Source organism: Aquarana catesbeiana, linkage group LG03, assembly GCF_042186555.1.
Source record: "Aquarana catesbeiana isolate 2022-GZ linkage group LG03, ASM4218655v1, whole genome shotgun sequence".
Lineage (NCBI taxonomy): Eukaryota > Metazoa > Chordata > Amphibia > Anura > Ranidae > Aquarana > Aquarana catesbeiana.
The window spans coordinates 285,342,405-285,414,493 of NC_133326.1; the positions used below are offsets into that span (position 1 = coordinate 285,342,405).

The 72,089-nt window shown below is 39.4% G+C and overlaps 1 protein-coding gene across 1 annotated transcript; it reads left to right on the forward strand.

Moving 5' to 3' along the window:
• The first annotated feature begins 9,276 nt into the window (after positions 1-9,276).
• On the forward strand, positions 9,277-36,757 carry LUM (lumican). Its single transcript, XM_073620188.1, has 3 exons — positions 9,277-9,426; positions 22,210-23,121; positions 35,858-36,757. The coding sequence occupies exons 2-3, from the start codon at positions 22,230-22,232 to the stop codon at positions 36,007-36,009; spliced, it is 1,044 nt and encodes a 347-aa protein (XP_073476289.1). The 5' UTR covers positions 9,277-9,426; positions 22,210-22,229; the 3' UTR covers positions 36,010-36,757.
• The last annotated feature ends 35,332 nt before the right edge of the window (positions 36,758-72,089 follow it).

Consider the following 72,089-nt stretch of genomic DNA (forward strand, 5'->3'; position numbering starts at 1 on the left):
TTTGAAGGGACTCATCAAGTAGGTTGTTCCAAACATTTTGGAGAATTAACCACAGATTTTCTGTGGATGTAGGCTGTCTCAAATCCTTCTGTCTCTTCATATAATCCCAGAAAGACTTTATGATGTTCAAGATCAGGGCTCTGTGGGGGCCAAACCATCACTTCCAGGACTCCTTGTTCTTCTTTACGCTGAAGATAGTTCTTAATGACATTTGCTGTATGTCTGGGGTAGTGGTCCTGCTGCAAAATAAATTTAGGACCAATCACATGCCTACCTGATGGTATGGAAAGATGGATAAGTATCTATACAAAAAAAGGCAGTGAAGGATTCTGCAAAGCAGTTCTTCAACAAGGACCAACTACCATATTAGTTACAAATCTTTATAAGTTATCAAAAGTAAAAACAAAAAATAGAAAAGGGCAACTATGTTGCAGATAACTCTTCCACATCAAATTACTGTTACTAACAACATATAATTAAAATAAGACTAATGTCTTAGAGGACTTGGGTGGCCACCAAAACCTGATACACACATCTCACACAAACATCTACCATACACATGCAGACAAAATCTTGGACCCGGGTCCGATGTATACTTCAATAGTCCAGAAAAGCTCCAATTCAAACGGACACAATGAGGACCTCAAAAGGGCTGGTAGTGTGAATGGTTGTCTGTATGAGTTGGATTAATAAGATGGATAGAAAGTTCACATACACGTGTTTATTCCCGGCTAGATATGCATAAGGTAGTGCTGGTATTCACAGATGAAAAGCAAATTGTAATCTGGAGATTCAAATATCCTCAATACTGTTTAGAAGTCACTGATCCTAGTATATACGTTCCCCAGTAGTGGGATATATAGAGAGCTCAACACTAGAAGAACCTATATTGGTTGATTCTTACTCACTCAGACTCCCGTCCACTCGCGGTCTCCTCATTCAGAAGGAATACACGCTGACACACTATGCTCTTACGTCTGTGTTGATTGGCTGCAAACTCACAGCATACGGTGAGCGGCAAAGTTCATGTCTGCAGACCGAGCAGTGTCCATGGGCTGTATGGAGCGTAGAGTGGAGAGCAGTGTCCAGGTTCAGTGAATAATCAGTAGATGCAGAGGGCCACTTCCGTAGTGCTTCAGACTGTGCGGCTACTCGCAATAGCACGGAATAGGGATATGTGGAGAGGGTTCAGGGCATAGGTGGACATCCAGAGGTCCCTATCACCGATAGCACGGTGAAATGACGCTTATGATGAGCATCATTTCACCGTGCTATCGGTGATAGGGACCTCTGGATGTCCACCTATGCCCTGAACCCTCTCCACATATCCCTATTCCGTGCTATTGCGAGTAGCCGCACAGTCTGAAGCACTACAGAAGTGGCCCTCTGCATCTACTGATTATTCACTGAACCTGGACACTGCTCTCCACTCTATGCTCCATACAGCCCATGGACACTGCTCGGTCTGCAGACATGAACTTTGCCGCTCACCGTATGCTGTGAGTTTGCAGCCAATCAACACAGACGTAAGAGCATAGTGCGTCAGCGTGTATTCCTTCTGAATGAGGAGACCGCGAGTGGACGGGAGTCTGAGTGAGTAAGAATCAACCAATATAGGTTCTTCTAGTGTTGAGCTCTCTATATATCCCACTACTGGGGAACGTATATACTAGGATCAGTGACTTCTAAACAGTATTGAGGATATTTGAATCTCCAGATTACAATTTGCTTTTCATCTGTGAATACCAGCACTACCTTATGCATATCTAGCCGGGAATAAACACGTGTATGTGAACTTTCTATCCATCTTATTAATCCAACTCATGCAGACAACCATTCACACTACCAGCCCTTTTGAGGTCCTCATTGTGTCCGTTTGAATTGGAGCTTTTCTAGACTATTGAAGTATACATCGAACCCGGGTCCAAGATTTTGTCTGCACGTGTATGGTAGATGTTTGTGTGAGATGTGTGTATCAGGTTTTGGTGGCCACCCAAGTCCTCTAAGACGTTAGTCTTATTTTAATTATATGTTGTTAGTAACAGTAATTTGATGTGGAAGAGTTATCTGCAACATAGTTGCCCTTTTCTATTTTTTGTTTTTACTTTTGATAACTAATAAAGATTTGTAACTAATATGGTAGTTGGTCCTTGTTGAAGAACTGCTTTGCAGAATCCTTCGCTGCCTTTTTTTGTATAAATGTTTGATTAGTTCAGAGGACAATCACCCCATGTCCGGCAATATCTTTGCCGTCCACTATAGGGGCTGATTAAATATACAGGTGTTCTTAATTTGAGTGGGTAAATGGTAAGCCCCTTCTGATACTCAGATTCACCCTTTTGCAAATCGGCTGGGTCTTTGGTCGTTTTTCTCTTTTTTGTGGATGGATAAGTATCTGCCTGTATTTTTCAGCATTGAGGACACCGTTGATCAGACAACATTAAGGACCGTAGATAGTTGGCCAAGGAAACGTAATGTAGCAGATGAAAGACATGTCATGCTTACTCTTTTTTTACATCAGAAGTTGTCCTACAGTACCACCAGCACAGAACTGGTGAAAACCAGGTACAGCCATCTACTGTCTGGAGAATTCTGGCCAGAAGTGGTCTTAACGGAAGAATTGCAGCCAAAAAGCCGTACCTCCAATGTGGAAACAAGGCTAAATGGCTCAACTATGCATGAAAACATAGGAACTGGGGTGCAGAAAAAATGGCAGCAGGTGCTTTGGCACAATACAGTGAAAACCTAGGCCTTCTTCCACTATCTTGGTGCTATGGATATATTAGGTCTTATAAATATAGACAATTTAGTAATCACAATGACTCGATCTTTCACAGTGATTCAAAGTGTCAGCTGCCACTTAAAGTGAAAAATGCAAAACAATATTTCATACAGTATAGTAAATGTCCACAGATACAGGTATTTCTGATTACTAAAGCGGCGCTACTGTCATTACATATTATGACCAGCTTTCATATGGTAATGGCACATGAGAAAATTGAAGAGTGATAGATGGTGATAAAAGTCCAGGAAGACACAGATGGTGGTCTTAACGTGGTTTAAAGATGTGCACCTCACACCAGACTCTGCAAGCCGTGCATCACACTCCCCTTAGGAATTATCAGCCACCAGAAAGATGAACACATCATGCTTTGCTATGTTAACCACGGCTATCTCCCACGTCATGGAGGGTGTCAGAACTTGTACTGAATCTCCCAAAGATACTCGGACAGAAAAAAGGGGGTTCAAATAGCGTAATTCCGTTTTTCTCTCTCTTTTATTTTAAATTAAAAATAACATATTCCATAAAATCCATCTATTAATCGGTACTTAAATTTAAAATTGTCAGCATTCAAAAGGCGTTCTACACAGCACAGGACCCACGAGACACACAAAACTAGGGAAAACAGTGTCCACTGCTTACTTCCGTTTGTCTCTTCCTGGCCGTGGAACGCAAGCGTCACTTCCGGTCACTGTAAGGTCACACTCATGTGCTTTGGACTGATGAGTCAAAATGTGAAATATTTGGCTTTAGCAGGAGGCAGTTTGTTTGCCAAAAGGCTGAAGAACTGTACAAGAACTGTACAATAATGATAATAATAAAAAGATAAGGGATAATGCTTACTGCAGTAAAAGTAAAAATGTATTTTACTTGGAATTATGGTTTTACTCATAACTCATCAATTCATGTTTAGATTACAACATTAGAGGCCATATACCCCCCCTCTGTGAAAGATCCAGTTGTGGGATGATCTCACGGTTGGTTGGTACGTACAGCCTTCGTGGACAGACTCCCATGATTTGGCATCTGTTGTTTTTAGCTCTATTACCTCTGTATAACATTGAAGGTAGGGAGCCCTATTTGGGAACTAATGCCTACACAATGGGTGCAGCTTTACATCTCTGTATATGTTAAAATCTGTGTGAAAATACAGATATAATGTAAATTGTTTGACATGATTGATTTATGTTTTTTCTGTATAATCACCAGTTTTTTCACCACGCTTTTTCCTGAAGAACCCGGAATGGTGAAACATGTTGATTTATGAGCATGATGAAAGAAAATGTTTCCTATATTTGATGGATGACAACATATGGTTGTACAAATGTTTTTAATCTATTTTCTGTAACCACATAAATATTGCTGTTTTAAAGAACATTTGGTATAAATGATCTGTCTATGCACCTATAAAGACCCTCATCTCCTACCTTTGTTCTCACTGTACATTAATGAGTGTCTGCAGGCAACAGTGAAGCATGGTGGAGATTCCTTTCAAGTTCGGGGCTGTATTTCTGCAAATAGATTTAGGGATTTGGTGGGGATCAGTGGCTCGTGAAGGGCTGGAGAGAGGTACAATAATGAGTGTCTGCAGAAAACAGTGAAGCACGATGGAGGTTCCTTGCAAGTTTGGAGCTGCATTTCTACAAATAGAGATGGAGATTGGTCAGGATCAATGATGTCATCAATGCTGAGAAATACAGGCAGATACCTATCCATCATGCCATACCATCAGGGTGGTGTGTGATTGGCCCCAAAATTATTCTGCAGCAGGAGAACAACCCCAAACATGCAGCTGAAGTTATTTAGAACTATTTTCAGCAACAAGGACTCCTGGAAGTGATAATTTGGCTCACACAGAGCCCTGATCTCAACTTCATTGAGTCTGTCTAGGATTACATGAAGAGACAGCGGGAATTAAGACAGCCTTCATCCACAGAAGACCTGTGGTTAGTTCTCCAAGATGTTTGGAACAACCTTCCTGCAAAGTTCCTTCAAAAACCGTGTGCAAGTGTACCAAGAGGAATTAAAGAATTGATATTGTTTTGAAAGCAAAGGGTGGTCACGCCAAATATTGATTTGATTTGGATCTCTTTTCTGTACATTTACTTTCTATTTTGTTAAGTTATAAAAATAAACTATTAACACTTCTATTTCTGAAAGCGTTCTTTGCAAACTTTTGTACAGTACTGTATATTTTATGTATTACAATAGTATATGTGAGCATTTCAATGCAGCTGGTGGAGGAAGGGTTAGGTCCTCTGTTAAAATCTTGTTGTTGCCTGTGTCCTTCACCCTCTCATGAGAAATCTATACTTTTTGAATCCCCACAGAAACAGAAGGTGAAGGTTAATCATTCAATGGGAGCAAGGTTTCAGTGACAACCATCTACAGTAATATGGGAATTACTCTAACTTTGGGGAGGAAGTGAAGGGGAATCCTCTCTGTGGGACACAGACAGCAAAAACAAATGGATAGGGTTTGGGTTAGCCTTTTTTTCACTGTATCCAAAAGTAAATAAAGACTACTTCACATTTGACCATGCTTATTCTTTGAAGCTCCTTATACAAACCACACGCTCTTTAGTGATATTTTACTTGAATCTGGCAGCTGGAAACATAAAGCTAATTGGCTTTAAACACTATAAAACTCTATAGATTCTTGTATACCTAGGGAATTAATATTAATAAAATGGTTGTATTATAGCAGGAGAGTTATCAGATATTTGTCTATGTTGCAATTTGCTATTGCAGTTGTTTCTAAATATGTAATGGACCGAAAAGCAACACTTACTTTTGTACTGATAAAGTAATGTCACGCATGAGAATTGCCATACAAGTATCAGCTTGTACACAATGTCAGCTTGCCCCAGAAAGCTTCTAGTACAATTCCTTGTAGCATGCAATTGCATGTTTTGGTTGTACAAATCATCTGTCTCTTTAACTATTATGCCTCCAGTATCAAAACAAGAAGTCGTCTTCATTGTGGGAAAAAATAATGCTTTAAAATCTATTTCAAATTCAACTATAGCTTATTTCCAAAAGAACTCTTCCCACCATAACATATCATTATCATTAACAAAACAATGTAATTTAAGGGGTTTGATGCTACACAATCATTTGATGATCACTTCTAAGTTATTTTATTTGGGTAACTTGTATGCTTGTAGGCTTTAGGCTTTGCTGGAGGCCATCATTTCTCTTAGTAGTGAATCTCACACTTCATCTTCCCTTGATGCTGTTTAGTACTTTGACCTAATACAGAGCTTAGCGGTCAGGGGCATTATCTTCAATGGAAATCAGCTTAAAATCAAAGTGTAGCCACACATTCTTGACAAGTTTCCATGGAAAGAACAGCGATCAGTACAAAAACTTATTAAAGTCAGACATTTGGAAGATGCAACATGTTAAGTGAAGGCACATGTATTGTATAGTAAAAAAATATAGAACATGCAAATCATTTTAAACAGCTATAAACAATATTTATTTAGCAATTATAGATTCACAAGTGCTGTAAGCAATTAATCATAAATGTTAAGTGTGTTTGGTGTCTGTAAGTAAACATTTAAGGTATTTTTACAACAGCATACCTATTTCAGAATGTCTGCTTCATATTATCTGGCACTAATACAGTGGAGAAACAAATAATCTCCTCTCACTTACTCCTTTTTCCAGGCAATCTTTGACTATAAAAAAAAAGTTTTGGCCCTGCATATTGGCCCCTGCTTTTGGTGTAAACCAAGGAATGTATTTATAAAATAAAAGGTGCAGTATTTGTTATGTGAAACTGCATGTACATTTGTTCTGTGTGATTGGAGGCAAAAAAAAATGTTGCCTTGCTTTTTTCTCCTTTTGTTCAAATGTTCTATCATCATTAATGCAGGACAGAGTGAATCAGGAAAATACCACAATAGGCCACTAGATGGAGCTGATGATCATATAAATATAAATACTAATTTACTATAATCATCACCTCCATCTTGTGGCCATAAGGTGGTATTTTCCAGATTCACTTTATTCTGTATGAATGAAAAACATTCAACCTGGGAGAAAAAAAAATAGCATTTGATTTAGCCTAGAATTGCCCATTTGCACACAACACCCATGTGCATGCAGTTTCATTGGATAAATAATTCTACAAATTATTTACAAATACACCAAGTGTGCTGGAAAAAAGCCATACACTGTTCAGCATATACAAATGGTAGGAAGCGACTATAGAAACTATAAACAGATTTTTGCCTCTTCTCATTTTCTTGACTCCCCTTGTTATCTCCACCATAGGAGAGATGCAGGTTTTTTTCTCAGATAATAGGTGCAGGAACTCCCCCTTTTAAGTCACCCTGTGTCTCCGCCCCCCACCTCTGACTACCATCCCCTGGTTCCACCCCCTACTCACCTCCAGTATCAAGGCTTTTAGGGAATACGGAACCAAGTATTATTTTGTGTTGTTAAGTAATTTGTATGCAATTTGTTGATGATAACAAAAAAAGCAATAAAATAGATCCCCTAAAGCCAGCAACAATTGACCCCACCCCCGCAACATCAACTATAGACCCCACCCCCGGAACAATAGATCCCCCAGCAATGAGAGATCCCTCAGCAAAAATAGACCCCTCACACAACATTATACCCCCCCAGTAACAATGGCCCCCCTGTTACAAAATACCACCTCAGCAACAATAGATCCACCCCAGCAACAATAGACCCCTAGCAACAACAACAGCTCTTCCAGCAGCAAGCAACAATATACCTCTCCCTCAACAGTAGATCCCTCCCAGCAACAATTTACCCCTCAGCAATATAAGACAACAATAGACCCCAAGCAAAAACAGAGCCCCACCAGTTAAATAGATCCCCCAGCAGCCAGCATAATAGATCATCTAGCATCCCTTACCATTACATGCATTCAGTGCTGGAAGTGCCGGAACTGCTCCCCCCCCCCCCCCCCCCCCGTGTTCCTGCTGAAAAAAAGCCCCAGAGAGATGTAGTGACTTTCTGTTGCAACATAAATACATAGCTATATAAGCATTCATGAGATCAAAACCTGAGTAATCAAAAATCAACAATGGTATAAAAAATTATTTTGGAAAGACTGTATAACGCAAAGCCCCTTTCACACCTGTGCAACTTGTCCTGCAACTTGGGACTGCAAACTCGCATGACAAGTCTTACCCAATGATTTCCAATGAGTACCGTTCATATCTGTGCGAGTTCAAGTCGCAGTGACTTCAAGGTAGACCCTGCACTACTTTGGACCGACTTGATGTGACTTGAGGTCCATAGATGCTTGCACAGGCATTGGTTCAAGTCATGTCAAAGTCATGCGGCAAAGTCGTGCGACTTTCAGGTCGTGCAAGTGTGAAAGGGGCCTTAGTGTGTGTGTGTAAACATGTGAGCTTAATGCATAATTCCATTAAATTGTGCTACTCATTTGTGATGAATGTTCTATTAGTTCAGCTATGACATCACCCTGCAATTCAATAGCATAAAGTAAGTATGGATTTAATGTTTGATATAATAATCAGTGATTATACTGTTCAATTTGTCAAATTAGGTAACAATAGCTTTAGTTTGAGTAGGTCCTTATGTCATTTATGAAATGATGCAATCTTTGATCAGCAAGAATAGAAAGGAGTTACAGCTTGATAACCACGCATTATTTTGCTTTGACTCATTCCTTAGAATGAATAATTACTCTTCCCTATATGTTTCCTAAAACGTCAAGCTCATTAAATAATGGAACCAATCCTACCCCCATTTGTCATTCTGAAAGAATCCGTCACAAAAAGTGGTCTCAAATGAATCTGATGGAAGATAATATCCTCCGACTACGCAGCAGTTCTAGGGCAGTAAAACTGAAACTACTCCGCATCACTGCAAGTGACGTCACTGCCCTTCAACTACTACATGGCTCACGAGTCAGGCAATGGCACCTTCCAAAGAAGAATTGGAGACACAAAAGATTTCCATTAGAAAAGAACTGTAGGAAACCAGAAAGTGATAATGACACAGAGCATGTGAAGGCTACATTAATGTCCCTTTCATACATAAGGAACCCATTACGTCTACAATATAATATTTCAGTTTATAGCATGTTTGCACTGGATTATGCTTTACCAAAAAAATGCAAAAAAAAAAAAAGATCTGAGATACGTCAAAGTTTCTTAGCTGAGAGTATTGCTAGACTGAATCAAGGACTGCTGCAAATGCCTGGTTTCTCAAATGTATTTTACAGAGAAAACAGATAGTATCTTTCTTTGTTCCCTGTCTTTCATTCCTTTGCAATCCTTTGGATTGTAGATTACTATATACTTTATATAACTCTCAGAAGTCTTTTTTTTTTAAAACTCTGTTTATTTCTTTGTTTGAAACATGCAGCAGATGGGCTGTACTTTGATAGCCTTCCACCTGCACTTACTCAGAGTAATAATTTTGCATGCCACACCACAAACTCACCATGATGACATAAGAGCTATGTGACTAGTTTTTTTTTTTTTTTTTCTTCTCTCCTTTTCTTTTTGCTGTTCTGTATTACAGTGGTCCTGGCAGGCAGTTCTCTCCTGACACTGTTTACAGCACATGATATTTGATTCAGTCTCTCTTTTAATCTGCGTAGGGAATTAAAGAGAGCAGCATCAAACAGAGGTAAGCAACATTGTGGATCATGTTTACATTTGCATTGTAATGATAACAATATCTTTTAAGAAATTCATACTGAGTTTATGTTCTGATTTTGTAATTTTTTTTTTCATTTATACTAAATGTTTTGATAGCAATTTTAGAGACAGTGAGCAAACTGTGGTTTAGTTTTACTACCATTGCTTTTTTAATGAACATTCTCATTTTTTTTTTCAGTAATGTTTCCTTTCTATTAGCAGACTTTGGAAAAAAAAAATTTAGTTTGATACACATAACTGTGGATGTTCATTACAGTACAGCAAGCATTTAAAAAGTCTGTGCATAAAAGAAACTGCAGGATTAAAGACCCTGCTATAAAGACAACCAAATACTCCAAATAGAATTCTTTAAGATATGTTTTCTTAATTTTCCATCCACTGATTTTTTTTTTTTTTTAAAGATCATTGGGCAGATACAGTTTTATTATATTTTAGAGGTTATATATACTTGTATTATAACATTTGTTGCAGAAAGAATGTTCAAATATAATGTGCATTTCATTGCAGATAATAGAAAAACATGCCAACACCTTGTTTTCTGCATGTGGTTAACATTTGATTGTCTCCGTATTGTTATTCTGAGCCTTTAGAAATTAAAACACACAGTTTAGCACTAGTTTTAGAAACATATTTGAAGAGTTAAATTCCATAATATCAGTGACTTATTGAAAAAAGCACCTTTGAATCCTGGCTTTCAAGCTGTTATATGACCTAATTTAAATTTGATTATACACATTTTTTTTTTTTTTATGCAATATTTTTTTAAATGTGAAAAAATCATGTTTATTGAGATTTTTGTGGGACACACATATATTTGTGCCCTGTATGTACACAGGTGAACCACTTATTGGCTTACTCTTAAATCTATCTTAGCTTTGAGTATTTATTAATTCAATTGATGAGTTATACAATTTCACAACAAACATTTTATGATGCAGCCTCTAGACTAAAGTAGAAAATCCAGACAAAGGAATATAGAAGTAGAACATTTATTGACCATGCATTAAATACACAGATACTTTAGAAACAAACTCCCCATTTTAATTTTGAGTAAACTCTGCTAGTGTTTCACAAACATTGATGCTCCCCATTATTTTCAAGACAGTAAGTCACCTGCAAAAGGATTCTTCTTTTTGGAGTACCAACCCTTGAAAATCTCCAAGGACTACACCCACAAAGTGGGATGTCTTAGACTACAGCTGCTTTCAATTTGCTACGTGACACATCATTCAGCAACTTATTTTTTATATTTTATACAGGGTTTTTCAACCTATGCAATGTTTTCCTGTATGTAAAATGGACCTTAAATCAACAACGTTTCCACAATATGATCTTAGCTGTCTTATTTGCTATACTAATTGAAAAAATAGAGCTGTGCTTCTGAAAGCTTTGTTTTGGCGAATGTTTCATATAAGATTTTGTTTTTTTTTTTTAGAAAGACTCCATGGGGGTTATTTACTAAAGGCAAATCCACTTTTCACTACGAGTGCAAACTACAAGTGCAAAGTGCACTTGAAATTGCACTGAAAGTGCACTTGGAAGTGCAGTTGCTGTAGATCCGAGGGGGACATGCAAGGAGAATAAAAAACAGTATTTTAGCTTGCACATGATTGGATAATAAATTGAGAAGAGCTTAACCTCATTTCAGATCAACCCCTCAGATTTACAGCGACTGCATTTCCACGTGCACTTTCAGTGCAATTTCAAGTGCACTTTGCACTTGTAGTTTGCAGTTGTAGTGCAAAGTGAATTTGCTTTTCGTAAATAACCCCCCATGATTCCCAATGTTTGTTGTTGGCTGCTACCAGTGTGCTTTATACAAATTATGGTGTAGAGACAAATGGGTTGATTTACTAAAGGCAAATAGACTGTGCACTTTGCAAAGTTCAGTTGCACTCTGCAAGTGCAGTCGCTCCAGAGCTTAGTAAATGAGGTAAAGCTTTACTTTACAAAGAATATCCGATCACGTGCAAGGCAAATTTAAAAAACAGCATTTTTGCTATCACCTAATTGGATGAGGAAAGTCAGCAGAGCTTCTGCTCATTTACTAAGCTCTAGTGCAATTACTCTTGCAGAGTGCAATTGCACTTTGCAAAGTGCACAGTCTATTTGTCTTTAGTAAATCAACCCCAAAGAGTAACATGTGACATCTTTCTTGTTAGAGATTACAGTATAAAGAGAACCTTTGGTGAATAAAACAGCAAAATGAATGATAAATGTATCTGTTGGTGTGACAAACGGTTTGCTTTTGAACTATGCATTTACATGTTTTGCCAATAGATAGGTGCAAGTACAGACCTCTCGCTTCACTATCTGAAATGATGTCATCAATCTAAAGGCCAGTTAAGCTATTTGCATATCAACACTTTGTAGATTAGTGTGTTCACAGTCTAGATAATTTGTCTTTTCCTTGCTTTTTTGTATTAAGTAGATATTTTTAGATTCAGATTTTATTTTAAGATTAAGATTTTAATTTAAAAATACCAATCCCCCAATCCACACACACACACACCAAGTGCAATTCACTGTAGTACCTCCTATGGAACAAACGTTGAAGGGCTTTAAAAGTCAAGTTTTCATTCTCATCAGGAGAACTAAGGGTTAGTAAACCAAAGAAAGAGCTGAGACTTCTGCTTTTAGATTCTCAAGTCTGTACACCTTCTGCAGTCACTATGATGGGCCTTGTTTTACTCAATGCATTTTATTCATTAATTATTATCAAATTGTGAAAAAATGGAGTGAATAAACCTCTACATGAGCAGAAATTGGATTAGGAGATATGGCAGGGAGATCTCATTGATGGAATCTGCAAGAGATATAGTAAGTTATCAAGTTCCCCTAGACCAGCAGATTACAGGTATAACTGAAAAATCACTTTTAGGTGTCCATTTAAAAACAATGTATACAGTTAATCTACATGTAAAAAAGTTTCTGTTTAATACCATTATTATATTTGGTATGAACATCTTATACCTTACAGTATGTTTTAGCTTAATCACTTGTACAATAAAGAACCCTTTGTGCTTTGGACAGACCTTGGGACAAAAAGGTAAATTATACTGGCCTAGGCCTGTATCTGCCAAAATCATGCCAAAATATTTTTGTTTTCCAAAGTGAGCATACCTAATTTTGCAACATTTTCACCATAGGTAAATTTCTTAACAGTCTCCAAAGTCCACTTTACAATATGATGCCCAAATCTGGACATTTGGAAATTTTGGTTGTTGCAATACAAGTAGTTTACCTGGAGTCTATACTATGTATTAGAAAATGGCCTTTCTTCTGAAGATGTTGCTTTTGCAGCTGTCACTGGACATTGAATAGTACTACTTAGTATGCTAAGTTTTGATGGATTTCTTTGAGTTACTTGCTTTGGCACATATTCATTATATTGTGCACTGCTTTACTAAATAGGAATTAGGTGTGATGGTCAGTAAACTAATAATTAGAACTGTCTATGTTCAGGCAGCAACTTGTGCAAAATAGAAGTGCAAGTGCAGTTGCTTCAGAGCTTATTAAATGTGGTAAAGCTTCATTTGCAATGAATACCCAATCACATGCGTGGAAAAAAAAGGGGCATTTTGCTTGAACATGATTGGATGATGAAAGCCAGCAGAGCTTCTGCCCATTTACTAAACTCCTGGAACAACTGCTCTTGCAGAGTGCAACTGCACTTTGCAAAGTACACAGTCTGTGTGCCTTTAGTAAATCAACCCCATAGTGTCATGTAACCACATAGGTCACCATTAGAGCAGAAAATTTCTGAAAACCAAATCTTAACAATTCTCCCATTCTGCTCTCTTGCCCATTCCATCCAAAAGTGGAGAAGGGTTGTCTTCAACTCACAAATTTTCCAATTATGAGAGATCATAGAGAGTTTTTTTAGTGGAATATTCTAGAAATATTCTCATCTTTTGAGCTTCCATGCTTACCCTAACCCTAACACACCAATAGAAATGTGTTAAGATTAAAAATTTAGGAACAAGTATGTATAGCAAAACAGTGTGCAAATTATAATGGATTTATTTTATTTTTTTATATTTTTTTAATTGGGTGTCAAGTACACAGCAAAGCATCATGGTCCTTAAAATATGGAGGACTATCAGCCCTGTGGACCAGACAGAGAGGGCAAAAAGAGAAATATATTTTTTTAGAGGTTTTTTTGACAACCACATTACCTGTAAAGCATCCCAGTGTTGGGCACTACCAACTTGGCAGAGAGGTCAGTAACCAGAGGAGAAGTGATTTTCTTAAAAAAAAAAAAAAAAACAGGGTGTGGCTATACCTCAAAACATTTAATTAATTTAGACAAAACAGAGGAGCTTGCTAATTTTAAAGAAGGGTAAATTTAAAGATTTTTGTCTCAACAGATGTGTTACTTTGTTACAGAATAATTTTCAGGAAAAAAAAAAGAAAAGTTATAAAATTATTATTATTTCTTTTCCAGCAGCACAAAGTGTTTTTCTATTTTAGTAAAAAAATGTGTTGTAAATACTGTGCAATATATTTTGTCAATACTGCCCAATTTTAAATCAAACACTTTACTTTACCTAGGAAGAGCTAGGTACCTACAATCAACTGAACAGTAACTGTACTTTACTTGTTAGAGTTTTTGTATTTTACTAGTAGTCAATTATGCATTGAGTATAACATATTCACACTTGACTTCAACACAGTCATATACAGTAAATATATTTTCCCTGCAGGCTAAAGTGAATGGCTTTTATTTTTAGAATTTTTATTTTTTGGGGGGAAACAGTAATGTGCAAAAACTTGGAGCCCATTCATTGCCCAGTACCCATTGAGCATTTTTTTCTGTTGCTTTTTTTACTTAACAGTAAAATATTGTGCCTTGGAGGTGGCATGTTCAAAGTTGACTGAGGTACTGTCAAAATACATTTTTTTACTGTACTTTATATATGTTCATGGATCTTTAGAAGTATTCTCTGTTTTTTCACTTATAAATTCCATCTCTTCTTTTGACCTTAGCTAACAGGTCCTAAAATTGACCTTACCTCTCACTTGCTGTGACTGTGTATGGCCATCAGTATGTCAGAATGAGAAGTTAAAACGTCGAAGATATCATAATAGGGATTAATGACAGCTAGCAGTATTGGTTACTTAGAAAGTGCCTGCCAGTGATTATGTAACAAAAATAATGTTCACTACTGTATGGATAATTACAGTGAACTCATATACTGGAAATGTGTAAAGATGCCTAAATAGCAGTAGTGAAGGATCTAAATATATTCAATGCAATATTGCAATAGATTGTAGCTGCACTGAAGATGATGTTGAAGAAAAAAAAATAACTGTACCCCATAGTGGTAATGACTCCAAGCAGCACTGCTGATTTTTGGAGGTCCAGAAACAGCGAATAACCAGATGCAGTTTAATGCAGGGAACTATGTGTACATCAGAAACTTTTTCTATGGGATTGTGTCTGATGACACAACCATTTTTCACTGATAGAAAACCACTGGAAGCTCTTCATGGCAGCATGGGAGAGTTCACTTAAAGTTTGCAAAACTCCACCTACTGAACATAAGCTCAATTTGGGGTAATTCTTGAACCTGGAAAAAATTACCTCAACTATAGTTCTCAGTATGAAAGAAGTTGTGTAAGCTCCTAATCTGATCCCAATAACTGTTTTCTGTGCCTGTTTGAAATAAATAACAGGACCTGATCAGCTCCTCAGGTACATTTATTAATGAGGCTAAGAAAGCTCTGGTAAACTTTGGATTGGTGATATGTAAATCAACTCTGCATGATTATATTTTATAAGCTATTTTACACTTTACTCCCGGTTCTTTAGACTTAACAGGAGGCGTATTGAAATTTTTCAAATGTGAAGGAAATCCCCCTATACAGTTGGGAGCATTGCAATATGTCCCGTCTATACCTGTTCTGGTATAGAAACTCAACATGTTGGTTTTACCTTCACTTTTATTCCTTGTGACACTGGTGATCAGGATGGTTAGAGAGCATATCTCTCCCTGATGAGAACACAGAAACCACAAAGGGGAGTTAAGTGCTCACTACTCTGTCCAGATCTGAAAAAGTTGTGCCTTTTATTTAACTTGAGTGTTTTAATTACACTGATATGCTGCTAAAAGATCCATGTGTCATCTAAAAAGATTATAAATATTTTACAGATAATCCTAGAGTGTTGGAGAGGGGTGTGACAAACCAGTCATTCCATGATCACTGTGGTCTTGAGCAAGACTGTTGAGCTCAGTTCATTACAACCCTTAAATTATTATTATTATTAATATTATACAGGATTTATATAGTGCCAACATTTTGTGCAGTGCTTTACAATAAAAAGGGAGATGATACAGCAACAATACAATTCAATACAAGATTGGCCCTGCTCTTGCAAGCTTAAAATCTAATAGGGAGGGGCTGGTGAAACAAGAGGTAGTAACTGTGAGGGATGAACTGATAAGGGAAGTAGAAGATTTGGTTGTTACCTGAAGGCAGGAGAGGCCTCAATGAAGAGATGAGTTTACAGAGAACGCCTAAAAGTGGACAGAGTCGGAAATAACTGGACAGATTGGAGTAGTGAGTTCCAGAGGATGGGAGTGGCTCTGGAGAAGTCCCGGAGATGAGTATGGGAGGAGGAGACAAGAGAGCTAGAGAGCAGGAGGTCTTGGGAGGAGCGGAGAAGCTGGTTTGGGTAATATTTGGAGACAAGATTGGTGATGTAGTTTGGGGCAGAGTTGTAAAAGGCTTTGTATGTTATTGTAATGTTTTTAATTTTATTTGTTGGGCAATTGGAAGCCAGTGGAGCGACTGGCAGAGAGGGGTGTCGGACAAAGAATGGTTGATAAGGTGGATGAGTCTGGCAGCAGCATTCATGATAGACTGAAGAGGGGATAGCTTGTGGAGAGGTAGGCCAATGAGGAGGGAGTTACAATAGTCGAGAGATAACAAGGCAGGGAATAAATTGCTTAGTGGTTTCAATGGTTAAAAAGGGGTGTATTTTTGGAGGTGAAGTCTGCAAGATTTGGACAGCAATTGAATTTGGGGCTGAAAGGACAGGTCAGAGTCCAAGATTACACCTAGCAACTTGGCATGAGGGGAATGACTGATGGTTTTATTATTGATCTTGATGGGGAAGTCAGGGGAGGGGGCATGGGCCAGAGGAAAAATTATGAGCTCCTTTTTAGAAAGATTAAGTTTGAGGAAGTGGTGTGACATCCATGCTGATAAGTCATTTAACAGGTTAGTAATGCAAGAGGAGACTGAAGGAGTGAGGTGAGGAGTAGAGAGGTAGATGTGTATGTCATCCGCATAAAGATGGAAGCCATGTGAGTTTATCAATTGACCAAGGGAGGAGGTGTAAATGGAGGAGAGGTTGGGCCCAAGGACAGAAGTGGAAAGGAGGAAACAAAGTTATAGTTAACACTGAAGGAGTGCTGTGATAGGTAGGAGGAGAGCCAGGAGAGAGCAGAGTCTTGAAGGCCAAGAGAGTGGAGATTTTTGAGGGATGGTCAACAGTATCAAAGGCTGCAGAGAAGTCTAGAAGTATGAGTATGTAGTGGTAGCTATTGGTTTTAGCAGATAGTAGATCATTAGTGAATTTCAGTAGGGCAGTTCCAGTGGAGTATAGTAAGCCAAATCAGGACTGTAAGGGATCAAGAAGGTTATCAGTGAGGTAGGAGCTCAGACGATTGTAGACTAAGTGTTCTAAATGTTTTGATGCAAACAGGAGCAAGGAGATGGGTCATAAAGCGTTTTTTTAACCCCAACAAAATGGATCCTATTCCCTTAAAGCATGAATAACAGCACAATGCTTGTGCTGTGTATTTCCACCCCCTGTATCACCTGATCCTGCCAGTTTTTCCCCTCCCCTCTGTACACTGACCACAATATATCAGGGCTGCTGAGCCCTGACACAGTGGCCAGAGTGCGTGCCTCCATCATACGCTGCTTTCTGCAGCTCTCCTCTGTCTCCCTCTGTCCTCCTCCCCTCTCCCCTCCCTGCCTGTCATCTCTTACTAGCACTGCTCTGCTCCTCTCCCCACTGCTTCAAAACGAACTAATCATTATATCATCCCCTCTGTCACATAAAAAGCTGTGTTCAAGTGCCTGTGCTTTATTAAAAAATTTGCAGATTTCTACCTGTTTTAAAAGTGTCTTCCAGCGATCACATGACTCCAGGTTCTCTGCTCCTCTCCTCCCCGGCTGACATCAGCAGGGGAATATCGGCCCCGCCTGCTGGAGCTTTCACAAGGGGAGAACAGACAGCCTGGAGTCATGTGGTTGCTGGAAAACACTGTTAAAACAGGTAGAAATCTGCTTTTTGTTATAAAGCACAGGCAATAGGACACCGCTTTTTATGTGACAGAGGGAATTATATAATGATCAGTTAGTGGCTTAACAGCCACTTTCAGTTGTTCAGGCTGGTGGGGTCCAGTGAGGGCTTTTTAAGTATGGGGGTATTCAGTGCTTGTTTTAGAGGGTAGGGGAAGGTGCCAGTAGAGAGGGAGAGATTGAAGATGTGAGTGAGGGAGCATAGGATAGAAGAAAAGGGTGACCGTAGTAGTTGTGAGGGAACAGGATCCAGGGGACAGGTGGTAAGGTAGGCTTCTGAGAAAACTTTAGCGACCTCTTCGGTAGTAGCAAGTTCAAAAGAGGAAAGTGTTGAGCATGGTTTTGTACAGGGTATGTTAAGTGGGATAGATGTCTGTGCAGTGGAGATGCCCCCATGAATTGCATCAATCTTCTTTTTGAAGTGATTGGCAATCTTGTGAGCAGTGAGCAAGTTACTGGGTTGAGATGGTGGTGGAAAAAGTAGAGGTAGAGTTAAAAGTAGAGAAGAGGCGACAAGGGCTAGAGGACAGAGTATAATTGAGCGTGACCAGTAGGCTTGGTTGGTAGCATGGAGGGAGGAATTGTATATTAAGAAGACAGGTTTATATAGGGTGAATGCTTGTTGGGATTTGGTTTTATGCCACAATCGCTTCAGTGCGCGGCTATGTCTCTTAAGATTTCTGTTTCTGTGATTGCAAGTAGGTTAAGGGAGTGGGAGACAAAAAGGTCATACATGCAGTCAGAGCGGGCATTTCAGAGGGCACATAAGAGGAGGGTGGTTTTTGGGAGCAGGGGGGTTGAGATTAGACTGAGTAGATTGCGGCTAATGCTGAAGGAAGGATGGTGCTGGGTGTGGGGGGAGATACTGGAGGGCCAGGTTTAGGGGAGATATCCCCAGAGGTTAGGAGAAGAAGGAGGGTGAGGAAAGTAAGATGGGAGTGGGATGTATATGAGAGCACATAGATCCCTGTCCTGGTGTTTTGGTCAGCAGGTGGGTTAAATAGTATTAGCAGGAGGTGATGAGAACACTAGTAGGGAGACTGTAGAAGTGAGGGTGATATGTACAAGTTTTGGAGTGGAGAAGAAGGCAAAAGAAATGTTAATTTGAAAGCAGAGAATACTAGTATGAGAAGGCAGAGTATCTCTCTACATCCCTTCAAATGGACTGGCCCCTACGTTTCAATCCCCCTTTTTTGCTAATTTACAACTGAATGCATAATTTAATCCATCCTGGTTAGAGTTATGTTTCATTGCAACAATGTTAAACTGTAGATGCACACTCATGATCGTGGACATAAATGTAATATATTGCAGCTTACCAATTCTTAAAATGTGTTGGTTGAGTTTTTTTTTTTTTCTTAATTTTATTACGCCTTTTTTCATTTACTTGGTGATCCTCCTACTAACACACTTCCTGTGTGGGAGAGGGTAGCTACAGTCTGTGGAGAAGCAACAAAGATGCAACTGTCAACCTATGGAGAGGGTAGAGTTAAATGAAAATATAGATGAACTTGACTAACATATTACAGCTAACACCTATTTTTCAGCAGTTACAGCAACAGTTTTTTTGTCCTTTTTGAATAATGGTATGTTTCATCCCTCTACCTGCCAATCTTGCTTTGCTGGACAGCTTGGTCTGTTAAAGGAAGTTGAAGAATAACAGACTTACTGGCTGGATCACTAGGTGAGAAAAAGATTTAATAAAGCCTAAAAAGAGAAAAACAATTAAGCCAAAATCTTTACGGATTGATAATCTGCAATATAATACATTTTGCTTTTGGGTTTAGATATTCTTTAGTGTATGTAATTCAGATGTTACTAAAATGAAACACATCATCCTAACATAATCACTGATTAAAAGGTGCTTGTCTTTTTTACATATTAGACTAAAATGTGATTCTTAAGCTGCAAAATAAAAAGAGTGACCATTAACAGATGGCATATATATATATATATATATATATATATATATATATACACACACACAGGTGCATGTGATAAAATTTGAATATCATCAAAAAGTTTATTTATTTCAGTAATTCAAAGTGAAACTCATATATTTTATATAGATGCGTTAAAGTGTTACTAAACCTACAACAGTAAAATCTATCTGTATATGCAGCATAGCATGCTTGTTATACTCACTGTGGAACTTAAGGGGTTAATCCTCTGCATTGTGTAAAAAAGGCTGTTTTATCCTGTATGCACAGATCCTTCCCTCCTGCACTGTCTAATTGGGGAAAGCCAGCTAACACAGGCAGAGTAGCAGACCTGCACATATTCAGTTGTGTCTTATGCTGGAGAGAATAATCACTTGTTCTCAGAGCTAGCCAGGTCACATGATGTTGGCAACAAACATGTAGGCATGTATTCAGGCTGAAGTGGAAATCTCCTCCTATCTGAACTTTCAGCACTGGAGAAACTGTGCAGTTTATCGCTGACCGTGATATAAAGATTAGCCAAAAAGGTATATAGTGGCAATATTTTAATATAAAAAGAAGATTTATAAGCTGTGGACACGGGGGGGGGGGGGGGGCAGATGAACTATTCTGGGTTTAGTAACACCTTAAACATGGAGTGATATATTTCAAGCACTTCTTTCTTTTAATTTTGATGGTTATGGCTTACAGCTAGTGAAAACTTGAAATTCAGTATCTCAGAAAATTAGAATATTACATAAGACCAATAAAAAAAAGGATTTTTAATACAGAAATGTTGGCTTACTGATATGTATGTCCATGTACAGTATAGTATGCACTCAATACTTGGTCTGGCTCCTTTTGCATGAATTACTGGATCAAGGTGGCGTGGCATGGAGGCAATCAGCCTGTGGCACTGCTGAGGTGTTATGGAAGCCCAGATTGCTCTGATAGCCTTCAGCCTGTCTGCATTGTTGGGTCTGGTGTCTGTCATCTTCCTCTTTACAATACCCCACAGATTCTCTATGGGGTTGAGGTCAGACATGTTTGCTGGCCAATCAAGCAGAGTGATACCATGATCATTAACCAGGTATTGGGCAGGTGCCAAGTCCTGCTGGAAAATGAAATCAGCATCTCCATAAAGCTGGTCAGCAGGGGGAAGCATGACGTGCTCTAGAATTTCCTGCTAGAGGGCTGTGCTGACTTTGGACTTGATAAAACACAGTGGACCAATACCAGCAGATGCCATAGCTCCCTACATCATCACTGACTGTGGAAACTTCACACTGGACCTAATGCAACTTGGATTCTGTGCCTCTCAACTCTTCCTCCAGACTCTGGGACCTTGATTTCCAAATGAAATGCAAAATTGTCCACAGTCTGTGAGGAATTAGGGAGCCATGTCATCTGCTGGTGTTGGTCCACTGTGTTTTATCAAGTCCAAAGTCAGTGCAGCCCTCTAGCAGGAAATTCTAAGGCACTTCATACTTCCCCCTGCTGGCTAGCTTTGTGGAGATGCTAATTTCATTTTCCAACAGGACTTGGTATCTGCCCACACTGCCAAAAGTACCAATACCTGGTTTAATGATCATGGTATCACTCTGCTTGATTGGCCAGCAAACTCGCCTGACCTAAACCCCATAGAGAATCTGTGGGGTATTGTCAAGAGGAAGCTGAGAAACACCAGACCCAACAATGCAGACTTGCTGAAAGCTGCAATGAAAGCAACCTGGGATTCCATAACACCTCAGCGGTGCCACAGACTGATCGCCTCATTGATGCAGCAATCCATGCAAAAGAAGCCTGACGAAGTATTGAGTGCATGCTATACTGTACATGGACATACATTTCAGTAAGCCAACATTTCTGTATAAAAAAAGTCCTTTTTTTATTGATCTTATGTAATATTCTAATTTTCTGGGATAATGAATCTAAGGTTTTGTACTAGCTGTAAGCCATAATCATCGAAATTAAAAGAAAGAAATGCTTGAAAAATATCACTATGGGGTTGATTTACTAAAAGCAAATCCACTTTGAACTACAAGTGCACTGCAAGTGCACTTGGAAGTGCATTCACTTTAGATCTGAGGGGAAGATCTGCTGATTTTATCATCCAATCATGTACAAGCAAAAAGGCTGTTTTTTATTTTCCTTGCATGCCCCCCTTAGATCTACAGCGACTGCATTTCCAAGTGCATTGCAGTGCACTTGTAGTGCAAAATGGATTTGTCTTTACTTTAGTAAATAAACCCCAATGTGTGTACGCATCTATGTAAAATATATGAGTTTCACTTTCTGAATTTAATTACTGAAATAAATTAACTTTTTGATGATATTCTAATTTTGTGAGATGCACCTGTACATATATATATATATATATATATATATATATATATATATATTAATTTTTTCCCCTCATATTTTCATATGTTTGCCTGAAACAATTGCCTAACATAGATATGCAAATTTTAGTGTTTTCTAATTCAAATATATGTTTCTTTTATTTTCCTCAGGTGCAGCATAAATAGCAACAATGCACCTACAATTCATTCCTATATTAGGGCTGCTTCTTATGGGCAGTGTACTGTCCCAATATTATGGTTATGATTATGGTTCACCAGATGATTACTATTCAAGCTTAGCTATGGGACCTTCTACTGCTAACTGTGCCCCAGAATGTAATTGTCCGGCAAACTACCCATCAGCAATGTATTGTGACAATCTTAAATTAAAGAAAATTCCTATGGTCCCTTCCGGCATTCAATATTTGTACCTCCAGAACAATATGATTGAGGGCATAGATAATGATGCATTTCAAAATGTGACCGATCTGAAATGGCTGATTCTAGACCACAATCACCTGACCAATGCAAATATTAAGAAAAATGCATTCTCTAAACTGAAGGAGCTACAGAAACTTTATATGAGCTTCAACAATCTCACTGAACTTGTGGGGCCATTACCAAAGACCATGGATGATCTGCGTGTAACCAATAACAAGCTCGCAAAGATTACCCCTAACATTTTAGAGGGTTTAGAGAACCTTACTGTTGTACATCTGCAACACAACAAACTGAAAGAAGATTCAATTTCTGGTGCATTTAAAGGCTTAAAATCACTTTTGTACCTTGATCTAAGCTATAATGAGCTCACAAAGGTACCTATGGGACTTCCACCAAGCCTAAGCATGCTTTATTTTGACAATAATAAAATCGGCAATATTCCTGATGAATATTTCCAAGGTTTCAAGGGGCTGCAATATCTTCGCCTGTCTAACAATCAGCTCAAAGATGCCGGTGTACCTGGAAATGCTTTCAATATCTCAACCCTTCTTGAACTGGACCTTTCATTTAATTCACTTTCAACCATTCCTGCAGTAAATGAAGGCCTGGAAAACCTCTACCTGCAAGTCAACAAAATCCAGAGTGAGTTGATAAATATATGTTTAGTTATGTTTAAGACATGAAAACAGATACAGAATATTTAAATAGTAAAATCAAAGGAAATCAAAGAAGGTAAAATGCATTTGTAATACAATTGTATTATATATTTATGAACATGAAGATTTATGGATACCCTGAATTTGCTAATTCTTTTACTGGTCGACTATTTTTTATGTTTCAAATTGCAGTAACATTAAGGCCACTTTCACACTGAGGCGCTTTACAGGTGCTATAACGCTAACAATAGCGCCTGCAAAGCGCCTGTAAAGCGCCTCTCCTGTCACTCCAGTGTGAAACCCCGTGCTTGCGGGACATTAAAAAAAGTCCTGCAAGCGGCATCTTTGAGCCGCTTTAGGAGAGGTGTACACACCATTTCTAAAACGCCCCTGCCCACTGAAATCATTGGGCAGCGCTGCTGAAGTACCTGCCAAGCGCTTCGGCAGCGGTGCTTTGAGGGCACTTTTAACCGTTTTTCGGGTGCTAGTGGGGGTTAAAAGAGCCCCGCTAGCGTCCGAAAAGCGTCGCTAAAACGACGGCGCCCCCAACGCCCCAGTGTGAAACTGCCCTAATAGCTTAAATTGTCAGTTAAAAATGGCAGAGTAATGTTTTTGTTCTCCTGATAGAAGGATGTAAGAGAATATTGGTGTTGCTTGCTGTAAGCAGAGTAATTCAAGTAATTAGAAAAAAAGGTTCAGACCATAAAGACGTGCCAGAAGTAAGGAGGTTGATTCTGCAAAATAACCAAAGGTTTAGAATACTATGTTTCTTATCAACTGTTCCTAAATGTATTTAATGTTATAAATATTATATGCTGGCTCAGACAGAGGACAGCTGGCCTTATCTTAGCTACAACCTCAGCTATTTCTACCTTCTTTCACACAGCATACATAACCATGTCAACACAAAAGACCATTTTAAAGATGTGAGGATAGACATTTCCAATTTAGTAGTAGTCATGCTTCCTTCACACCAATAGCCTAAACTGGATGTTCACATAAGGTGCCAAAATGTTTAATGTTGGAGATGTATAAAAAGACAAGAACTGACATAGCTCATTCAGACTCAGGCCTAGCCATGCTAGGCGTACTGAATTTAAGTAAAATAACAGGAGCTAATCACATTTCTGTGTACTGCTGCATAATCCTTACAATGAATTTTTGTTTGGTTACTATGAATGACAGTAATATACCTTTTTTGTTAATGCAGCGGTACCCCTGTAGGGGCCGCTGAGTGATGTGGCCCACCTGTCACCCTGGCCAGCCCGGCATTCACTTCCCAGTCACTTTTGAGACAATGAGCAGTCCATTTGATTTTTTTGTATTTTTATTGAGGGATTTGAACTTGGATAGGGAAAGGAATATATGGGATGCCCAGCAGAACAAGCAATTGGTTGATTGTATATCAATCAGTTGGGAAAACTATATACACTTGGCTTACTCCAGTCTCCTCCAGCACATCTCTTGCTTGCAGACTGTTACTCTCTCTATCTCTCCAGCACAACACTTAACACCAGGCACAGCTAGCACGTGGTTAGGCCCAACTCTGATTCAGTCAGGCCTCAGCAACTGCCTTTTGCAGGCAAGGACCGCCGGTCCCTCTAATGTAGCAAAAAATAGAAATAGTAAGTCTTTTAGTGCTAGCTGACCTATGGTGGACTACTGCTCCCAGTAAGCTCTCTTCAGGCCCTGCCAGCCCTCCTGGCTGTAGCTACCTGACTCCACTGCCCATGACATCACAATCCGTACTGCTGGCTTTGCACTCGGCCCAGACTGCACACTTCCAGTCCTCTCAAGCGTGCCTCACTAGTCCTCTCAACTGTGCCTGTCATTCACCGTCCTTCCTGGCCACACACACCGGTGGTTCCCTCCTGAAGACTTGCCCGGCAGTACTAGCTCCTGCTGTCCTCTCTGACTCCTCTCTGTGCCTCCTGTCCAGATCCTTCATGTGTTCCTGAAGGGATCCTTCCTGCACCCGAATCCCAGGCCCAAGGCCACCCCCCCAGACTGGGGGGCGCCCTCGTAGGTCCTAGCAGCCTAACACTCCATCCTCAGTTCTTCCACCCGACAACTCCTCCCCAGCTGGGCTGACCCTTGGTATAGCAAGGAGGCCTACCCCCTGCCAATCCTAAATGGGGGTTGGTCAGGGCTCCCTGAGACACCTCAGACAGCTCCACCTCTCTTCCCCTCCTCTCTTCTAGAATCCTCTAGAAGCCAGAGGGAGGTAACCGAAAAGTGATGCTATCTGTGAGTCACAAGCCTACTCTGAGCCACACCCAGCCCACACAGATCAAAACAAACAGTCCTTGCTTCTAGCTAGGCATGCCTAAATTTACCTGTACTCCCCAAAAATCTACCTCTAGCACCTACCTAGGTAGAGTGTGCTATATTAACTACTTAAGGACCGAGTCTCTTTCTGAGATTATACATTTTTTCTAACACCCTAGAGAATAAAATGACAGTCGTTGCAATACTTTCTGTCACACCATATTTGCGCAGCAGTCTTACAAGCACACTTTTTTTGAAAAAATACACTTTTTTGAATTAAAAAATAAGACAAGAGTAGAGTTAGCCCTATTTTTTTATATTGTGAAAGATAATGTTACGCCGAGAAAATTGATACCCAACATGTCACTCTTCAAATTTGCGCCCGCTCGTGGAATGGCGACAAACTTTACCCTTTAAAATCTCCATAGGCAACATTTTAAAAATTCTACTGGTTGCATGTTTTAAGTGACAGAGGAGGTCTAGGGCTAGAATTATTGCTCTTGCTCTACCGTTTGCAGCGAAATTGCACATGTGTGGTTTGAACACCATTTTCATATGCGGGCACTACTCACGTATGCGTTCGCTTCTGCATGCGAGCTCGTCGGGACGGGGCTTGTTTAAAACATTTTTTTTTCTTATTTATTTTACCAGTTATTTTTTAATTTTACACTGTTTTTTTTTTTTTTTAATTGTGTCACTTTTATTCCTATTACAAGGAATGTAAACATCCCTTGTAATAGAAAAAAAGCAATGATATGGAGATGGATGGCCGTCTTCCCCTCACTCGTCTCCATGTCAGGCCACAGGAAGGACCTGATCGCCTCCGCCAAGTGGCGGGAGGGGTGGCCCTCTCCCACCGCCGATAAAAGTGATCTCGCGGCAAATCCGCCGCAGAGACCACTTTTATCTTAAACCGGATCACTCACTGAAGAAGAGGATACTGGGATACCAGGTCTTTTTGTCCTGGTGAGCATTCAATATGAGGTGTCTTTGTTCTTGCTGGTGGTGTTATTCTAATATTCCATTAATGGCAGTAAAAAGATTTTACAGTTATGTCTCTTTACAATGACATTGCTAACAAAAATGCTACATTGCTTGAACAAAAGTCTTACAGCCTGCAATTTCACCTCTGGGTCCAATCCAATACACATTCATTTATAAAGCATCAAGAGTGTTTCATTTATGTCAGTCTCACTCTTGCATTCCTCTACTAAGAAAAAAAGAGGCTCCCTTTGACACATTTAAAATTTCAAAAGCCATTCCATACATACTGACAGTTGATGATGTGAAACTCCTTTTCACTGCAATGGTATAACATACAGTGATGATAAGTATTGTTCACAATATGTCTCTTTCCTATCGGGATGTTCCTTCTCAGCACATTTGTATGTAGCACACCTGATAAGCTTCCAAGGCTGTCCTTGTCTCTTCCCGGCCGAATGCTTCTATACATGTAGTTAGTATAGACTTATAAAGCATGAGTACTTGACTCATGACTAGTTAAAAATCATTGAAAAGTCCTTTCAATGAAATAAATGTGTAGCTCTATTGATCTTTGTCTTTTATATTTGCAAGGAGTTCAGCTTTTACAGTTTTGAGAACCAATGCTACAATATAAGGAATTTTGGGAACAAAGACATGGCCTTTAGTGGGTAAATGATGTGGCTTTTTTCTGGTAGGAATTTAATTACATGATGTATTAGGTAATAGATAAAAGTTGTAGTAGTGACAGGCGTAGTGTTATTTGCATTATTTTTGCAATAAAAAAGCTTTTGCAAAAGGGAAAAAAATATATCACAAACTACTTACTGCCAATTAAAGTAGACCACTTAGGGCTTCATTTGCTAAGGGCAAAAACACTGTTCATTTTGAAAACGAAGTTGCACTAGTAATGGAGAATTTTTCCAGAGCTTATGGTGGCTATAGATGGATTGAAACTCAACCAGTTCAGCAGGGACCAGCCAAATTTAGATCCAGTGTGGCCACTGCAGTTGAACAGAAGTCAATCTACCAAGCAACTCTTCAACCACCCTATCAGATAAAAATCAACCAAGGGGGAAGTGGCTCTGGGTTTATTTTGTTCATTCCGCTGTCTGAACAAAGAAAACTGGACCATGTATGGCCACCTTTAGTGAATGAGCTGAAGCTCTGTTGACATCTATCATGTAATCATGTGCAAGCAACACAAATGCTGCTTTTTACTCACACATGATTGGATGTTCTTTGCAAAGTGATATTTCACCAAATTCACTAAGCATTGGAGAAAATTCTTTTGCAAAGTGAACAGTCTATATGTCTTTGATAATGCAATCCCTTAAAATCTAAAGTGTACAAATCCTTCATTAGCACAGTGTAATAAGACAAAGCAATTAGTAAAAAGAGTACCTTTAGCACATAGATTGCAAAGCAGGAGAGCACTTCTGCATATGACAGTGCCTAGGCACATTCTGTTCTTTAAGCCTCTAAGGAGCATAGTAGGACTCATCAGAGGTACAGTATATCCCAGTCACTCTTACCTCTAAATAATAGATTAAATTAACAGTGTGATCAGGGGGCAGGGTCTAGGAAGACTTGTTCTTGATAGTTTGAATCTCCACTAATGTTGAGACTTCTTAACAGACACACATCATTGGGAAATAAACAAAAAAATCTAGACTAAACAGCAGCAGCAAGTGCTTTATTGGTCACAACAGGCCCATTTCAAACAAGGACTTGGCTGTGTGGCAAGACATGTAGTACTTATTTAGGTCCCAATTATGTAAAAATGAAAGTAAAAGCTGCAATTCCAAATCACTGCTATTAATAACCATTTCCTACTCCCCACAATAGAAACTTACTGTACCTAAAGCAGATAATATGCTTTCTGGTTTCCCTATACTGCTGAAATTGTAACTATATATGCTCACAAATTGTGATACTAATTAGTAATATTGTCCAGGGTAGTATAACTGTTAGTCTGTGGAGGGAAAGGGGCACCTGGGTACTAAAGAGAAACTAAACTCTGGAAACTGATCCCAAAAAAAGGCAGGCAGAGGACAAAGAATTAGTCACTAATGTTGCCTGTGGTTTCCTTGCAGCTAATCTTTTCTGATTACTGACTCATCTCTTTGTGGAGGCAGCCATCTTGGCAGAGGCAGGGTTTTGCTTTCTCATATCAGAACCCCCAGCAAGGAGAACAGTGAACAGCAGAGTGGTGACATCACCAAATCTTCCCCCGAATCACCAGAAAATAGCAGTCAGAGACAGAGATGCTTTAAATGCTCACTTCAGATATACAGCTATGAATCTGTATGCAATGGTGTAGCTAGGCACCACACATATCAGGTGAACTGCTTTCCCTCCATGCTTAGGCACAATTATAGTGATTGTAAACGATCACCTTGCAAAACAACCCATTCAGTTTAAAATTTAAATGAAAGGCAAAACATTTGTGTATAGATATGAAAAAACATTATAAATACCTTTTTTCTATTTATTATAAGTGATCACATTCCCTCTGTTTCCTCTGTTCTTATCTGCATAAGAGCTGGGGGGAGGAGAAGCAGCAGCACACTGAGAGGTGAATGGCTGTGCTGGGGGGGGGGGTGTAGTCAAGTCCGATCATTGGAAGAGAGCACACTGAGTTTCCAGCATAGCTAGAGAACTGACCACGATGTGTTCTCCTACTTAGTGTAGTCAGTTTCTAATAGGAAACCAGAGGGACTGGCAGGAACACCAGGGCTTTCACACAAAGGAAGCAATACAAAGAGAACGGGATACTTTTTCATACAAGTACATGGTACAGGAGTCATATATCAGGAATATGAAATCCTGGGGTAACAAACACTTTAACATTTCTAGATGCTCCCTAAAGACAGCAACTCTTAACTTTTTTGAGTTGAGGTCCACTTTAATCTTAACTTGGATATCTACAATCAAATATTTGGAAGTTACATCAAATAAACCTAAGTTTATTATAGCATATTCAAGAATAATAATATTGAGAAAAGTTTTAAAGTTTAAAGCTTTTAATCAACATATTGGAAAGGTTAGTCTGGATAGATTTCAGTTATATGTGAGGTTGAGTTGCCTTGATTGTTACGAATTCTCTTTCTGGATTGTTCATGATCTAAATCAGGGGTCTTCAAACTGCGGCCCTCCAGTTGTTCAGAAACTTCAATTCCCATCATGTCTAGTCATGTCTGTAAATGTCAGAGTTTTACAGTGCCTCATGGGAAGTGTAGTTCTGCAACCACTGGAGGGCCGTAGTTTGAGGATCCCTGATCTAAATTAAGAGTTCAATCTAGAAGATATGGAATCCCCTTGTTATGGCTGCAACACGTTCGTTGACTTCATAACTGAAGGCAGAGATTTTACCTTTAGAGTTCACCATAAATTTTAGCATCTTCCAGCTGAAATTACGGTTTTTGTGAGTTTTAAACCCTTACCTATGTACGGTGCCTTGAAAAAGTATTCACACCCCTTGAAATTTTCCACATTTTGTCATGTTATAACTAACAACGTAAATTTTATGTTATAGACCAACACAAAGTGGCACGTAATTGTGAAGTGGAAGGAAAATGATACATGGTTTTCAAAACTTTTTACAAATAAAGATCTTAAAAGTGTGGCGTGCATTTGTATTCAGCCTCCTTGAGTCAATATTTTGTAGAACCACCTTTCGCTGCAATTACAGCTCCAAGTTTTTTGGGGATGTCTCTACCAGCTTTGCACATCTAGAGAGTTACATTTTTGCTCATTCTTCTTTGCAAAATAGCTCAAGCTCTGTCAGATTGGATGGAGAGCCTTTGTGAACAGCAATTTTCAAGTCTTGCCATAGATTCTCAATTGGATTTAGGTCTGGACTTTGACTGGGCCATTCTAATGCCCCGTACACACGGTCGGATTTTCCGATGGAAAATGTCCGATCGGAGCGTGTTGTCGGAAATTCCGACCGTGTGTGGGCTCCATCGGACATTTTCCATCGGATTTTCCGACACACAAAGTTGGACAGCAGGAGATAAAATTTTCCAACAACAAAATCCGTTGTCGGAAATTCCGATCGTGTGTACACAAATCCGACGGACAAAGTGCCACGCATGCTCAGAATAAATAAAGAGATGAAAGCTATTGGCCACTGCCCCGTTTATAGTCCCGACGTACGTGTTTTACGTCACCGCGTTTAGAACGATCGGATTTTCTGACAACTTTGTGTGACCGTGTGTATGCAAGACAAGTTTGAGCCAACATCCGTCGGAAAAAATCCTAGGATTTTGTTGTCGGAATGTCCGAACAAAGTCCGACCGTGTGTACGGGGCATAAGACATAATTATGCTTTGATCTAAACCATTCCATTGTAGCTCTGGCTGTATGTTTAGGGTCATTGTCCTGCTGGAAGGTGAACCTCTGCCCCTAGTTTCAAGTCTTTTGCAGACTCAAACAGGTTTTCTTCTAAGATTGCACTGTATTTGGCTTCATCCATCTTTCCATCAGCTGTGACCAGCTTCCCTGTCCCTGCTGAAGAAAAGCATCCCCACAACATGCTTGTGCTGCTACCACTATATTTCACGGTGGGGATGGTGTGTTCAGGGTGATGTGCAGTGTTAGCTTTCCGCCACACATAGCGTTTTGCTTTTAGGCCAAAAAGTTACATTTTGGTCTCATCTGAGCAGAGCACCTTCTTCCACATGTTTGCTGTGTCTCCCAAAAGGCTTCTACAAATGGGGTTTCTTTCAACAATGGCTTTCTTCTTGCCACCAGATTTGTGGAGTGCACGACTAAAAGTTGTCCTGTGGACAGATTCTCCCACCTGAGCTGTGGACCTCTGCAGCTCCTCCAGAGTTCTCATGGGCCTCTTGGCTGCTTCTCTGATTAAAGGTTTCCTTGCCCGGCCTGTCATTTTATGTAGATGACCATGTCTTGGTAGGTTTGCAGTTGTGACATATTCTTTCCGTTTTCAGATGATGGATTGAACAGTGCTCCATGAGATGCTCAAAGCTTGGAATATTTTTTTATAACCTAACACTGCTTTAAACTTCTCTACAACCTTATCCCTAACAGATCTATGCGGGCATCATAGAACAGCTGTATTTATATTGAGATTAAATTACACACAGGTGGGCTCTATTTACTAATTAGTTCACTTCTGAAGGCAATTGGTTCCACTAGATTTTAGTTAGGGGTATCAGAGTAAAGGGGGCTGAATACAAATGCACGCCACACTTTTCAGATATTTATTTGTAAAAAAAAATTGAAAGCCATTTATCATTTTCCTTCCACTTCACAATTATGTGCAACTTTTACGTTTTTGGTTGTAACATGACAAAATGTGGAAAATTTGAAGGATTAGAAATACTTTTTCAAGGTACTGTAAGTTGTACCTGTTTATTTGAAGCCATATGTCCTGTACATTCTTGTAAAACACAGAGATGAAAAAGATTTTTCACAAACTCACAAAGCAGGGAGGGGGAGGGAGCTATAGTTACAAGCTGTACAAGAGCCTTGAGAGCTGATTAGAGGGAAGGAACACACCCTCATCACACAGCACACAGGAACAGAGCTGTGACGGTCAATCACAAGCTGTGTGCTGGAGATCCCTCCCCTGTCACCTTTTTAGCTCTTGGTGTCAGGGAAACCTGTCAGAAGTGACTCATGCTGATAACAGAGGAACTAGACAGCAGAGAGAAATAAGTCCTTGTGTTTTGGAGAGAGGCAAGTAAACACTATAGAAATATGTGTTTTGTTCAGATTGCATGTCTGAGGCTTTAATTTCATACTGTTTGGATTTTCGTGCCAGCATGCTTTTGTGTTTCTGAATATTTTTCAAAGGCAGGTGCTCTGTGGGAATGAAAAGTGTTTGTGACATTTTTCTAGTGTTCGGTAATTTTAGAAAGTTTTGCAACAAAATTATGAAAGCCATGCAACAGTTTTCTTGTGGTTTTCAACAAATGCAGGTAGTACTTATGCACAACACTTTTACATTATGGCATTAAGGCTGTGAAACACTCTGCTATATCAGTTATATGAAAAGTATAGGTAAATAAGGCCTCTTACATTTTGGCCTAATCAGCAGTGGCGTCACTAGGGTTGGTGTCACCCGGTGCCGAAAAAATCAGTGTCACCCCCTCCTCCACCAACTACCTCAGTACAGACCCCCGTCCACTAACTACAGACCCTAATCCATAAATATAGCCCCCCTCCCTCAGTACAAACCCCCTTCCATCAATATAGACCCCCCACTAAGTACAGACTCCCCTCTCTCAGTACAAACCACCCTCCATCAGTACAGACCCCCGCTCAGTGCAGACCCCCTTTCCTCAGTATAGACCCCCACTAAGTACTGACCCCCTCCCTCAGTACAGACTCCACTCCCTTATTGCAGACCCCCCATCAGTACAGACAGACACCCCCCTTAGTGCTGACCCCCTTCAGTATGGAATCCCCCTCTTAGTGCAGACCCCCCATTAGTATAGAATCCCCCCTCAGTGCAGACTCCCCCATCAGTATAGAATCCCCCCTCAGTGCAGACCCCCATCAGTATAAAATCCCCCCTCAGTGCCAACCCCCATTAGTATAGAACCCCCCCTCAGTGCAGACCCCCCATTAGTATAGAATCCCCCCTCAGTGCAGACCCCCATCAGTAAAAAATCCCCCCTCAGTGCCAACCCCCATTAGTAAAGAATCCCCCCCTCAGTGCAGATCCCCCATTAGTATAGAATCCCCCTTAGTGGAGACCCCCCATTAGTATAGAATCTACCCTCAGTGCAGACCCTTATTAGTATAGAATTCCCCCTCAGTGCAGACCCCCCATTAGTATAGAATCCCCCCTCAGTGCAGACCCCCATTAGTATAAAATTCCCCCTCAGTGCAGACCCCCCATTAGTATAGAATCCCCCCTCAGTGCAGACCCTCCATTAGTATAGAATCCCCCTCAGTGCAGACCCCCCATTAGTATGGAATCCCCTCTCAGTGCATATCCCCCATTAGTATAGAATCCCCTCTCAGTGCAGACCCCCATTAGTATAGAATTCCCCCTCAGTGCAGACCCCCCATTATTATAGATCCCCTCTCAGTGCAGACCCCCCATTAGTATAGAATCCCCTCTCAGTGCAAACCCCCCTATTAGTATAGACACCCCCTGCACATGTCCACCCTCATATACATAAAGTTTACAGACCTCAGAACAGCGCGGACAGATACACACAGCCGTGTGTGTCCCTCGGGCTCCTCCTCCTCCTGTGTGGATGTAAACAGAGAGGAGGGGGAGGAGGCTTCAGTCCGCTGTGCTGAGGGACACAGCGCAAGACCTGAGGCGCAGATCAGGGCAGCCGGCGGTGTTAGCAGTGCGTGCCGCTACCTACGGGTGTCACCCCTCTGGCGGGTGTCACCCGGGTGCAGCACACACCCCCCGCACCCACCTAACAATGCCACTGCTAATCAGTACCAGACATGTAAATATTGTGTCATAGACAAAATTCTGCAACAGATTCATATATGCCTTACCAACAGGTACAGTATTGTGTTGCAAGTTGCGCTGTTTGTTGCAAAGATGGGAGAAAGATTTCTAATAAACCTCTATGACACTCTCTATGAATTCCAGGGTGTGTGGTTGTAAAACATGCAACAGAATGTACACCTACATAGAAGAGGTCTTATTTATCTCCACGTTTATTAATATACAGGCATACCCCACTTTTAAGTACACAATAGGGTTTATTTACTAAAGCTGGAAAGTGCAAAATCAGGCTCACTTCTGCATTGAAACCAATGAGTTTCCAGGTTTTATTACCAAAGCTTAATTGAGCAAGCTGGGGTTAGAAGCTCATTGGTTTCTATGCAGAAGTTTAGGGTCTGACTCCATCCTACACTCTCTAACCCACATCTTCAATCTCTCCCTCACCTCTGGCATCTTCCCCAATGCTCTAAAACATGCACTGGTCACCCCCATACTTAAAAAGCCGTCCTTGGACCCTACCAATCTTAACAACCTACGCCCTATCTCCTTGCTCCCCTTTTCCTCTAAACTCCTTGAACGCCTGGTTTACAACCAACTGAGTAACCACCTCATTAAAAACAACCTTCTTGATCCCCTTCAATCTCTTTCGCCCTCAACACTCCACAGAAACTGCTCTTTTAAAACTCACAAATGACCTACTAACTGCAAAAACCAACGGACACTATTCTGTACTCCTACTTCTGGATCTTTCAGCTGCCTTTGACACGGTTGACCACCCCCTCCTCCTCAAAAAACTTTACTCCCTCGGTCTCCGTGACTGTGCTCTTCAGTGGCTCTCTTCCTACCTATCCCAACGCACCTTCAGTGTCACTTACAATTCTACTTTCTCCACTCCTCTTCCCTTCTCTATCGGGGTCCCCCAAGGTTCCGTTCTTGGACCTCTTTTATTTTCAATCTACCCCTCTTCCCTGGGTCAGGTGGTAGCCTCTCATGGCTTTCAATATCATTTCTACGCTGACGACACCCAAATCTATTTCTCCACCCCTCAACTCACTCCATGAGTCTCCTCACGCATCACTAACTTACTAACCGACATATCTGTATGGATGTCACACCACTTCCTCAAACTCAACTTGGCCAAAACCGAGCTTATAATATTTCCTCCCCCACGTGCCTCTTCCCCTGACTTCTCTGTCAAGAGCAATGGCACAACCATCCACCCCTCCCCACATGCCAGGGTGCTAGGTGTTATCCTGGATTCTGAACTCTCCTTTCGGCCCCACATCCAATCACTTTCCAAAGCTTGCCGCCTCAACCTCCGCAACATCTCTAAACTACGTCCCTTTCTAACCAATGAAACCACAAACCTCCTGATACACTCCCTGGTTATCTCTTGCCTCAACTACTGCAACTCCCTCCTCATTGGCTTACCTTTAAATAGACTATCCCCCCTTCAGTCCATCATGAATGCTGCTGCCAGACTCATCCACCTTACAAACCGCTCAGTGTCTGCTACCCCTCTCTGCCAATCCCTCCACTGGCTGCCACTCGCCCAACTAATTAAATTCAAAATACTAACAATAAGTTACAAAGGACTTCTCCTGAGCCTCGCCCATCCTCTGGAATTCCCTACCCCAATCTGTCAGACTGTCTCCAAATTTATCCACTTTTAGGCGATCCCTGAAAACTTTCCTCTTCAGAGAAGCCTATCTTGCCTCAATTTAAGAACTGCACTATTTTCTCCATTAGCTCATCCCCCACAGCTATTACCCTTTTGTAGAACTTGACCCTCCCTCCTAGATTGTAAGCTCTAACGAGCAGGGCCCTCTGATTCCTCCTGTATTGAATTGTATTGTACGTGTACTGTCCTCCCTAATGTTGTAAAGCGCTGCGTAAACTGTTGGCGTTATATAAATCCTGTATAATAATAATAATAATAATAATAAAAATGAACATGATAATGTTACCTCACATAACAGCAGCACTATACATTTTAATACTTTTCCTTTCCTCGTTACAGAACTAACCGTTGCCAGCTTTTGTAAAGTCATCGGCCCACTAGACTACTCCAGGATCAGACACCTGCGCTTGGATGGAAACAACATTACCCGATCTGACATCCCCAATGAGATTCACAACTGCCTCCGCTTAGCTTCAGATATTGAGCTGTAAAATGAAAAAAATTTGCTTAAGCAGTGGTTCTCAAGCTGATGATTCCTTCTTTTGTTCATTCACTCATTCAGGTTAATGAAAGTCATTAAAATATACAACAAACATAAATCCATACTCTTTTGTGTCAGATTAAATACATGTGGTCCAACTGTAAAGATTTGAGGCAAAGATAAAATATCAGTGAAATTTTAACTAACCTATAGCATATGATGAAAATATGAAAAAAAAAAATTAAAAACCCCTTGATGGGGAAAGAAACCCTCTTAAAAATTTAAAAATAATTCATAAATACTATCTTGTAAGGTACAGTAAATGTATTTGGTTTGATTTTTAAAAGTGCTGGCATTTTTCTCTATCTTTACAAACTGGTCCAGTGAAAATATTTTACATTTTTCTAACGCCACATTTTATAACCGTGCTGCACATCTATGTTACATTTTGCAAAACATTTAAAATGCAATAGATAGAGATATAAATATTAATCTTACAGAATTGTGTGTGATTATAAGTTAATGGGATTACTTCTCAAATATATCAGCTGGTGTAAAGAACGGATGTAGCTCTCCACTGGGCTGTCATTGGGAAAACATCAACTCAAACATGCTGAATTGTAGTTTGTAACAAAAGTCATATAGTACTACTACTACTACTACTACATGAAGCATAGTTCCCAAATGTATGTATGGGCTGTAACACACAGATTCTGTATGTTTTTTTTTATTTTAGTAAAAAATGTAGTGTGTATGAATTAAGCCTTTGGACTCCTCTTTTCTGTTAAATACAATCATGTGATGTCAAAAACACAAGTGTTCTCAGGTATTGGAGTCCAGTAACAAGATAAGAGGAGAGTGGTATATTTCACATATTTAGAACATTCTTTAACAGAGGCAAAATGACAAAAATTTCCTTAAAGCTGAACTCCAGGCAAACACCTGAATAGGCAACTGAAATACAAATATGTGAGTGGTATTACCTCCCAAAAGACTTGTACAGGCTCACACTGCTAGGCTGGTGACTTGTCTTTTCTTTGCTTCAGTTAAGCAAAACACAGGTCACATACCTGCCCTCATTCTGCGACTGAACAGTGAAAGAGCAGCAACAGACAGATGAGGTTACCTTCCTGGTCTCCCCTGCTGTCAACATGTTCCATATTCACACATATGAAGGAAGACTCCTCATTGGCCTCAAACACTGCCCCTCCCTTCCCAGTCCGAGTGCTGCTGTAAAGGATAGTGCAAAAGGCTGTTATCAAGTCTAATTAAGGTATATTTAACAGTTGCATTTAATATATATTAAATGATTTATTTTTTAAATACTCAATTGCATTTGCGCATGTGTTTTTAAGATCTGCCTGGTGTTCAGCTTTAAATTTATGTGTGGACCTAACATCAGCCACTTTAGATATGCTATTCCAGGAATATTACATTGTTGTATTAGAATTAACTTTTACATTTGCATTTAGATTTTTAATGCCTTTTGCTTTAATGCATTTTGTTCCCGTGTGATGATGACTAGCATAATGTTACATCCATCTGACACTACACACTAACTTATCTGATCCCTGATCTTGAAGTCTCTGTTGCCTAAAATTTGGGCACTTTTTTTTAGTTGGGATAAAGGCATTATATCCTCTGTAATTATAACAGTTCATATGATACTTTTTCCCATATACAGCATTTAACATGATTCTGTTACCCTAAAATATGCATAAATGGCAGATATTGTATTTGTCTGACAACATGAAATCCAACATAACTTTACTTCCAATTTTCAGAGTTGCTCTTGCATATTCCAGGCACTTTCAAATCCATTGGCTTGCTATATGCTAATCCCAGTTTACAGCCCAAGTCCAAATTGTGGAATACCTCTATTTGCTGATGCAGAGCTAAACCTGTCATTAGCATAAAGCACAATTCTGGGTTTGGCATTCCAAGTGCTAAAAAGGAAAAGCTTTAAAGCCAATTAAAATTATGGACAGATGCCTTGATTTCTGCTGTATGGCAAATACCTTAACTGTAGACTTCAATGTGACATGTTTACTTTTCAAATCTCCCTGACTATTGTGCCTGTGAAAAGCCAAATCCCCTTCCAATCTTAAAATAGCATTCTTCAGTTATCAGCTAGATGTGTCTAAACTAGCAGAGGACAGTTGGATACCAGGTGCCAAGGGGTAAAAAAAAAAAAAATCATGCAGCTGAACAGAAAAATCCTTTTAGGAATGCATGGGCATCCACTGGGGTCAGAAATGGGTTCCAGTTTATAAAATGAAAAGTTATACATTTTCTTGAAGCATGATATGCAGTATCAAAAGTAACCTGTTGTAAGGACTGGTCTATTTGAGCAATAAAAGCAATAAAACCGTTTTTTATAATGTTCTTGTTGCACCAAAGATATTCATTTATCAACTGCATTTACTTTTTATTATTTTCAGATTATGTTGCCTCTTTTGCATGGTGTTGCAGAAAACAAAAACTGATCTAATAAATAACTGAAAGAAATCAGCTTAGGCACTGCTGACCAAATAAAAAAAACAATAGGAGTGTTTTATACATCTTCCTATAAGGATACAGGGTATGCATACTAACCCTTAGTACTAATGAGTAGCATGACTTTAATAGTCACAATGTTTTTTTTCCTAAAACTATAACTACGTGCAAAGATAACCATAAATACAAACACACATTGTTCAAAATTCAGTAAGCACCATAGACTGTGCATATTGAATCGTTTTTTTAATGTTCTCTTTAATCCCTAGTCGCACTTAAAGGCTATTAAACCTACATTTCAATTAGAAGAACAAAAGAAAAAACATTCTGTTATTGCAAAAATGTATTTATCCTACACTTATTTGTTTTTCTAGCCAAAAATCTTATGAAAGGACAGCCTTTAGTAGGCCTTATTCAATGTGACCCTAGTTTATCCTTAAGCCTCGTACGCACTACTAGTTTTTTTTCCGTTCAACCCAGCGGGTAGCTCAGATCAGAGCTGCTGTACTAAAAATCCAATGTTAGTACAGCGATCTCCCCTGCTGTGCTATTGTGTTCTGATAGAGGGACGGCCCCCCCACCAGAACACCCTGGTCAGCTGATCGAGAGCCGGTCAGCAGACCTTTTTTCTGTCATGATCCTTCGAAAGAAGCCAGGCCGCAAGGCTGGCTGCTATCAGCCCGGCTGCCATACACACAGGCCAAATGTCAGCCTGTTTCTACTGAACCAGCGGACATCCGGCCCATGTGTACTAGGCTTTAGACCCCATCCAACAGTATCTGTGCTTAGTGGATGTTATAAGCTTTTTATTGCACAATCTCTCCTGCTACAGCAATTCCTAAATAGCAGCTGTGAAAACTTTGTGCAAAATTCAGCTTTATCCTTAGAAGTCTGACATTTGTGAGGCCTGCGTAGATACAATGACATCATCCCTTTTTTCTAAAATGGTGGAAAAATGTTGTTTTCTATTGCCTGACAACACAGCCAAAAAGAATCTAGCCAATACTAGAACATTGTGGCATGAGTGCTTACAACAACCTCTATGCACAGGTACTGATAGATGAGTTAGCACAAGAAATAGCAATGCTAACTTTAACTTCTTTAGTTTTGTTGTCAAATCATGCAATAAATATACCAGTAGTAACGGTGCTTCCTGAATTTTGGTTATTGTAAATTCTGTACATTTTGCATAATTACCCCTTTTTCTGTGAAATTGTAAATTATAATAAAAAAGCTGTCAATTTAAAAATTGCTATAAAGCTTATAATTTCTATAACAAATAACACTTTAAATGTAATTTTTCATTCCAACATGTAACAGTGACTGTTTTAACCTAATTGATCTGCTTTTAATGTTTTCAGTCCTGTTTCTTAATGTGAATATTAAACATAATTTTTAATTAAGCATAAAAAGATTTTATATTTTGTTTTGAATGTGTATTTGGTTATAGTACCTATTTAAATGATGTTTATTTTAACACATAAATAAAATAAAAAAATAAAGTAACAGCTTTCACTTAAAATAATCTTTACAATTGGCCAGTCTGGAAGCTGGTTAACAAGAAATTATTCCTCGTATCATTTTTATTTATGCATTTATTTTACATATTTTGCTGCATGGCTTTAGGCTGATAAGAACCTATTTAGATAATTTATTTGTCTAAGCAAGCAGCTCTAAATTTGGCTTTGGGGGTGCTAAAGTACGTTGAGCTTTTCTTCTTCTTTTTTTTATGAAACACATTTGAGTGGATTTCCAAGGGCATATCTTTCATGTACCGTAAAGGCCTGAGCAGCACCAAATTCAAAGCCATCAGAATGTGCTGTGAACATTACAGGGATTCATTTATTTAATACAAAAATTGCATTTTTCAATACACAAATTGTTTTTAACACATCCCCTTCAGCACCAAAAGGAAAGAAGCTCCTAGTAACTGCCCAACTGGCCATTTGTATTACTCAGCAGTACTTTTGCCTGAAATCTAAGGCATGCAAATTCTGCCCCTACTTCTTTAATAGAAAGCCTGGTCTTGATTTATATCACCTTTTCAAAGAAGGTGGAGCCAGGCTATGAAGCAGGGAAGCTGGGCAAATATTTGCATACCAGTGAACCTCTGGACTAAAAAGGAACTGCCCTGATAAGCAGACACTTGCTTGCTATGTGTTGGCATTAGAGGTTTAGGCTTTTTTTCCACTCCGGGCTTCCTTTAGTAAAATTTAAAAAGATACATACCCACCAACTTGATTGCAAGCAGTTTTAGTCTAGAGAAGACAACTCTGCTCATTTACAGTCAAGTTCCTGCTGATACACCTAAATGCTGGGCTGTTCAGATGGGCAAAGCTCCAACACATCAGGGTAGAGCCATGCTTTCTTGCTGCGCTATGCACATCCTCCTATTGGCTTACTACTGTAATCTAATACTAGCCTGGCTCAATGTCTAATTGGAAGGTGCAAAAGGCAGTTAGGGACAGGCACAACAATGCTACAAGGAAGTGCTTGAGCATTGCACATCATTCAAACAAAATGCAGGTAAGTGAAAGCAACCCCTTAGTGACTGCAGGCCCAGAGTGAGGGTTGTGAAAGCAGAACACAGCATTCTCTGCCCATATAAATCAAAGAAAGGTCTACTGTTAACTTGCAAATACATTCACACTCTTACCATTTAGACCTGTATTGTGCCAATGGTTGTATAAGTACAATTAGTAGCATGTGAGAGTATTTCTGTCTTTTGGACTTCCTGAACTCTGGTCATAAAAACTTACATTTAATTATATTCCTCAAAAGACACAATTGAATATAAATCTGCTTTGTGTACATCAAATATCCTTGCAAACCTAGTAATTACCTTGTGAAAGCAGCAGTGACACCCTCACTGTTTTGCACAGAGCCTGTGGATCAGCCCCAACAGATCCTCTCATTACAGGCTATCTGCAGAAAAACTACAGGGTCATGCCGCACAAGGTGAGAAAGCAGCAGGGACCTGTCTTCACAACAGAAAAACTCCTGCAAGTTACTCCTGAGTTAATTAATGCTAGATTACTGCACTGAAATGGAAGAAATACACAAAGGACACCAATATTCAAGTAAGACTATGCATGCCTTTTATATTTAAACAATATTTGTTTCAGCTTTAAAGAAGCATAATGCCTTTTTTTTTTTGCACATGCAGTCCAAGGATAATATTTTTTTCTGGATATGTTTGCTTTGGAAGATGGTGGTGGCTTTCTAGCACAAGCCCAATCTTCTCACAGTCATGCTGTCTGTGTTTATTGTCACAATATAGCGCTCCCACCTGTGCAAGCATCCACAGTGTCTACACAGCAAATCCAAAAAACTATAGAGGATCTCACAGGTCTTGCAGTGAAGATAGATCAAAGCAACAACATTTTAAAGATGATCTCCAGCCTTACTTTCACTTTAACTGGTTTGTTTGTTCCAAGCTTGCCCAAATAAAACTATTTTCTACACTACCAGGTGTACCCACTGAGCATGTTGTATAAACTGTATATCCCGTATATACTGTATATTAATAATGGCCTTTTACTAAAACCATCCTCAATCATTAATATCTAGATACTTTTTTATTTATTTACGGTATTTATTTTTACTTGCCAGGTTGCTTTAACTGAAATCATAAGCAGATCAAAACTAACCACTTTGAAACAAATCAGATGTTGCATCTGAACAGTATTTATAAACACTTTGCCTGATGGTCCACATTTTAACAGCAGCAGCTATTTCAGCTGCTGTATTTACACAGCCACCCGCGCTATAATTTTGACAGGTGGATATTTCCTGTTAAAGTGTAAGGGGAAAGTGGCAGCAGAGTAGAAGGATTGGACATACTAAATATGCCCTGTGTACGTTGATTCATTTTTTTCAGGGGTGTGTAGTATTCTCCCTGCTCACAACTGGCTATCACACCAGGCATATGTGTTAGTACTCCCTATGCTGAAGGACAGAGAGCTTGTACAAATATGCCCTGCATGATACGGTGAGTGTCACAAGAGGGTTGGCCCAAACTCACATCTGTAAAGCAAATGTCTAGTCCTCGTGGGTGCTTGGGGTTCTTTAGTATACTAAGCTACTAATTTACCAAAGTCTGTAAGTCTGTAGTCAATGTCTGTAATGAGTTTCTGGAGCCTGTAAATGTTTACTAACTTGTGTTCTTGTGCATGTTTAATGAAGATGAATGGAAGAAAAGCAGCTTAAAACACAGCGTACCTATCTATGCTCCCTTTCTTGACAAATGATTTGTGATTCTGAGTATGCTGTCTTGTGATCTATGCACCCTTGCCTGACAGAACAACCAAGCCTTGCATTCCCTGAGACTTTTTTAAAGACTAATTACAGCTGAGCTGTATAGTCTGGCCTAGGAGCCACCTTTGTCAATGGGACGATTCATGAACAATGATTAGGTTACCATACCACCTATTCCTCTCAACAGCACATTTGCCGTGCAGCACAGCCTGATTGGCCCACAATATCAACCCATTCTTTGCCAGTTGTGGGTATTATAGGAGGCAAACATCACAAGAGATTGTGGTACATTTTACAGTGGTACAAGTCACACCACACTGAATCACATGTGAATTGCACAGGAATGTGGTGCAATTCATACTCAGCTCATAGTGTAAACCGAGGCTTAATGAAAAATTGTGTGTCACATTTCATATGGTTTTGTATTTTTCTTTCCTACATTTTTCTTGTAACAACTTTTCAATAGAGATTTTATTCTTTTTGACATTAAAAAAAAAAATTAAAAAAATACTTGTACTTGATTTCGGCTGTAGTTAAAAGTATGGAGGTTGCATTCTGCTCCATGTGTTATAGTCCACTGAATGAAAACAAGTATAAAGACTATAAACTACAGCCAGCATTAAATGATTAAATGTTGCCTTGCTATATTCATGATCTGCTGTGTAAGGAACTGTAAAATCGGTGCACAGTACCAGCTGGATGAGTGGGGCATTACATAAATTGTGGTTTCAATTAACTGCAGTATATATAAATATTGCATCTGTGTCTGGCACCAGTAGTGGGTTCCTAGCCTACCTTGTCTTCAAAAAATACCAAAAAGATTCTAATTCACACCACCATGTGCACTGTAAGGAACCTCCATCAAGAAAATGCCAGTTTTAGCATATGATACAATGTGTTCTGTGGTGCTAGTGGAAAAGCTATAGTATAATATGTATGATCCACAAAAAAAGTCAGCTTCAACAGAAGTAAAAGCTCCATAGCTGTGTGTATGATTCAAACAGGTGGATTCCTAGTCATTGCCAGTCAAAATCTGTAGGTGTGTGTAAACAGTTGTGGATCTCCTGGTACCTCCATCCAGTTGAAGTCAGGCTTTCACTAAATAGTATATTCAAAATGTTGCTCATTTGATGATTGGAATGCTCTTGCTTGGTGAGCCAGGACCATTCACCTAAATACTCAAGATATCATGTGTATTGTTCACTGTATGTGGGTGGACTATCTATCCTTTCTGTTGTGCTTTGCCATCTTTTCTTTCTGCTGTACTGTGGCAAAGGGAATAATAGCATAAAACTGGAAATAAAACAAAACCTTCTATTATTTAAGTATTAACTTCATGTTGGGGGATTGCTCTGAAAAGTAAAATAGCAAAGCTATACAAAAGTTATCTCTTTTTACCACAAAGCCCATGAGATCATAATGACAGATGATTTGTGTTATTTCATGATATATAGGGCATTTTTCCCAGTCTTTTTGATCTCCAGACATGCTTTTTTTCTATAAATTTAAGGTTTAAGAATTACCAGTACACAAAACAATGCTTTACAGACAATTTCAAAGCCGCAAATGTAACTTTAAGCTCTAAAGGAAAGTCTTATAACCTCATACATACTGTGGTTATTCTGACATACAAGGAAACTTTTTTTCTATTTTGAGAATAAGAGAGGATAGACAGCTTTTCCAGGCATGAGTTACTTTGTGGTGAACTTACTGACCCATTAGAGTTACTGAAGGAATTTGCTTTGTGTGATCAGTGCTTTACCCCATGCTAATACAGTTGGTGTAATATTATACTCAACTTCATGTATGATGTCTGAGAAAATATTGAAAGGATGGGAGCGCCAAAAAGCTTGAATCAATCCAGTATAAAATGATATTTCACTACAATAACATGCTATCATTATTTTAATATTCTACAGACTACTCTAGGGACCCCCTGGGATACCCAGGTCAACAAGAGCTACCTTTAAAAGTTTGATTCTGACTCCTAAATTTTATCTTCTCTGAGGCCAAAGCTCCACCACCAACACACATCTGCATAGCTAGAAAAGGTCATGGATATGCAAACTGGAAGCTACTTTAGGGATTCACCATCCTCTCCAGAACTTACTGTCTGCCCTGGTGCAGCTGGAGGTTACAGCAACTGTTGTAGGGAAAGCTAGCTGCTTCTGTTACAGTGGACATAAATATAAAACTTCAAATGTGTACATCTCAAAGAGATTAATGAGCATGGCCTAACATGACAAATCTATGATCAGAAATAACAATTACCTATAGCATATAATTTCTGACTAGAAGCAGTAGAGAACATACCTATATGTGACGGTGTCTATGCACCCTCTGTTCTTCTAGTCTCACAGGTGTCAGGATTTGATATTATTGGAGGCATACCCCACCCGCTCCTGTTTCTGATTAATAGTTATTGTTAATAAGGGGCCGGGTCTTGAACATGGCAGCCTCATAGTACTGTGGAATGGATGTAGCATAATCCTAGACAAAAGAGCAGCTATAGAATGCCTACTGTAAGTGCTACATCCTTCACAAGTGAAATCCAGGCTGTTTGAAAGCTGAGGTTGCCTGAGTCTAGAGGGTCTATAAAAATATGCCATTCAGATGTTTTAAACATTTCTGTATTGATTTTAATATAATGATCATCTATGATCGTCAGCTCCGTCTAGTGGCCATAATGCAGTATTTTCCCAATTACCTGAATAACCCCCCCCCCCCCCCAAAAAAAAAAGAAAAACACATTATGACCATTAGATGTCACAGATGACTTAAAACGGAGTAGTAAATCGAGTTCTCTTTCAGTCTCTTTCCAACTGCACAGTCACTCTAGGCTTATCCCGCATTCCTTTAAATACCCCTTGGTAAAAAAGTATGAGTGAAAGGGAATGCTGTTCAGACTCATCTGTCCTGTGTAAATAAAGTGGAGAAGGAAAAATTAATGATTAGTCTGCCATAATGAGCAGATATGCTTAGATACTTGCGCATTGTATTTATTGGTGTCTGTGGAATCCTTTCCCAGCGACCCTTTTCCCATTATTTCTTGTTCCTAGGCAACAGTGATATAAAATGTGAGTGACTTTGACCCTATTGGAGTTATAGACATAAATGACAGCTCAGTAGTTCTAAACGTTCTGTACACTACTTAAAACAAATACAAAAAATGTCTGGCATTCAAACATTGGCCTTTAAAGGAAAATAGAGTACATTTTCAGTAAACACATATTTACACATAAGTTATTATTGCAGTAAATGCCATTTTTAGTAAAGCAATTTTTATACTTGCTCTTCCATATTTTTGTTATTGTAGTAAATATATTGATTATTAGTCACTAGAGGGCGGAATCACTCAATTTACAATCATAACCACAGAAAATACATTTGCTATTAAGCACTTCAGTTCTAGGTACTGTAAACAATAAACTGTGCTTCACCATAAACACATTTTATTAAACCATTATAACACTTTAAAAACACTGTGTGATGGGTCCTGTCATATATCTAAGTAATAGAATAGATGGTAACAACGATCCCCAATGATTAAAACTGTTATATTCTCCTATAGAAATACAGTGTTTAAGGTATTACCAAACACCTTGTCCACAAAATAATCATTCATCTACTTTGATAAAGCATCCTTATGGAGCTCCTCTTACGGATAGAGAATATACAGTACAAAGCTTAGAGCATCCAATAAACAATATTTTCTGCACAATTATGCTATGTACACACGATAGGATTTTCCGACAACAAAACCGTGGATTTTTTTCCGACGGATGTTGGCTCAAACTTGTCTTGCATACACACGGTCACACAAATGTTGTCGGCAATTCCAAACGTCAAGAACGCAGTGATGTACAACACGTACGACGAGCCAAGAAAAATGAAGTTCAATAGCCAGTGCGGTTCTTCTGCTTGATTACGAGCATGCATGGATTTTTGTGTGTCGGAATTGTGTACACACGCTCGGAATTTCCGACAACAAGTCTTGTTGTCGGAAATTTTGAGAACCTGCTCTCAAACATTTGTTGGCGTAAATTCCCGACAACAAATGTTCTATGGAGCATACACACGGTCGGACTTTCCGACAACAAGCTCACATTGAACCTTCGTTGTCGGAAAATCCTATCGTGTGTACGGCCCATTAGTTAAAATCTCAAGGAGAAGCTGCATACTAGTAATGTCTTCACAGGCAAAACTTTATTCTTATGCCCTGTACACATGACCAGTTTTGCCATTGGAATAAACTCCGAAGCTTTCTCCGACGGAACTCCGACGGAATTCCATTCAAGCGGTCTTGCCTACACATGGTCAAATCAAAGTCCGACCAAAGTCCGACCGTCCCGAACGAGGTGACGTACAGCATGTACGACGGGACTAGAAAAAGGAAGTTCAATAGCCAGTAGCCAATAGCTTCTGTCTCGTACTTGCTTCAGAGCATGCGTCGTTTTTGATCCGTTGGAACAGCATACGGGTGAGTGGTTTTCCCGATAGGAATTGGTTCCGTCGGAAATATTTAGAACATGTTCCATTTCTAGGTCCGTCAGAATTTTCGAAAAAAAAAAGTCCGATGAGGCACACACACGATCGGAATAAACGATGAAAATCTTCCGTCTGACTTTTTCTGTTGGACATTCTGTTCGTGTGTATGCGGCTTTAGAGGTTCCTCTGTGATCCTGCCCCTTAAGTGAAATGTGTAAAAGGAGTAGTTCTTGAGGCAGGACCATAAGCTGAAGCACGCAACGAGAAACACTGGACAATGCGTTAGCGTTTGTCAATGCGTTTTATTAGCGTTTTTGCAGTACATGAAGAAAAAAAAATAAATCTAAAAAAAGCTCTTAGTAGCCTTTTATTAGCATTTAGAAGCAGTTAGGAATATTTAGGAGCATTTAGGATCATTCAACATTCTTTTTCTGCTGGAAAAATGCTCCAAAACCTCTACCAAAACATTTTTTTTCTGCTCCTAGACGCTGAAGCCCCAAAAATTTTAATAGCTTAAAGTAGTGTGCATGGACACATATAATAACACTTCTAAGATTTAGCTTTTAGGAGCAAAAATAAAAATGCTAATAAAAGCTTCAAAGTGATTATTTTACTTTTTATTTTTATACCGTCCCTCTATTTTTTTATCACTTTTATTCATATTACATATTACATATTACAGTATACTTACCTTGCAATAGAAATAGGGATAGCAGGTCCTCTTTGGGGTCAAAAAGACTCCAAATCTCTCCTTTAACTTTAAAAGCAAAAGATTAAAAAAAGACTATCTACTCTTTGATCGTCTCTGGGACCAGCTGGCCGCACCGTCGAATCATTCCTCGGGTTCACCAGGTTTGTGCGGCAAGCCCGAGAAACACAGACGAGCAGCGGGGAGGGGGGGGGGGGGTCGATGTCCCCTCCTGCCGCTTCTGAAAGCATTCCAGCAGCTCATGATCCACTCAGGATGCTCTCATGGAAAAGCCAGCTGCTGGCTGAAAAAGAAAATATGGTAAACCACTTCAAAGTTGCAGCGTATATATACGTAATGCCGTTTTGAAGTGGTTAGTGACAGTGACCTCTCCCCACTTCTCCTGAAAGACCTAAGATGGTCACTCCTTAGAAACTCCTGTCCCCCAAGTACCCCAGAGCCTATGCAATGTTACATGTAAAACACTACCACAATGTTTGCCGCTGGTATGCCATAAGCCATACTGGGCCATAGACTCTGGGGGCTCTTCAGGGACAATCAGGCTGAGAGGTTGCTTCCCCCATGCCAGTTTGTGTCAGGCCAGAGGTAGCCACACTGGTGAGCCACTATGAAGCTGGAGTATACACTGCGTCATGTAATAGCCTGGGAACTTAAAACACAGCATGAGGAGAAAGAGCAACACTTCCTATTGCCTCAGGACCAGTAAGATACTTGCATACTGCTTCCATCATTGTGAGTAGGGATGAGAGAGCGGTTCGAGTTGAATGTAAGTTCGACTCGAACATCGGGTGTATGTTTGTTCTAAAACTAACTGAATACATGGGGCGTTTGTGGAAAATTCGAGCACCATAAAATGCCCTATAATGCACTCCGAATTCGCAGTGCATTGCTGTATGATGATTGGCCAAAGCATGCACCTGACCTGCATGCTTTGGCCAAACACAGCGCTTTCTGCTGAGAGAGCCAGTAGTATATATATATATATATATATATATATATATATATATATATATATATATATATATATATAAGTGAAGTGGAGTAGATGGCACTCCCTATATGTGGGGAAAAACTATTCCCTCATTTTCAAACAGATATGTGCACACTAACACACTAAGTGCTCAAATAGTTAAATGGTAGCGCTACAGTCATAAATGCCAACATGTAATCTACAAGTACCACTACAACCGAACCAAATCATAAATAACAAATGTATAATAAGTGGATACATTTGTCCTGTGTATAAATTAATTAGTCCTGTGTATAAACAAATATATAATAGGTGACTAGAATTAATTAATCCTGTATATAAACAATTGTGGATACCAAAAAATGATTCCCAAATTCATCAAGAAGTTCACCAAGAAGTGAATATGTGTATCATCAAACAGTCCAAAATAGTAAAAAAAATAATAAAAAAAATTATAATAAAAAAATATTTCATTATAAAAAATATAAAAAATATATTAAAAAATAAAAAACTCCAGAAACAATGTGATATTGGTGAAGCTCCAAAATGACCAAGTGTTCAAACGATCAAGTGACTCTTGTGCTAAACAGATCAGGTGACTCATGTGCTCCCCCTTATGGGGGTCCCCACTTACCAGCTCCCGATACCCCTGAAGGGGTGATAGGCATATATATCTAACCGTGGGTTGTCTCCCTTGATGGTTTTTCCAGTGGTCTGCCCATAGCCTGTTATGGCATTCCTCACTAGCTCCTCTAGCTGTTCCATTGGACCAGGGTGCCGAACCGGTCTCTTGCTCAGCACTTCACCGATCGCCATATCCAAAGAATTGGTCAGTAGCTCCCCAAAGTTAAATCAGGATTTAGCAGCACTGTCATAAAGAGCTCTCCACCTCTAATATGTTTGTCCAGTTCAGTGGGTCCACCAGGATACTCTTTATAGAAGATGGTGTATGTAAATAAACCACAGGTTTGTCGAGGCAAGACCATTATCCCATTGTGCACAAAGCCATGTCTGTACCGGGCAGGTTTCAGATGAGGGTATTCTTCAGTGCTTGTAACTTTAATGCCCCATACCCTTTTCCAGGCTTCGTAAAGCTGCACATGTAGTGGGTAGACACCTGAGTGATGGGGAGCTACTGCATAACCCATGTTTGTTGGAATACCATGTTGAGTTCTGAAAGTAGCTTCTGGTTCCTCTCCTCAGACATGTGATAAGTGACAAGTGATAAGGTCTTTTAAAGGGTGATAGCATATTCTTTATTTCCACTATGTTCGTTTCTATCCCTCTCAGTTTGAACTGTCTCCTTTTAACCATTTCATGACTAAGCCTATTTTTGACATTTGGTGTTTACAAGATAAAATCCGTATTTTTTGCTAGAAAATTACTTAGAGCCCCCAAACATTATATATATATTTTTTAGCAGAGAATCTAGAGAATTGTTGCAATATTTTATATCACACGGTATTTGTGCAGTGGTGTTTTAAACGCAACTTTTTGGGAAAAGGGACACTTTCATGAATTTTAAAAAAACAAACAGTAAAGTTAGCCCAATTTTTTTGTACAATGTGAAAGAAGATGGTATGCTGAGTAAATAGATACCAAACATGTCACGCTTTATCCATTGCACTCATGGAATGGTGACAAAATACGGTACCTAAAAATCTCCATAGGTGACGCTTTAATTTTTTTTTTTACGGTTACCAGGTTAGAGTTACAGAGGAGGTCTAGTGCTAGAATTATTGCTCTCGCACTGATGATCAAGGCGATACCTCACATGTGTAATTTGAACACCGTTTACATATGCAGGCGCGACTTCCGTATGCGTTTTCTTTGCTGTGCGAGCTCGCGGGTATGGGGGCGCTTTAAAAAATTTTTTTTCCTTATTTATTTTATTTATTTTTATATTTATAAATTGTGTTAAAAAAAAAAATTGATCATTTTTATTGCTGTCGCAAGGAATGTAAACATCCCTTGTGACAGTAATAAGTGGTGACAGGTACTCTTTATGGAGGGATCGGGGGGTCTAAAAGACCCCCCGATCCCTCCTTTGCACTTCAAAGTATTCAGATTGCCGTTTTCGGCGATTCTGAATACTGTATATTATTTTAAAACTGGCGCCATTGATGTAGCTTCCGCGTTTACAATTAGGAGGCTGGAACGAAGCCGCTCAGTGCAAATTTGCTGTCCTCTCAAAATAACTCAACACACAGCCATTAACGTCTAAACTACTGGCAACAAAAGTGAGTACACCCCTAAGTGAAAATGTCCAAATTGGGCCCAAAGTGTCAATATTTTGTGTGGCCACCATTATTTTTCAGCACTGCCTTAACTCTCTTGGGCATGGAGTTCACCAGAGCTTTGCAGATTGCCACTGGAGTCCTCTTCCACTCCTCCATGATGACATCACAAAGCTGGTGGATGTTAGAGACCTTGCGCTCCTCCACCTTCCATTTGAGGATGCCCCACAGATGCTCAATAGTGTTAAGGTCTGGAGACATGCTTGGCCAGTCCATCACCTTTGCCCTCAGTTTCTTTAGCAAGGCAGTGGTCGTCTTGGAGGTGTTTGGGGTCATTAGCATGTTGGAATACTGCCCTGTGGCCCAGCCTCCGAAGGGAGGGATCATGCTCTGCTTCAGTATGTCACAGTACATGTTGGCATTGATTGTTCCTTCAATGAACTGTAGCTCCCCAGTGGTGGCAGCACTCATGCAGCCCCAGACCATGACACTCCCACCACCATGCTTGACTGTAGGCAAGACACATTTGTCTTTGTACTCCTCACCTGGTTGCCACCACACACGCTTGACACCATCTGAACCAAATAAGTTTATATTGCTCTCATCAAACTACAGGACATGGTTCCAATAACCCATGTCTTTAGTCTGCTTGTCTTCAGCAAACTGTTTGCGGGCTTTCTTCTGCATCATCTTTAGAAGAGGCTTCCTTCTGGGATGACAGCCATGCAGACCAATTTGATGCAGTGTGCGGCGTATGGTCTAAGCACTGACAGGCTGACCCCCCCACCCCTTCAACCCCTGGCAACACTTATACGTCTATTTCCCAAAGACAACCTCTGGATATGATGCAGAGCACATGCACTCAACTTCTTTGGTCGACCATGGCGAGGCCTGTTCTGAGTGGAACTTGTCCTGTTAAACCGCTGTATGGTCTTGGTCTTGGCCACTGTGCTGCAGCTCAGTTTAGGGTCTTGGCAATCTTCTTGTAGCCTAGGCCATCTTTATGTAGAGCAGGGGTCTCAAACTGGCGGCCCTCCAGCTGTTGCAAAACTACAAGTCCCATCATGCCTTTGCCTGTGGGAGTCATGCTTGTAACTGTCAGCCCTGCAATGCCTCATGGGACTTGTAGTTTTGCAACAGCTGGAGGGCCACTAGTTTGAGACCCCTGATGTAGAGCAACAATTCTTTTTTTCAGATCCTCAGAGAGTTCTTTGCCATGAGGTGTCATGTTGAACTTCCAGTGACCAGTATGAGAGCGTGAGAGCGATAACACCAAATTTAACACACCTGCTCCCCATTTACACCTGAGACCTTGTAACACTAATGAGTCACATGACACTGGGGAGGAAAAAATGGCTAATTGGGCCCAATTTGGATATTTTCACTTAGGGGTGTACTCACTTATGTTGCCAGCAGTTTAGACATTAATGGCTGTGTGTTGAGTTATTTTGAGGGGAGAGCAAATTTATATTGTTATACAAGCTATACACTCACTAGTTTACATTGCAGCAAAGTGTCATTTCTTCAGTGTTGTCACATGAAAAGATATAATAAAATATTTACAAAAATGTGAGGGGTGTACTCGCTTTTGTGAGATACTGTATACTCTGCATTCAGTGTAGCCTATATATTCAGTGCATTCGTGGTGTTTCTAATACACTGCAGGCAGTGTTTACAGTATATAATACAGTGTAGTTTGGTGTTGCAAAACAAAAAATACAGCATGTCCGGAAGGCCACCAAGGAGAGGCAGACGACACTCACAGGCCACTAAAAAAGGGTAAGCAGCCTTATAAATAGCAGCAATATAAAGTCTATGTTAAATGCAGAGTATATATATATATATATATATATTAGACTGACTGTATATCTATATATCAAATGCACTGCCACTAACTGAATAACCTGCCTGCTTAATCTAACTCAAGCTATCTCTCTGTCCACACCAACAACACTACAGTCTACAGTCAACAGTAATGGTCGTGGACATGGTGCATCCTCTGCAGGTGGCCGTGGGGCACACTTGTCCTTTTTTTCTGATGCTGGCCATGTTATTGAGCCACAACATGCAGAAGAGTTGGTGGAGTGGATAGCGAAGCCATCCTTATCCTCCTCATCCTCTGTCACCCAGGCTCAGAGTAGTTTGCCTTCCAACACAGCTGCCAAAGCAGCCTATTCCACTGGCTCCTTGTCCACAGTCCCTCCTTTCAAAGCCCCACCATCATGCACAGAGGAGTCCCCAGAATTATTAGACCACAGTATCGGTTACATGCTGCTGAAGGATGTGCAGCGATTTGAAGGCCTCAATGTTGGTTCCCAGGTTCAGGAAGGGAGTAACGTGAGCCTAGAGAGAGGGGTTGCCCAAGAAGGACAAGAAACTGGCTGTCATGTTCCCCCAGCTGCAGCATACTGCCAAGTTTGCTCCAGTGATGAGGAGGGAGGGGATGATGAGGCCACTGCCTGTACTTATGTGCCTGAGAGAAGAAAGGAGGAGGAGGAGAAGGAGGAGGAGGCCCAACTCCAAAGAGGCAGGATGTCCTCTAGGGGGCAGCTTGAGGGCAGCCACCCTATTGCATCACACCTCAGAGCTCTGCAGGCTGACTGCCCGCTGACTTTTAAAAGTTCCTTGGTGTGGGCCTTTTTAGACATGTGTGCAGCAGATCGCACCATTGCTGTTTGCAACCTATGTCTGAAGTGGATCAAGCATGGCCAGAACAGCAGCCACTTGGGCATCACATGCTTGACCAGACATTTGACGACCTGCCATGCAGTCCGTTGGCAACAGCACTTGAAAGACCAACATCATAGAAAAAGGCGGACTTTTCCTTGCTCCTCATCTGGGATCTCCAACCCTACTATACCTCCAGTCCTCTCAAAAACCTGCACTGGGAGGAATAAAGGTAACAATAGGTGTCCCAAGTAGCCAATCTGCTAGCAGTACACCACCAATTGGTTTTAGCAGGCAAATTTCCCTACCCCAGTTGCTGAACTGTGAAAAGAAATTTGGTCCCAGCCATCCACATGCTCAGCATCTAAATGGTAGCTTGGCCCAATTGCTAGCACTGCAACTGCTGCCTTTTCAGCTGGTAGACTCTGCCCCCTTTCGTGAATTTGTGGAATGTGCTGTACCTCAGTGGCAGGTTTCAAAATGCCATTTCTTTTCACGGAAGGCCATTACGGCTCTCTACCGGCATGTGGAAGGCGATGTTTTGGCCTCGTTCGACAGGACGGTCAGCAATAAGGTTTATATTACCGCTGACTCATGGTCCAGCAGGCATGGGCAGGGACGTTACCTTTCCTTCACTGGGTAACTCTGCTAGCAGCTGGGAAGGATGCAAGACAGGATTCAGAGTTGTTGGAGCTTTTTCCACCACCACGCTTCCAAAATGCTAGTGGTGATTCTGCCACAGCTGTCTCCTCCACCCCTCCTCTTCTTCTTCCTCTATGGCCTCTTCTGCAAATTTGTCCTCTGAACCAGCAGTACTTCATAAGCGTTCAAGGGGCTACGCAAGCAGTCAGGCTAAAAGATGCCATGCAGTGCTTGAGTTGGTCTGCCTAGGTGACAGGAGCCACACTGGGGCAGAGATTCTGTCAGCTCTGCAGGGGCAGGCTCAAAGGTGGCTGACGCCATGTCAGCTTCAGCCAGGAATGGTTGTATATGACAATGGCACCAACCTTCTCTCCGCCCTCCGACAGGGACACTTGACCCATGTTCCATGTTTGGCACTCGTCCTTAATTTGGTGGTGCAGCGGTTCTTGACCAGATACCCAGGCAGACCAGAAAAGTCTGTGGTCATTTCCACCGGTCATACAATGCCAGTGCTCGGCTGGCTGACATTCAAATGGAATGCAACCTGCCCACCAACCGCCTTATTTGTGAAATGCCCACCAGGTGGAACTCAAAGTTGGCAATGCTGCAGTGGCTGAACGCACAGCAGGGGGCCATCACTAAGTACTTGTGCAAGTATTGCACCAGGACAGGGTTAGGGGAGCTTGGCTTCTTTTCGCCACGCCAGTGGCTGCTGATCAAGGATGCATGCACTGCCCTGTCATCATTTGAGGAGGCCACAAGGATGGTGGGCAGCAACAATGCATGCATCAGTGACACTGTCCCTCAAGTCATCCTGCTGGAGAACATGCTTTGTGGAATCATGGACAGGGTACTTGAGGCAGAACAGCAGGAGGAAGAGGAGGATTTCCTTTCCTCTCAAGGCCCCCTTTATCCAGATAGATATTCCAGATAGCATGACCCCCCCCACCCCTTCAACCCCTGGCAACACTTATACGTCTATTTCCCAAAGACAACCTCTGGATATGATGCAGAGCACATGCACTCAACTTCTTTGGTCGACCATGGCGAGGCCTGTTCTGAGTGGAACTTGTCCTGTTAAACCGCTGTATGGTCTTGGTCTTGGCCACTGTGCTGCAGCTCAGTTTAGGGTCTTGGCAATCTTCTTGTAGCCTAGGCCATCTTTATGTAGAGCAGGGGTCTCAAACTGGCGGCCCTCCAGCTGTTGCAAAACTACAAGTCCCATCATGCCTTTGCCTGTGGGAGTCATGCTTGTAACTGTCAGCCCTGCAATGCCTCATGGGACTTGTAGTTTTGCAACAGCTGGAGGGCCACTAGTTTGAGACCCCTGATGTAGAGCAACAATTCTTTTTTTCAGATCCTCAGAGAGCTCTTTGCCATGAGGTGTCATGTTGAACTTCCAGTGACCAGTATGAGAGCGTGAGAGCGATAACACCAAATTTAACACACCTGCTCCCCATTTACACCTGAGACCTTGTAACACTAATGAGTCACATGACACTGGGGAGGAAAAAATGGCTAATTGGGCCCAATTTGGATATTTTCACTTAGGGGTGTACTCACTTATGTTGCCAGCAGTTTAGACATTAATGGCTGTGTGTTGAGTTATTTTGAGGGGAGAGCAAATTTATATTGTTATACAAGCTATACACTCACTAGTTTACATTGCAGCAAAGTGTCATTTCTTCAGTGTTGTCACATGAAAAGATATAATAAAATATTTACAAAAATGTGAGGGGTGTACTCGCTTTTGTGAGATACTGTATACTCTGCATTCAGTGTAGCCTATATATTCAGTGCATTCGTGGTGTTTCTAATACACTGCAGGCAGTGTTTACAGTATATAATACAGTGTAGTTTGGTGTTGCAAAACAAAAAATACAGCATGTCCGGAAGGCCACCAAGGAGAGGCAGACGACACTCACAGGCCACTAAAAAAGGGTAAGCAGCCTTATAAATAGCAGCAATATAAAGTCTATGTTAAATGCAGAGTATATATATATATATATATATATTAGACTGACTGTATATCTATATATCAAATGCACTGCCACTAACTGAATAACCTGCCTGCTTAATCTAACTCAAGCTATCTCTCTGTCCACACCAACAACACTACAGTCTACAGTCAACAGTAATGGTCGTGGACATGGTGCATCCTCTGCAGGTGGCCGTGGGGCACACTTGTCCTTTTTTTCTGATGCTGGCCATGTTATTGAGCCACAACATGCAGAAGAGTTGGTGGAGTGGATAGCGAAGCCATCCTTATCCTCCTCATCCTCTGTCACCCAGGCTCAGAGTAGTTTGCCTTCCAACACAGCTGCCAAAGCAGCCTATTCCACTGGCTCCTTGTCCACAGTCCCTCCTTTCAAAGCCCCACCATCATGCACAGAGGAGTCCCCAGAATTATTAGACCACAGTATCGGTTACATGCTGCTGAAGGATGTGCAGCGATTTGAAGGCCTCAATGTTGGTTCCCAGGTTCAGGAAGGGAGTAACGTGAGCCTAGAGAGAGGGGTTGCCCAAGAAGGACAAGAAACTGGCTGTCATGTTCCCCCAGCTGCAGCATACTGCCAAGTTTGCTCCAGTGATGAGGAGGGAGGGGATGATGAGGCCACTGCCTGTACTTATGTGCCTGAGAGAAGAAAGGAGGAGGAGGAGAAGGAGGAGGAGGCCCAACTCCAAAGAGGCAGGATGTCCTCTAGGGGGCAGCTTGAGGGCAGCCACCCTATTGCATCACACCTCAGAGCTCTGCAGGCTGACTGCCCGCTGACTTTTAAAAGTTCCTTGGTGTGGGCCTTTTTAGACATGTGTGCAGCAGATCGCACCATTGCTGTTTGCAACCTATGTCTGAAGTGGATCAAGCATGGCCAGAACAGCAGCCACTTGGGCATCACATGCTTGACCAGACATTTGACGACCTGCCATGCAGTCCGTTGGCAACAGCACTTGAAAGACCAACATCATAGAAAAAGGCGGACTTTTCCTTGCTCCTCATCTGGGATCTCCAACCCTACTATACCTCCAGTCCTCTCAAAAACCTGCACTGGGAGGAATAAAGGTAACAATAGGTGTCCCAAGTAGCCAATCTGCTAGCAGTACACCACCAATTGGTTTTAGCAGGCAAATTTCCCTACCCCAGTTGCTGAACTGTGAAAAGAAATTTGGTCCCAGCCATCCACATGCTCAGCATCTAAATGGTAGCTTGGCCCAATTGCTAGCACTGCAACTGCTGCCTTTTCAGCTGGTAGACTCTGCCCCCTTTCGTGAATTTGTGGAATGTGCTGTACCTCAGTGGCAGGTTTCAAAATGCCATTTCTTTTCACGGAAGGCCATTACGGCTCTCTACCGGCATGTGGAAGGCGATGTTTTGGCCTCGTTCGACAGGACGGTCAGCAATAAGGTTTATATTACCGCTGACTCATGGTCCAGCAGGCATGGGCAGGGACGTTACCTTTCCTTCACTGGGTAACTCTGCTAGCAGCTGGGAAGGATGCAAGACAGGATTCAGAGTTGTTGGAGCTTTTTCCACCACCACGCTTCCAAAATGCTAGTGGTGATTCTGCCACAGCTGTCTCCTCCACCCCTCCTCTTCTTCTTCCTCTATGGCCTCTTCTGCAAATTTGTCCTCTGAACCAGCAGTACTTCATAAGCGTTCAAGGGGCTACGCAAGCAGTCAGGCTAAAAGATGCCATGCAGTGCTTGAGTTGGTCTGCCTAGGTGACAGGAGCCACACTGGGGCAGAGATTCTGTCAGCTCTGCAGGGGCAGGCTCAAAGGTGGCTGACGCCATGTCAGCTTCAGCCAGGAATGGTTGTATATGACAATGGCACCAACCTTCTCTCCGCCCTCCGACAGGGACACTTGACCCATGTTCCATGTTTGGCACTCGTCCTTAATTTGGTGGTGCAGCGGTTCTTGACCAGATACCCAGGCAGACCAGAAAAGTCTGTGGTCATTTCCACCGGTCATACAATGCCAGTGCTCGGCTGGCTGACATTCAAATGGAATGCAACCTGCCCACCAACCGCCTTATTTGTGAAATGCCCACCAGGTGGAACTCAAAGTTGGCAATGCTGCAGTGGCTGAACGCACAGCAGGGGGCCATCACTAAGTACTTGTGCAAGTATTGCACCAGGACAGGGTTAGGGGAGCTTGGCTTCTTTTCGCCACGCCAGTGGCTGCTGATCAAGGATGCATGCACTGCCCTGTCATCATTTGAGGAGGCCACAAGGATGGTGGGCAGCAACAATGCATGCATCAGTGACACTGTCCCTCAAGTCATCCTGCTGGAGAACATGCTTTGTGGAATCATGGACAGGGTACTTGAGGCAGAACAGCAGGAGGAAGAGGAGGATTTCCTTTCCTCTCAAGGCCCCCTTTATCCAGATAGCATTTCTGTGGGCCCGCCAAACATACAGGAAGAAGAGGAGGATGATTGTGTCAGCATTAGGGATGGGCAGAACATCCCCCAGTTCGGTTCGCAGCAGAACATGCGAACAGGCAAAAAATTTGTTAGAACATGTGAACACTGTTAAAATCTATGGGACATGAACATGAATAATCAAAAGTGCTAATTTTAAGGGTTAATATGCAAGTTATTGTCATAAAAAGTGTTTGGGGACCCGGGTCCTGCCCCAGGGGACATGTATCAATGCAAAAAAAAGTTTTAAAAACGGCAGTTTTTTTGGGAGCAGTGATTTTAATAATGCTTAAAGTGAAACGATAAAAGTGAAATATTCCTTTAAATTTCATACCTGTGGGGTGTCTATAGTATGCCTGTAAAGTGGTGCATGTTTCCCATGTTTACAACAGTCCGAGAGCATAATGACATTTCTAAAGGAAAAAAAAGTCATCTAAAAGTACTAGCAGTAGCGCCGGCTGATTATAATGAATTTTCGGGTCTCTGCAATACTCATAAAAGTCATTGAAAAAAACGGCCTGGGATTCCCCCAGAGTGCATTACTAGGCCCTTTGGGTCAGGTATGAATATTAAAGGGAACCCCGAACTAAAATAAAAAAAATGCATGGGGGTCCCCCCAAATTCCATACCAGGCCCTTCATGTCTGGTATGGATATTAAGCGGAACCCCAATTTTTTTTTTTAAATGGCGTGGGGGTCCCCCTCAAAATCAGTACCAGACCCTTAGGTCTGGCATGGATTTTAAGGGGAACCCCGCCCAAAATAAAAAAAATGGCGTGGGGTCCCCCTAAAAATCCATACCCGACCCTTATCCGAGCATGCAACCCGGCAGGCCACAGGAAAAGAGGGGGGAGAGAGAGTGCCCCCCCTCCTGAACCATACCAGGCCACATGCCCTCAACATGGGGAGGATGTCCCCATGTTGATGGGGACAAGGGCCTCATCCCCACATCCCTTGCCCAGTGGTTGTGGGGGTATGCGGGCAGGGGGCTTATCAGAATCTGGAAGCCCCCTTTGATAGAAGAGATGATGGAAGAAGAAGCAGGGAAAGAAGAAGACATTATGGATTTGCAGAGTTTTTTTCGGCACTGGTACATCCCTGTGATGGGAATAAGGGTGAGTACTGGAAAGGGAACCGGAGTAGTTTTCATTTTGCTAGGAGCAATTTTATTTTTGAGGTCGGGAGCCCTGCAGTATGTGACACGAGGGTGTGGAGGAAGGATGGGTTTTAAATGAAACAAGATATGGTAATAGGTACTTGTGCGCACACCAAAATATTAAATATTAAAAAGCCAACAATAAAAATATATATAATACCTTAAAAAACGTCAAAATAAGACAAAATAGCAGCCACAAATAATAGTGTTCACACACCTAAAGACAATTGCTAAAAAAGGGGGGTAAATCTGCGGCGCTAATTTAAATAAATAATGTAAAACCACCAAACCATACCAAGAGGTAATAAAGCCAGATCTCCAGGTATCGATAATGTCTAATTGCTTGATCTTCCACTAATTTGTGCAATCAAAGGTCACAGAAAGCCAGTATTGCATCAAAAAATGAAATAACTAAAACAAAACTATATAATTACACAGAATGGGAATAATGGGTCGCTATTTCTAAATAGCCCATATAGATGTACATAAATATCTAAATAAAAAGTCCACTGAAATGAATAAACAGTGAAAAAATATTGAAAAAAATGTATATATCCACAGGCTCCACAGCTTAAAAGGATCTTCAAACCACTACTCAAATAAATAAATCCAAATTAAAACATATCCTTATAAAATATCTGCAATTGTGATAATTAGTGCAGCAATCAAAAAATAAATAAGTAATTAGATGAAAAATGACTAGTGAAACAATAAGTGTAGTTAACACAGCATAAATAAAGATCACGATCTAATAATACCAAAACTATAAATAAAGTGACTAAAAGTGTCCAATGAAAAAATAGACCATAAATTGCAACATAAGTGATGTCACAGGGTGTACATGAATAATACTGCGAAAGCAATAAATTTAAATAAGACAGTCTCCAAAACGTCCCATCCAAAAAAAGGAAACTAATCAATCAATAAAAGTATCAAGTGAAAAAATATTTGCAACGTATGTGATCACACAGAGTGTAAATGAATGAATAATACTTAGGAAAAGAAGTAATATAAATAAACAGTCTCAAAAAAGTCCCATAGAAGATAAGATCTCCATTGTGACAAATAATTGAAAAAAACGTGCCAAACAAAGTTGTTCCAAAGATATTCAGTGATAGATATAGTGTGTAATGGTAGCGGTTCCCCCAGCCTCTCACCTCCCGGCTGAACGATCACAGCCTATTTAGCATGTAACAGATGAAACACCGGCTTCCCAGTCTCCTTGTTACCAGGGGTCTCCAGAATGCTGCTTTCAGGTTCAGCTCAAAAGAAAGGAAAGGGCTCCATAGTGTAGTAAGTAATTTCAATATTTATTTCAACAATATTCCACTTACATAGAAAACTGGGTAACACAGAAAGCTCTCAGGCTGCTCTCAGCTCAACGATCCCGGCCGTGATCGGAGAGACAAGCTGCAGCCGAAAAGATCCGCCTCTCTCTTCTCTGACGCGTTGCGTGACTGTCACGTCACTTTCTCAAAGGGTATGAAGGAAGGCGGACACGGATCGTTCTTATGGGAGAGAGGTAACCATGACAACCCCTCTGCCACAAGCGTATCAGTATACCATACGGCGCTCCTTGTGCACAATATAAATAAAATACATGTTTTTACTACACAAATCTCTCATTCCTAAATATGTTTCCATACATAAAAAAGTTAGCTTATATAAAAAATATTTAAATAGTTGATTAAAAGATATTACAATGTATATAAATAAACTAAAAACATTATATGAAAAAATAGTAAGGGGAGGAATGGAAAAACTCCCTCTAGTGGTCCATCATAAGATTGCAGATCAAAATGAGATAATATAGGCAATGAGGAGATAGAACCGTCAAACTGATTAAAACTTCAAAAATAATTAAAATATGAAGGGCCTGCAACACATAAAGGAATCTAGCTCTAAAATAACTCTAAAAAATCAAGGATCTAGTTCAGCAATAAACACAGAAGGAATCATAATACCCATTGTTAAAATAAATGGCCAAAGAAAGGATATTTGTAAAACAACACTTCTAATAATTAGAGATGAAGCAATTAAGATCAAATTCAACATTATGACCCAGAGGCGTTAAAGTACGGAGCTCATGTATCCAACGGGATTCTGCCTGACTCAATTTTATCACTTGATCACTTTATTGACGGTTCTATCTCCTCATTGCCTATATTATCTCATTTTGATCTGCAATCTTATGATGGACCACTAGAGGGAGTTTTTCCATTCCTCCCCTTACTATTTTTTCATATAATGTTTTTAGTTTATTTATATACATTGTTATATCTTTTAATCAACTATTTAAATATTTTTTATATAAGCTAACTTTTTTATGTATGGAAACATATTTAGGAATGAGAGATTTGTGTAGTAAAAACATGTATTTTATTTATATTGTGCACAAGGAGCGCCGTATGGTATACTGATACGCTTGTGGCAGAGGGGTTGTCATGGTTACCTCTCTCCCATAAGAACGATCCGTGTCCGCCTTCCTTCATACCCTTTGAGAAAGTGACGTGACAGTCACGCAACGCATCAGGGAAGAGAGAGGCGGATCTTTTCGGCTGCAGCTTGTCTCTCCGATCACGGCTGGGATCGTTGAGCTGAGAGCAGCCTGAGAGCTTTCTGTGTTACCCAGTTTTCTATGTAAGTGGAATATTGTTGAAATAAATATTGAAATTACTTACTACACTATGGAGCCCTTTCCTTTCTTTTGAGCTGAACCTGAAAGCAGCATTCTGGAGACCCCTGGTAACAAGGAGACTGGGAAGCCGGTGTTTCATCTGTTACATGCTAAATAGGCTGTGATCGTTCAGCCGGGAGGTGAGAGGCTGGGGGAACCGCTACCATTACACACTATATCTATCACTGAATATCTTTGGAACAACTTTGTTTGGCACGTTTTTTTCAATTATTTGTCACAATGGAGATCTTATCTTCTATGGGACTTTTTTGAGACTGTTTATTTATATTACTTCTTTTCCTAAGTATTATTCATTCATTTACACTCTGTGTGATCACATACGTTGCAAATATTTTTTCACTTGATACTTTTATTGATTGATTAGTTTCCTTTTTTTGGATGGGACGTTTTGGAGACTGTCTTATTTAAATTTATTGCTTTCGCAGTATTATTCATGTACACCCTGTGACATCACTTATGTTGCAATTTATGGTCTATTTTTTCATTGGACACTTTTAGTCACTTTATTTATAGTTTTGGTATTATTAGATCGTGATCTTTATTTATGCTGTGTTAACTACACTTATTGTTTCACTAGTCATTTTTCATCTAATTACTTATTTATTTTTTGATTGCTGCACTAATTATCACAATTGCAGATATTTTATAAGGATATGTTTTAATTTGGATTTATTTATTTGAGTAGTGGTTTGAAGATCCTTTTAAGCTGTGGAGCCTGTGGATATATACATTTTTTTCAATATTTTTTCACTGTTTATTCATTTCAGTGGACTTTTTATTTAGATATTTATGTACATCTATATGGGCTATTTAGAAATAGCGACCCATTATTCCCATTCTGTGTAATTATATAGTTTTGTTTTAGTTATTTCATTTTTTGATGCAATACTGGCTTTCTGTGACCTTTGATTGCACAAATTAGTGGAAGATCAAGCAATTAGACATTATCGATACCTGGAGATCTGGCTTTATTACCTCTTGGTATGGTTTGGTGGTTTTACATTATTTATTTAAATTAGCGCCGCAGATTTACCCCCCTTTTTTGGGTTTTAAATGAGGATCTTGCTGTAGGATGCCCCAGTGTTTGGAAAATATTTTCTCCATCTTTTTGTACTTGGAGTGATACATGGTGATGAACCTGCTTGAACATACTCTGGGTGATAGATTTGTTTTGGTTGGTTTTCCACAGAGGTATAGTTGATATGCTTCATCCACCTAATTTTCAGGGTATTGTTTCTCCAAGAATTTGTTTTTCAGATTGGCACTGAGTTCGATATAGTCGGTGTCCCTTGTAAAGGCGGCAGAATTGGCCCTTAGGAATGTTATGGATCCATTTTGGATAATGGCAACTGATAAAATGTAGGTATGAGTTGCCTGCTGTGGGTTTTGTATAATTTTTGGCATATATGTCAAGTCCATCGTGTCCGAGCTCCACATCCAGAAAGGCTAATGCTGTTGGGTTACTTTCGTGTGTAAATGACAATCCGTATGGATTGTTATTGCAATACTTGACGAATGAAGTGATGAGGTCAGGTGTGCCATCCCAGATGATGATGAGGTCATCTATATACCTTCCAAAAAATATAATATGGGCTGAAAATGGGTTGGTGTTGTGGATGTATTGGTTTTCCCAAAAGCCCATGGCCAGGTTGGCATAGGAGGGGGCGAAGTTGGTGCCCTTAGCGGTGCCTTGTAGCTGTAGATAGAAATCTCCATGGAAGGTGAAGTAGTTGTGTGTTAAGCAAAATTTTGTGGCCTCTATGATAAAGGCTGCTTGACGAGTATTGATGAGGGGATCCTTGACCAAGAATTGTTCTAAAGCCATTAGGCCAAAGGTGTGGGGGATTGAAGTATATAAGGAGCTAATGTCCACTGATAGCCAAACGTAAGTGCGTTCCATCGTGGATATAAGACTGAAGTTGTAGGACAATTGGCTGTAGGAATTAGTCTACATATAGGCTGAAGCCTAAGGTGACACTGTCCATGGAGGCCACAGTAGAAGTGGTAGAAGTAAGGTACGGAATAAAAGGGTTTACATAAAAAAGAGCTCTCTATTTTGGTGATAATACCATCTGTTAGGGTGGTTGAGATAAGAGTATCACCTTCTTTAGCAAATTCACAGGTGGGGTCTTTCTTTAGCTTGGTGTATGTGGCTTGGTCTGACAGTCTTTCCGCCTCCTGGATGTAGTCCACTTTATTTTGAAGTACAATACCCCCTCTTTTGTCAGTGGTTTTGATTATCAAATCTTCGGCATGCATGAGTGTGTTGAGAGCTCTGAATTCGCAGGGCAAGAGGTTATGGGATTTGGATGCAGACTTGGAATTGCATAATTTGACAAGATCCGCAAAAACCACTCTGTAAGGCCCTTTGGAATTGGTGGGGAAAAATACAGATTTAGGTTTGAGAGTAGAATGGATAATGGGAGGGGAAGTGGCTAAATGTTGTGTAAGTAATCTTAAAGTGTCCTCATCGGAAGAGATTATATCCAGGTTGTCACAGTGGAAGCTTTCTGAGATGCATTCAGACTCATTCAATGGAGAAGCGGGTGGAGAGTTGGTCATGGTTACAGCAGGGATGTTGTTTTTTTCTTTTTCATGTTTTATGTGGATGTGTCTTTTGAGGGTTAGGCTTCTTATGTAGCTATTAAGTTCTTTGAACAGCAGGAAGGGATTGGGTCTATTGGTAGGTGCAAAATTCAGGCCACGACTAAGCAAGGAAGTATCTGCGGAGGATAAAGTGTGGTTGGACAAGTTGAAAATTTTTACAGTTTTTGGAGTTTTTTGGCATTTTGATTGTCTAGTTCGTCCTCCTCTGAAGCCTCTTCTGTGAGCTTTCTTTTTCGTGATACTGTGGCTGGAGGAGGACTGGGTGCTAAAAAAAACCCTGGATAATGGATGGAGGATGGTACGCAGCTGGTGGCATTGTTTGGTCCTGGATCGCTGAGCGGTGGGTCAGGGAGACCTGTGCGGGGTGCCAGTAGGATGTTAGCCATGTTGGTATCCGGGATTAGCCATGTTGGTATCCCTACCATTAAACTAATATATATATATATTTAACTTTTTTAACATATACTGCACACACCACTACACATCCCATGTCACCTACCACACATTGTACACATGACAGTGACCATTACTATTTCTCTCCCTTCACCATACTACTCACATGGTTACCTATCATCCTTCATCTACTGTGCCTTCCATATGCAGAATTCATCTCAGCCCTTTGTTGTTGTTTTTCATCATACACCTCCGGCCTGTGATTGTCTCTTTTTTATTCGCATTTTTATTTATTTTTTATCTGTTTTGCAATATGGTTTTATTCTTGCTACTATTAACATCATCCAACTGTGTTCATGCGATGCATACAAAACATTATTTCCGTGACTGGCCACTCCCCCTCCCTCTTCCTTATCTACCACCTGACACAGTCCCTGTCAATCTGCTTTGAAGAAGGAGCACGGCCGTCACGTCATTCACGACCTGCCCGCTCAGGAAACGCGTCGCACTCCAGTGACGTCAACCCCCTTCGCCTGGATACCGGCTTGCACTCCAGACCTCATGTTGGCACACACTCCACCGCGGCCGGCAGAGAATCATTTAGTGGTGTCTGAGAAGATGTCACAGAAGATGTCACAGCGCACCTCCATCAGTACATAGAGGGACAGACTGCACTGAGGATTCCCCCATTGCTGGGGCTTCATTTATGCCTATTTTACACTTCCTAAATGTGAGTTACCATTTGTGTATCAATGCATATTAAATGTTTTTAAGAAAAATCTGCACCCAGAGGCGCCTCTCCTCTCCTTCTTGTTGTTTTAGTATACTGGGAACATGGTTTCTGTTCCCCCTGGACTGCTGCCGTGAGCGTGGATCCCCCCCCCACTTTAAACCCCCCCTTCCGCTCCACCCTTCCTTTGGTTCCCATTATCACCCTGGTTTTATTTATTTATTTATCTTATTCATATTTTTTTGGACTTCCTGTTATACTATCATATTGATTGTGGACTTGAGGCTCCTTCATCTGTATGCATACATTATTATGCTCATTCAGCACATTTACCTATATACCCAGTGATAACAATTGTTTTAGTTTTGCGCCTTCTACTTATATATAATACACGGGGACTTCCCTATGGCTCTCCTCGTGTAGTCAGAGGGGGGTGGAGTCACCCATTTATGTAAAGTTTTTAGGGATTGCCTAAAGGCAGCCAGAGTAGGGGATAGCTGGACAGATTGAGGTAGAGAGTTCCAAAGGATGGGAGAGGCTCTGGAGTAGACATGTGCAGGATGAAAAATTTGTTTAGTTTAGTTTTGTTTCGATTCGCTATTTAACTAAATTCGTTTAGTTAAATTTGTTGCATTCCTTACATTAGTTTTCGGAGTTCGTTTCGTTTCATATTCGAATTCGAAAAAATTCGACCGCATTCGAAAAAATTTGACCGCATTCGAAAAATTCGACCGTATTCGAAAAAAACTGTCAAATTCGAAAAAACTCTACTACATTTGAAAAAAACTATCAAATTCGAAAAAATTCTACCACATTCGAAAAAAACTATCAAATTCAAAAAAATTCTACCACAGGAGCGGTACGTGGTCACATGTCCTATCACCCATTAACATCCGGATCCTTTGGCTGCCCCCCTGTGTAAGCTGGAACGCATGCCAGCGTGGAGGAGACATGAAAGGCTTTTTCTGACTGTGGAGTCACCCTGACATGCAAGCAGCCCCAGTGCCGGGTAGGCACCCACCAATGTAAGCGGCCATTTGGCTTTTTAATTTATTTACTTTTGATATAAATGGTTTTACGCTATGGAGACTGTTTTTGTTTCCTATGTATCCTTATCCTATCTTGAATGAGCTTGACGGGAACGATCCATGCCTATAATACCAACCACAGTCTGGCCATCCATGTGAGCAGGCACAACCCTGCACAAGCGCTAGTGACTCTCTTTTTAACTAAAGGAGTCATTGGTATCTGGTAAGCAGATATCTACTACTTCGAGGTGTTTTCCTTTTCTTAATTTTCCCTTGGTGATGGAAAACTTTGTGTTTACAGCAACAGGATTGGGATAATATTGAAAGATATCACTTCAACTACTTCAATCACTTTTTTATGTGGACAATCAATAACTATATATATATTTTTTCACTATTGTGGGCACTTCAATGTGGAATCTAATTATTATTTGTCAATACTATGATTTTCATTTTTTTGGTAATGCAGGAGATATATTTATTTAGAGCACTTGAATAGTATGGTATCTAGCGCCCCCTAGCTTTCTTACATCTCCATTTTTTTGGTAATGCAGGAGATATATTTATTTGGAGCACTTGAATAATATGGTATCTAGCGCCCCCTATCTTTCTTACATTCCTTTTTTTGATTATCTATTTTTTTGATTATTCAAAAATTGGGGAGCAGCTTACACTGATTGTTTATATTTCCACAAATTTTTTTTTTTGTTGGGAATGTTTTTTTACTAGATGTACCACCAGTATATGTAATTCATATATATTATCTGCTATCGACACCACTGGCGCAAAGGTTTCTATTATTTTCCACATTCGAAAAAAACTGTCAAATTCGAAAAAATTCTACCACATTCGAAAAAAACTATCAAATTCGAAAAAATTCTACCACGTTCGAAAAAAAAACTGTCAAATTCGAAAAAATTCTACCACATTCGAAAAAAAACTATCAAATTCGAAAAAAATTCTACCACACTCAAAAAAAACTATCAAATTCGAAAAAAATTCTACCACATTCGAAAAAAACTATCAAATTCGAAAAAATTCTACCACATTCGAAAAAAACTATCAAGTTCGAAAAAATTCTACCACATTCGAAAAAAACTGTCAATTTCAAAAAAATTCTACCACATTCGAAAAAAACTATCAAATTCGAAAAAATTCTACCACATTAGAAAAAAAACTGTCAAATTCGAAAAAATTCTACCACATTCAAAAAAAACTATCAAATTCGAAAAAATTCTACCACATTCAAAAAAAACTATCAAATTCGAAAAAAATTCTACCACTTTCGAAAAAAACTATCAAATTCGAAAAAATTCTACCACATTCAAAAAAAACTGTAAAATTTGAAAAAATTCTACCACATTCAAAAAAAACTATGAAATTCGAAAAAATTCTACCACATTCAAAAAAAACTATCAAATTCGAAAAAATTCTACCACATTCGAAAAAAGCTGTCAAATTTGAAAAAATTCTACCACATTCGAAAAAAACTATCAAATTCGAAAAAATTCTACCACATTCGAAAAAAACTGTCAAATTCGAAAAAATTCTACCACATTCGAAAAAAACTATCAAATTAGAAAAAATTCTACCACATTCGAAAAAAACTGTCAAATTCGAAAAAATTCTACCACATTCAAAAAAACCTATCAAATTCGAAAAAATTCTACCACATTCCAAAAAAACTATCAAATTCGAAAAAATTCTACCACATTCGAAAAAAACTGTCAAATTCGAAAAAATTCGACCACATTCGAAAAAGAACTATAAAATTTTAAAAAATTCTACCGCATTCGAAAAAAACATTAACTGAATTTGAAAAAGTAAACTATATATAACCATTTTGCGAAATTTGAAATTCGTATAGAATGAAATTGAATTCAAATAGAAAAGATTAGGATAGAATAGAAAATATAAAAGAATAGCATAGAAAAACAATAGAACAGAATAGAAAAAAATATAATATATTGTATTCTAATCTTTTCTATTCGAATTCAAATTCATTCTGTACCAAATTCCAATTTCAGAAGATGGTTATATATATATTATATTTTTTTTCTATTCTGTTCCATTGTTTTTCTATGCTATTCTTTTCTATTCTATTCTAAACTTTTCTATTTGAATTTGAATTCATTCTATGCGAAATTCGAATTTCGGAAGATGGCTTCTAAAATTAGAATTTCGTATAGAATGAATTCGAATTTGAATAGAAAAGATTAGAATAGAAAATAATAGAAATAGAATAGACTAGAAAAGCAATAGAACAGAAGAGAATAAAATATAATATATATATTATATTTTTTTCTATTCTGTTTCATTGTTTTTCTATGCTATTCTTTTTTATTCTATTCTAAACTTTTCTATTCGAATTTGAATTCATTCTATACGAAATTCGAATTTCGGAAGATGGCTTCTGAAATTCGAATTTCGTATGGAATGAATTTGAATAGAAAATAATAGAAAAGAATAGACTAGAAAAACAATAGAACAGAACAGAATAAAATATAATATATATATATTATAAATTATTCTATTCTGTTCTATTGTTTTTCTAGTCTATTCTTTCTACTCTATTCTAATCTTTTCTATTCAAATTCAAATTCATTTTACGAATTTCGAATTTCGGAAAATGGTTATATAGAAATAGAATGAAATCAAATTCTAATAGAAAAGAATAGAGTAGAAAAACAATAGAACAATAGAACAGAATAGAAAGAAATATTATATATGTGTATATATATAAATAAAACCATCTTCCGAAATTGGAATTTGGTACAGAATGAATTTGAATAGAAAAGATTAGAATAGAATATTTTATATTTTTTTCTATTCTGTTCTATTGTTTTTCTATGCTATTCTTTTATATTATTTTCTGTTCTATTCTAATCTTTTCTATTTGAATATATTCTGTACCAAATTACAATTTCGGAAGATGGTTTTATATATATATATATATATATATATATATATATATATATATATATATATATATATATATATATATAATTTTTTTCTATTCTGTTCTATTGTTTTTCTGTTCTAGTCTTTTCTATTAGAATTCGATTTCATTCTATTTCATTCTGTTTCTGTATAACCTTTTTCAGAAATTCAAATTTCGTATAGAATGAATTCGCATTCAAATAGAAAAGATTAGAATAAAATAGAAAATAATAGAAAAGAATAGAAAAACAATAGACCAGCTTTGAAAAAAAAAAAAAAAATATATATATATATATATATATATATATATATATATATATATATATATATATATATATATATATATATATATATATATATAAAACCGTCTTCCGAAATTTGAATTTCTTATAAAATGAATTTGAATTTGAATAGAAAAGATTAGAATAGAGTAGAAGAGAAAAGACTAGAAAAACAATAGAACAGAATAGAATAAAATATATATATTATATTTGATTCTGTTCTGTTCTATTGTTTGTCTAGTCTATTATTTTTTATTCTAATCTTTTCTATTCAAATTCAAATTCATTCTATACGAAATTCCACTTTCAGAAGCCATCTTCTGAAATTCGAATTTCATATAGAATGATTACAATTTCGAATAGAAAAGTTTAGAATAGAATAGAAAAGAATAGCATAGAAAAACAATGAAACAGAATAGAAAAAAAATTATATATATAGATATATATATATAGATATATATATATATCTATATATATATAGATATATATATATATCTATATATATATAGATATATATATCTATATATATATAGATATATATATATATCTATATATAAAACATCTTCCAAAATTCGAATTTCATATAGACCGAAATCAAATTTGAATATAAATGATTAGAATAGAATAGAAAATAATAGAAAAGAATAGACTAGAAAAACAATATATATATATATATATATATATATATATATATATATATATATATATATATATATATATATATTATATTTTCTTCTATTCTGTTCTATTGTTTTTCTAGTCTATTCTTTTCTATTATTTTCTGTTCTAATCTTTTCTATTCAAATTCAAATTCATTCTATACGAAATTCAAACTTCAGAAGCCATGTTCCGAAATTCGAATTTCCTATAGAATTGAATTTGAATTTGAATTGAAAAGACTATTATAGAATATAAAATAATAGAAAAGAAAAGCATAAAAAAACAATAGAAGAGAATAATAAAAAAAAATTATATATATATATATATATATATATATATTTATATATATATATATATATATATATATATATATATATATATATATATATATATATATATATATATATATATATATATATATATATTCTATTGCTTTATTATTTTATATTCTATCTTATTGTTTTTTTTAGAAAAACGTTTTCTAGTCTTTTCTAATTCAATTCGAATTTGTTTTCAAATTCGATTTGAATATGGTTTCGAATTCGATTCGAATATGGTTTCGAAAATTCGAATTTGTCCTCAAATTCGATTCGAATATGTTTTCGAATTCAATTCGAATATGTTTTCGAATTCGTTCATTTTTTTCGGATTCGTTTAAATTCTCTACTTTTGTCATTCGGAAATTCGGATGCATCCGAATTTCCGAATAA

Excerpts from the sequence above, each read along its gene's own strand:
- LUM (XM_073620188.1), top strand. The coding sequence starts at position 22,230 with ATGCACCTACAATTCATTCCTATATTAGGGCTGCTTCTTATGGGCAGT. Across the intron at positions 23,122-35,857 it reads GCAAGTCAACAAAATCCAGA|AACTAACCGTTGCCAGCTTT; the intron begins GTGAGTTGATAA and ends TCCTCGTTACAG.